Source organism: Chrysemys picta, chromosome 2 (assembly GCF_011386835.1).
Source record: "Chrysemys picta bellii isolate R12L10 chromosome 2, ASM1138683v2, whole genome shotgun sequence".
Classification (NCBI taxonomy): domain Eukaryota; kingdom Metazoa; phylum Chordata; order Testudines; family Emydidae; genus Chrysemys; species Chrysemys picta.
Genome location: NC_088792.1, coordinates 33,178,835 through 33,234,246, shown reverse-complemented (window position 1 = coordinate 33,234,246; position 55,412 = coordinate 33,178,835). Strand labels below are relative to the sequence as shown.

General features: G+C 45.0%; 1 long non-coding RNA gene across 1 annotated transcript; it reads right to left on the bottom strand.

Annotated features, from left to right (window-relative positions):
• Nucleotides 1–1,157: 1,157 nt before the first annotated feature.
• LOC135981273 (uncharacterized) lies at nt 1,158–52,374 on the bottom strand. The gene is made up of 2 exons (XR_010598220.1): nt 52,070–52,374; nt 1,158–3,497 (listed from the first exon to the last, which is right to left on the bottom strand). It is a non-coding gene; the product is annotated as an uncharacterized LOC135981273 (long non-coding RNA).
• Between the last annotated feature and the right edge of the window lie 3,038 nt (nt 52,375–55,412).

Below are 55,412 nucleotides of genomic sequence, written 5' to 3'. Positions count from 1 at the left end.
CCTTTCACTTGGTATGCCCTTCCTGGTCCTGTTTGCCAAGCCATTTTCCTTTGTCACCTTCAAATTCCTTCTAAAAATTTGTTTCTCTGAAGCCTTGGGGGGGAGGGGAGGGCCGTGGAATGTAACACAACAGAAAAGCAACATAGCTGTCAAGATGCATACATTCTTCAATGAGAAACCACATTCTTCTTGTCACCCTTAACATCCTTTCCTCTTGCCCTCTCCTTCCCCACATTTCTCTGTCATATTGAACTTTGTATGCTCTATGGGGCAGGAACTGTGGTTTTCACTTGTGTAGTGAGACATCCAACACAAGTTTTGGGTACTTGGAAGGATAAAGATACATAAATCATTTTTACTTAAATAATTCTGCCAACAAACTAGTTGAAGATTCTCGCCAAGATCAACTAACACAAGCTTAGGAGTTCTAAACTGAGCTGTTTTGGAGCTGTGATGAATCAACAGTTGGGAAATTGGTCAAAAATGAGATCATCCTTTTTGAAACCTTGTGTCTCCTAGATGCCTTGTTCAGTTTCTCAAAATTTTCAGTAAAATTCTACCCTCATATAAGATCATGCCATGACACTTTGAGTAGATTGATTTAGGTTTCATGTTGGGGACCTAAATAAAAACTGGATTTGAAAGAAAACTTGAAACTTAGCTATGAAAAGGCTAATATTTCTCCTTAACACACTGCTACTAAAAACTGTAGTGTATCAGTAAATACACTTCTGCTGCATATTGTTTTAAACAGAGATTCCCCAGTTCCTTGAGGATCTGCACAGTGACCCATACCTTTTACAAGGGTAGATTTGTGTAGCAACTTTGGCTCCTGATCTTGTATTTGTAGTCCCTTGGGGACTTCCGTGGGACTCCACACAGGGAAGAGGATCTGCCATAATGGATTGGATTGCAGGACTGGGGCCTTGGTTTATAGAGCAGGAGCTGATGGGCCTTTCAGTATCCTGCTTCATGAGTGGTCTTACTGGTCTATCACTCTCTGCCTGTCTGTCGTTCATTTTGGTAACCTGTCTGTTCTTACTCTAGTCAGTCATCTGAGCTGGATGACATATCAGGTTGTTGCCGGCCCAAATGGGCCCCGAGGGGGCAACAGGGTTCGTTCCCCGGTGTGCGCCGCACCAATAGACACACCAGCGTGGAGAAGCAAACCAAGTTTATTCAAGAGCTCTGAATAGGCACTAGGAGACCAGCATGTCTCAAATCAAGCGCAGCACATACAAGCAAATTTTCCCTTTTATATTCCAAGCTGTTTGTGTGTAAGCCTTTGTTCTGTTACTCCCTCTTACCCCTCCTACCCCTCCCTCCTCGAGCAGTTACAGTTAGAAAGATTCCCGTCCGTATGCTTATCTTCGACCTTGTAGGTTCATGCGCACGCAGTCTTTCCCTCCCCCTTTTTCCCCGCATTATCACTAAAAGTTTTCCTAGTGTGAACGAAACTGCAGCTGTCTGCTAGAAAAAGCTGACCATTACATTTCTGCTTTTTAAGCTGTTAGCATGGAGGTAGGTCAAAGTTCACAAGATGGAGTTACTGTGGCTCACCTAGACCCAGAGCAGGGGAGTTTCATATGGCCTTCCACTCCCCCGAGTTACCTGGTAGCTATGCCTAGTGACACCAACATCCCTCCTTTGAGAACATTCAACAAACCTTTGACAGAGTTTTCTCATGCTCGAAAGACAAAATGCGATTAAGCTCCATGCAATTGGGATCATCAGTGAGAGAATATAAAGGAACTTCTGGGGAATGGGAGGTACAAATCTTACGTATGAGCACTTTACAGCAAGCGAGCAAAAGAAAGAGAACAAAACATCACAACACCTGTAAGCAAGATGTGAACAATGCCTCCCCCTAGTCCTCCTAGACTAGGTAACCAACCCCAAAGGGAATCAAAAATAGTGGGTTCCCCTTCCTGGGCCTTCCACTGGTTTAAGGCCTGTTCGGCTGACAAGATATGCTTGTTAATATCCTGTGAAAACTCTGGGTCATAGGTACAACATTCTTCTCCAATAAGGGCACAGACCCTGCCACGTGAGGCTAATACATAATCTAGGGCCTGGCGGTTTTGTAGAGCCAGCAATCGAAGCTGATACAGCTCAGAACTTATGCTTTTCTCTATGGCCAGGGTATCATTGGCAAACTGAGTGAGAAATTTAGAAAGTCTCCTGTAGAGTTGGGTTAGCCGTCCCACCCCATAGGTAGGGAGGAATATCATCCCAAACCTGTCTCCTCCGATGGGTTCAATGGTAGCTCTCAAGGACCGATGGTACCTAGGGCGACCTGAGGGAGCCTGGGTTAGAACACGGAGGGGAGGAGCGAGATAGCCTTTGTAACAGCTACCATGCCAACCACGAGGAAGCCATTTATAGGCACTATTACCACAAACCCAGAATGCTTCACCATAACTAGCCTTTCCATTGTTACCTTGTAGGTCCCGTAGGGTGGCTTGTGGGGAAAGGGCAAACAATGCAGTGCCGGTTTGCCAATCGGTGGCATTTAGTAAAGGAATAGTGAGACTTATACCAGGACCAATATAAAATCTACATGTACTAATGCCTGCAAACCAGGTCTGATTACTTGTACTGGCTTGCTGAAAACATGAGACCAGTGGGTGGAGAGCGTAAACGAATGGGCTGGGGCTTAAGAGTGCTACTATAGTGGGAATTCCAAGAGCCATTGTGTAGGCCATAAGAAGCTTCCGCAGTATAGTTAGATCGCAAACTTAAATTGTCAGAGGTGCTACTGCTGGTAACCATCCACCTTTGACAAAAGTCTGACCAATTTTGGGGAACTACTCTCCAGGGTAATCCAGCTGAATGGTGGGGAGTCTGGGCACATATCCAACAGTGGGAGAGATTGAACTCATGGGCAAAGGCAATTTTTAGGGCCTCATAGGTATTGGTAGCCATATCTGCAGGGATGGCTCCCCATCCTGCATGCGATGTGGGTGAAACAGTAGGTAACAGAAGGATTACTTCTGTGACAAAAAGGAATGTTGTGAGAGACCCTAAACCTGAATCCATATTGTAATTTCAACAACCCAAATGCCCAGAAGATAAGAATTATTGATACCAAACAAATCAAAAAAATAAAAGGACCAAGACCATAGGTTAGGTCGGCCTACTGTGAATAGATAGAATCAATGCTCAGGGTTTTCGCGGAGAATGCACTGTGGCTGTTCAGAGAGATCACCAGGCATTCCCAGCTACCCTTACTGTCTTTTGAATAACAGCTTAAGTCCCAAATCGTCGCTGGCAGTCTTCTCTGCAGGCTGGACAGTCCACTGTTCAGGAGTGGGTACTGCTTTCAGTTGAGAGTGATGAATCCAGTTCTTGTATCCTTCGACCTTTGCTGCTGTGTGGGAGACAAGCACTTCTCTTGGAGAGGTTCGTCCTTCCAGGTCCAAATGAGAATGGAGTCACCAGGCTGTAAGGAGTGAACCGGGGCATCCAGCAGAAGAGGCTGTGAATCTTTGGTGTATCTGTGAAGAGAAGAAAGAACAGCAGATAGAGAGCACATGTACTGAGACAAAAAACCACACCCCATTTCCCACTCTCCTGCCAGAACCGGTGTACCATTTAGAGGCCATACCCTTCCAAACATAATCTCAAAGGGACTAAGCCCTAACCTGCCCTTGGGGAGAGCACGAATGCGGAGTAACACAAGGGGCAAAGTATCAGGCCACCTAAGAGAAGGCCTCCTGACAGACCTTTGAGAGGTGTCGCTTGAGTGTCTGATTTGTGCGTTCCACTACTCCACTGGCTTGTGGTCGCCATGGTGTGTGGAGCTTCCAGGGGATTTGCAGAGCACTTGATATCTTTTGAACAACTTGAGATGTGAAGTGTGTTCCGTTATCAGATTCCATCCACTGGGGAAGTCCGAAGCGAGGAATGATCTCCTTGACAAACTTAAGAGCCACCGTTTTGGCAGTGTTGTTACGACATGGGAAGGCTTCAGGCCATCCACTGAATCGATCCACCAGGACGAGGAGGTACCTGTACCCTTGGGTCCTGGGAAACTCAGTAAAGTCTATTTGCCACACCAATCCTGGGCCTGGGGTAGGTTCCAGAGTGGCTGGCAACACTGCTACTCCTGGTCGAGGGTTGTTCTTTTGGCAGATTAAATATTTAGCCTGAACCTGTGACGCTAGGGGTTTAAGTCCAAAGGTTAGAAAATATTTATTCATAAGCTGGGTAAGAGCCTCTCTGCCTGCGTGGGTGGTTTGATGCAGTTTCTGCAACACTGGTCGGATCAGGCCCTTGGGCAGGAGGATTTTTCCCCCTGTGGAATAAAGCCATCCCTCCTTTTCCTGGAGACCGAGTCTGTCAGCCAGGTTTCTGTCATCATGGGAGTACTGAGGAGCTGCAAGCTCACCTACTGATGGGATGAGGGCATGCATTTGGGCATTCTCCTCTGTTGGTGATTTTAGGGTAGCAGCGCGCTTGGCTTCCCTGTCTGCTCTGGCATTGCCCTTAGTTATATCTTGATCTTCCCTTTGATGGGCTTTGCAATGCACCACTGCTACTGCTGAGGGGAGTTGTACTGCTTCTAACAGCTGGAGAATTTGAGACCCATGCTTAACCGGAGAACCTTGGGCTGTTAGCATCCCTCTTTGCTTCCACAGACCAGCGTGAGCATGCAATACCCCAAAAGCATACTTTGAGTCAGTAAAGATATTAACCCATTTGTCTTTTGCCAGCTCGAGTGCACGAGTCAGGGCCACTAGTTCAGCAAGTTGGGCAGATGTCCCAGCAGGTAAACTCTCAGCTTCCACAGTATTATGAAGAGTCACAATAGCATAACCCGCTCTCCTTTGCCCATCCACAACGGTACTACTGCCATCGGTATACCATTCCAAGTCAGCATTTGGGAGTGGTCGATCTTTTAAATCTGGGCGGCTAGAATAGTGGGCATCTATGATTTCCAGACAGTCATGTTCCTGCTTTTCTGTTTCTGGTAGCAGGGTAGCTGGATTAAGGGAGGGAGAGGTTTTCAGGGTAACTTCAGGATTCCCTAACAGTTTTGCCTGGTACCGAGCAACCCGAGCCTGTGTGAGCCAAAGACCACCCTTAGTATCCAGCAGGGCTTGAACCATATGGGGAATATACACTTACACAGTTCCTCCCAGTGTTAGTTTTTCAGCTTCTCCAAGCACTAGGGCAGTGGCTGCGACCGCCCTCAAGCATGCTGGCCACCCCTTTGCAATTTGATCCAGTTGTTTAGAGAAATATGCCACAGGACGTTTCCAGGTACCTAATAGCTGAGTAAGCACTCCCAGGGCTATCCCTTTCCTTTCATGCGCATGCAGTTGGAATGGCTTAGAAAGTTCTGGCAGACCCAGGGCTGGGGCTTTCATTAGCTTCCTTTTCAAGATTTTAAATGCCCTGTCCGCTTCTGGGGACCAGTGAAAGGGGTCATGATCCACTCCCTTAACACATTCATACAGTGGTTTAGCCCACAGTCCAAACTCTGGGATCCATATTCTGGAAAAGCCTGCCATGCCCAGAAATGTTCTGAGCCGTTTATGGTTGCTAGGGATAGGAACTTGGCAGATAGCCTCCTTTCTGTCATTTGAGAGCCGCCTTTCTCCTTGCCTTATGTGAAATCCCAGATACTGTACTTCAGAGAGTGCAATTTGAGCCTTGCTTCGAGCTACCCTGTATCCTCGGAGTCCAACAAAGTTCAGGAGACTCACAGTAGCTTTGAGACAAGGGATTAGACCCACAGCAGCAATTAACAAGTCATCTACATATTGCAGGAGCAGGGCTTTGTTCTCATTGTCCCACTCCTCCAAGTCTCTGGCCAGAGCCTGGCCAAACAGAGTGGGGGAATTTTTAAATCCCTGGGCCAATACTGTCCAGCAAAACTGCTTTTTAACCCTTCTGTTGTCCTCCCACTCGAAGGAGAATATCTCCTGAGATTGGGCGTCGACTGGAATTGTGAAAAAAGCGTCTTTTAAATCTAGGACCGAGAAATGGGTATACTGCCCCCCCTATAGAGGCCAACAGTGTATATGGGTTTGGAACCGGGGGTGCAGAGTCTTAACCCGTTCATTGACTGCCCTGAGGTCCTGTACGAGCCACTGGGCTTTTGCACGGGTAGAATGGGGGTGTTCCAACCTGACTGGCATTCTCGTAGTACAGCATACTCTAGAAACCGATCTATAGTCTCTTGCAGTCCCTTTCTGGCTTCCCTCTTAATTGGATACTGTTTGATTCGCACTGGGCTTTTTCCTGGGAGAAGCTGAATATGAACAGGGGTTTGACGGGTTGCTTTCCCTGGGACCCCTGATGCCCAGACAAGGGAATACACCTGGTCTTCCCACTCGCACTCTGGGGCTTGCATGGCTGAGGGTTCAACTGCAAGGGTCATTATCCAAGCATTCTCAGGGGGTAAGGTGAGAGTTATATCATCTTGAGTGAAATGCAGGGTGACACCTAAGTGACAAAGCAAGTCCCGTCCTAGTAGGGGTGTTGGACAATCAGGGAGGTAAACCAGCTTGTGAGATACAGTTTTGTTTCCCAGAGCACATTCCGCTGGGGCATACACTGGGCACTTAGTTCCTTTCCCTGTGGCTCCCACCACAGTGAGGGAGTCTGCCACTGGCAGCTGAAGGGGTTGATTTACAGCGGTCCTGCTGCTCCAGAGTCTACTAAAAAACCTATTTCTAAATTTTCCACCCTCATTTTTACTCGAGGTTTCGGGGGCAGGATGGTCCGTCGCCCCTGACACCCCTAGTCTTGATCCTCCGCTGCCATCATAGGGGTACATTCCCTTTCAGGGCACTCATTTTTCCAATGTCCCTCCTTTCGGCATATGGCACACTGATTGTGACCCAGGCGCCTGTCCTGGGGACTGGGGCGCCCACGACCACGACCTCTCATTCCCCAGCCCCTTTCACCTTTCTGTGACCTTCCTCTGCCGCCGGCCTGCACTGCTGCTACCATCATTTTCACTTGCCTTTTTTCCTTCTCTCCTTCTCTAAGGGTATGAGCCCTATTTGCAGTCTCCAAAATCTGAGCCATAGACATTCCCATTAAATCCTCCTTTTTCTACAGTTTCCTTTTAATATCAGGGGCCGTACGGCTGGTAAAGATACCCTTTATAATTGCCTCAGTTGCCTGATCATCTGGGTCTGCATTATTAGTTTGCCTGATGGTATCCCGAATACACTGCAGGAAAGCCACTGGACTCTCTTTTGATTCTTGGATTAATTCATACGGCTTGGCCCAATTGTTATGTCTGACAGCTGAGTGCCGGAGGCCAAACATAAGCAGTTCCTTATAGGAGTTAAGCATCCTCAATCCCTCTCCTCATTTGGGTTCCACTGGGGGTCCGCTGTAGGGACAGCGATCTCAGGCAGGGGCTTGCCTTCTCTGTCCTCATTATGCCTTTGCTGTGCCTCTTCCCTAGCCTTGGCTATAACCTGAGTCCACTCCACCTTAGACAACAAGGTTCTCATTAGTATATTGCAATCATCCCAGTTAGGCTTATGGCTTGCTAGACATCCTCTAAAGATTGAAATAAACTTTCTTGGATTCGTTGAGAATTCCCCTGCTTCTGCCTTAAAGGCAGCTAGGTGCACTGGGTTAAAAGGAACATGAGAATACACTGGCACAATCTGGGCTGCACAATCCTGTGTTCCTGGACGGGCTACCACATTCTCAGTAATCAACGGATACAATCCCACTGAGGGGGTACTCTCTGGAGCCTGTGGGGGTGCTGGAGCCGAAGGGGACACTGATTCTGCCATTACAACTGTGGGGGGGGGGGTTCTGAGGATTAGCAGCAGGTACTACCGAGTCTGTCGGAGTCAAATGACACTTGTGCAAAATTAGGGTTACCATATCCCGCCCATTTCCCACCCCCAGCCCCGCCCCTCCTCCCTCCCACTCCCGGCCACGCGGAAAGGGCTGCCCGAGCGCTACCGGCTTCACGGTTTGCTGGGCAGCCCCCAGACCCTGTGCCCCCGGCCGGCGCTTCCCCAGCGCAGCTGGAGCCCGGGAGGGGAAGCGCCCAGCCAGGGGCGCAGGGTCTGGAGTCTGCCCGGCAAACCGTGAAGCCAGTAGCGCTTGGGCTTCGGGCAGCCCCCTTGCCTCCGGACCCTGCGCCCCCAGCCGGGCACTTCCCCTCCCGGGCTCCGGCGGCGCAGGGTCCGGAGGTATGGGGGCTGCCCAAAGCCCGTAGCGCTCGGCTCTTAAACAGAGCCGAAGAGTCGGGGAGGAGCAGAGCTGCCGCGGCTGGAGGCTCTGCTCCTCCCCTGACTCTTCGGCTCTGTTTAAGAGCCGGGCTGCCCCAACGCTACTGGCTTCAGGCAGCCCCCATGCCTCCGGACCCTGCGCCGCCGGAGCCCGGGAGGGGAAGTGCCCGGCCAGCGGCTGGGGTCCGGAGGCAAGGGGGCTGCCTGAAGCCCATAGCGCTCGGGCAGCTCGGCTCTTAAACAGAGCCGAAGAGTCAGGGGAGGAGCAGAGCCGCCATTTTCCCGGACATGTTCGGCTTTTTGGCAATTCCCCCCGGACAGGGGTTTGAGTGCCGAAAAGCCAGACATGTCCAGGAAAAAGAGGACGTATGGTAACCCTAGCAAAATATCAGGCCTATTTCTTAACATCATAAATGTATACGCATAGAGATGTTCATTCCATTTACCTGTTCGCCGACAAAACAAAAGTAACTGAAGGATTGTGTTGTAATTAAGTGATCCTTCCGGTGGCCACCTTTCCTGGCACTCTAGTTGATACTGAGGCCAGTCTACTGTACAGAATCTTTTTAATTTACTTCTAATCAACGGATCCGATCCAAACACTTTCCAGTTCACCAGAATGCGTTCTAAGGGCGTACACCTTGCCCTGCCTAGAGTACTCTGTCCCTGCCCAATACTCCAGGGAGACACTGGTAAAGTCCCCACTGGACTGTTCCTACCTTATCCAAGGGTCCGGTTCCTCACCATCGCCCCCAACTGCTTCTCCACTACTCAAGCGCGTTGCACCATTGTGCCCTCCGGGGTCAATCACACCACGTCTCAGCCGAGGCCTCCAATGAAGTCACCGGTGCGTGCTGGGTGTCAGTCGTTGCCGTAATCCGTCGGCCTCCAGGAGGGATCCGGGCAAGGCTAAATTTCAGCCTCGAGCCCCACGTTGGGCGCCAAAACTGTTGCCGGCCCAAATGGGCCCCAAGGGGGCAACAGGGTTCGTTCCCCGGTGTGCGCCGCACCAATAGACACACCAGGGTGGAAAAGCAAACCAAGCTTATTCAAGAGCTCTGAATAGGCACTAGGAGACCAGCATGTCTCAAATCAAGCGCAGCACATACAAGCAAATTTTCCCTTTTATATTCCAAGCTGTTTGTGTGTAAGCCTTTGTTCTGTTACTCCCTCTTACCCCTCCTACCCCTCCCTCCTCGAGCAGTTACAGTTAGAAAGATTCCCGTCCGTATGCTTATCTTCGACCTTGTAGGTTCATGCACACGCAGTCTTTCCCTCCCCCTTTTCCTCCGCATTATCTCTAAAAGTTTTGCTAGTGTGAACGAAACTGCAGCTGTCTGCTAGAAAAAGCTGACCATTACATTTCTGCTTTTTAAGCTGTTAGCATGGAGGTAGGTCAAAGTTCACAAGATGGAGTTACTGTGGCTCACCTAGACCCAGAGCAGGGGAGTTTCATCGGCACTTGTGGCCTTCCACTCCCCCGAGTTACCTGGTAGCTATGCCTAGTGACACCAACAAGGTGATCCAGAATTCACAATCCCCTTTGCCAGTCTGAAATAAATGGGTGGGTGATTATCCATCCAAATCTAGTAGGTTGGTTGTTTGACATGTGGCTTTGAAAATCTTTAACTAAAACTGATTCTCAGAATCATTTTTAATCCCTCTCTAAGGGTACGTCTATACTTACCTCCGGGTTCGGCAGTAAGCAATCGATCTTCTGGGATCAATTTATCACCTCTTGTCTAGACGTGATAAATCGATCCCGGAACTGCTCGCCGTCAACACCGGTACTGCTGCTCCATGAGAGGAGTACGTGCAGTTGACGGGGGAGCCTGCCTGCCGCGTGTGGACCCGCGGTAAGTACCTTGTATTTCGAACTAAGATACTTCGACTTCAGCTATGTTATTCATGTAGCTGAAGTTGTGTATCTTAGTTCGAACTGGGGAGTTAGTGTGGACCAGCCCTAAAACAGTATATCTAGTTAACTGTAATACTGTTCATGGTACTTGTTCTCTGAGGTAGGTCTTCAACAGCTTTGGCTGTGCATTCCTTATATTTGACCTTTTATTTAAATCTCACCATTCAGTGCCATTGTGATGTTGATGAAAGATTCTTTCTCCAGAGTTACTGTTCTATAAGCAGTCTGCTTTTGTCCTTCCAGGCTCATCTGGGTTTTATTTGCAAGCACTAACATTAAAGTCAGTTGATCTGGCCACAGCCATTGGCATCTTGTGGAGACTGTCATATCCAAGAAGTTGGGGTCATTTTTAAGTGGCTCTTCTCAATCACTGTGCATCTCACTTTCTTCTGCACTGCTTAACCTGTCTGTCTCAAGCCTATGAGCACCACTGCCCATTCCTATTTAATGGACTAGTATTATGATGTAAATCTTTGTGGCCAAAGCTGGACTTTAAGGGTATGTCTACACTGCAATTAGACACCCGCGGCTGGCCCATGCCAGCTGACTCAGGCTAAGAGGCTCTTTAATTGCAGTGTAGACATTCGAGCTCGGTCTGGAGCCTGAGCTATGGAACCCTCCCACCGTACAGGGTCCCAGAGCCCGGACTCCAGCCTGAGCTCAAACGTCTACACTGCAATTAAACAGCCTTTAGCCCAAGCCCCGTGAGCCCAAATCAGCTGGCTCCGACTAGCTGTGGGTTTTGAATTGCAATGTAGACATACCATATGTGTCAGATGACTTATATATTCAGGATTTGCATGAAAATAAGTCTCTTCAGATAAGGAATTATTGTTTAACTCTGTCTGCAGTATGGGAAGTTATAACTTCCATATAGAGTGCCTGAAACTTTTTGTGACAGTTTTCCATTTACACTTTAGAAGTAGTTCTGTTTTTCCTTAATGATGGGAAACTTATTTTCAATTTATTTTACAGAAAGGCCTCAGTTACATTTTAGTTCTCATGCTGAGCTCTCTTACTTATGGATACAAATTCATGTTAAACATAAACATTACAGCCTTGATTTGGAATTTTACATGGAATTACTCCCAGAAAATGTCTCTTCTACATATTGTCTTTATAGTCTGATACAGGAAGGAAAACCACCATGAATTCCTGAGATATATACTCCCATTCATTTTTCTGACATGATTCCTCAGTATCTAACCACTGCCATAACTCTGTGTGACTCTTTCCCATTTCAAGCACGATAAAACTCCACTGTTCTCTTTCAAATAGAGGAATATGTACATATTTTTGAATATTCCAAGCTATTAACATCAGCTTTCTTTTTCTGTCCAGTATCAACTTATTTCTTCCTCCATCCCCTCATTCATTTGCATCTTAACATTGGAGAGTGTTTTAAACCCTGTTTCTCTTTTCCCTTTTGGAGTTTTTCAAGGAGGGAGAACAGGACCAGCCCACCACATTTTGGCACCTGAGGCAGGGAGCTCAAATGATGCCCCCTTGCTTGGGCCAAAACTTTGAAAGGTCTCAATTCTGCCTTCTTCCTGTTCTACTCCTTTCATGGTACTGCTCTGCTACCAATCCCAATAAAGGAGAACTAACAACTTAAAATGCCTCGTTCAAAAATTTTAATTAACACTTAACTTTCAAATGCCTGAACAGCAAATGTAACTTTTCTTGTCTGCATAGTAAACACTGGCATTTTTATCTGTTTGAATAATCAAAGTGGTGCTTTCCATGCCTTCTTGGTTGCGAAGATTTGAACTGCTTCCTGAAGGTCCACAATCTGGGCCAGCTCATGCTCTATTGAGATGGTTGCAAGGCCGACGAGCCTCTCCTGTGTCATTATGGAGCGTAGATGTGTTTTTATTCACTTCAGTTTGGAGAAGCTGTGTTCTCCACTGGGAAGTGTTAGAAGTGTGTGCAGAGCAACAAAAGCATTTGGAAAGAGGGTGGTCATCTTATTTGTGCACATATATTCCAGAACAGCTTTTGGAGTTGATCCTGCTGAAATGTATCTTGAAAGGGCTTTCAGTTCATCACCTAAATCACTCGAATCAATATCGCGCATGTCATCATGTGTCAACACTGTCTCTAGTGCCCTGCATTGCTGGTGTAGGTCTTCTTCAGGTATAATGAGGAGTTTTGGAATATCATACAACATCCCAAATACACTGCTGCGTTCCTTGAGCTGCATGAAACATTCTTCAACTGACTGTATTGCACAATCTAGCACCTGGTTAAAAAAATTCAACTTTGAATTGTTGTTTGGGGGTCTCTTATGGGATTATCCCGTGCCTTGTAATCAAAATGTCGTCTTCTTCAGTGACTCTTGTATTCTTGAATGGGTGGGAAAATAGCTTCAGTGTGAAGTTCCTCTGCCAACTTCTGTGCACTCTTCAGAACGTTTTGAAATCCCTCATCTGACCGGTAAGACTGTAGGTATGACTTTGCTTTGTCCAGTTGTTCCATTGCTTCAGATATATCAAGGTCAACACCTTGGAGTCTCTTGCTTACAACATTTATTTCAAAAGTATGTCATGCCACAACACTAAGCCACACAGAAATTTGAGTTATGTATGTTTCTGGTGATTCCATTTCCCTCTGCCACTGTTCTCCCATGAACAGTTCCTGTCATAGTATTATCCTCCATAATGGCAACTATGGCATCATCTATCTTCCCAATTTGGTGTTTGATAGGCTTTATCGCCTCCACTCGACTTTCCCATCGTGTGGCACTCAGTGGTTTCAGTGTCAGTGAGGATGTTCCCAGATGTTGCTTCAAACTTTGCCATTGATGAGTTGATGCAGAGAAAAATACATAGATGCTTTGAATTACATTAAAAAATTCAGCAGCCTTACTAGAAGCTGATGCTGCATCATTGACCACCAAGTTCAATGATTGAGAACTGCATGGGACAAAAAAAGCTCGAGGGTTTAACTCTTGGATCCAGGTCTACACTCCTCTGTTCTTTCCTCTCATGTTGGCACCATTATCGTAGTCCTGACCTCTCATGTCAGCTATCGCAATTCCCGTATTTTCCAGCTTTTTAAGAAGCACATTTGTCATACCAACTCCTGTAGTATCATCAATGTCAACAAATTCTAGAAGATGCTCTCTGACAGTCACCATTGCAGGGACATTTTCACCAGGTTCTGTTGTTGTTACAAAACGCACCATTAAAGTCATTTGTTCCGTATGGCTGATGTCAGGTGTGCAGTTCAGAATAACAGAGTAATATCTTGCTGACTTCAGATCTGCCACAATCTTCTGTTTGACTTTTGTTGCCAGTAACTGTATGATCTCATTTTAAATTGTTTTTCCAAGGTAGTGGTGTATGTACATTTCTTGAGTCGTGACTCTTCTTAGATGCTCCTGGAGTACAGCATCAAACTCAGCCATCAGCTCCACAATTTTAAGGAAGTTTCCATTGTTTAGCACATACATCTGATCTGAAGTGCCACACAGTGCTAGGTTTTGGGTAGCAAGCATTCTCACAATGGCAATGAACCTTTTCAGAACATTTTGCCAGTAAAGAGACTCTGATGCAATCTTCTCTTGATGCTGATCATCTATGGTGGCCTTTAACCTTAGTCTCATCTCAAGCTCTTTCCACCTATGGAATGTTCTCTGGTGATTTGCAGCCTTCTCATTGCATGCCAGATTTCTAGCCAGATCTTTCCAGTCCTTTGTTCCTGTAGAACACAATGTGGCTGGAACATTACACTGGAAGAATTTGCAACAAAAACAGTATGCAGCATTCTGGGTTTTTGAGTACATAAGCCATGGTCTCTCCACTTTGTCACCATTGGGGATTTCACGCCAGTAATGTGATGGATGGAAACTTCTATTTTCATTGTTTTTGGGGAACATGAAGTTTTTCACTTGCTGTGGCCCATGCAGTACGAGGAAGTCCCTCAGGCTACTGCTCAAGTGGGTCCACAGTCTGGATCATCTAGACTTAAGGAACTAACCTCAGCACCAGCTGTTTCTTGTGCCTCCACCACACTCTTCTCTGATCTACACTTTTCTTCAGGAATGTGCATGGTTACATCCATTTGAGATGCAGATATGGATGCTGCAGTAGCTGCCAGGTCATCTGCACTCTGACTAACTGGAAGATCAGGCATCTCCTCATCACTCACATCCTCACTGGGGCCGGAAGGCTCACTGTGAACATTTGTGTCTGTGTATCTCAGGAGAGCTCCTTCCTGCTTAGATAGAAAAGCTTCCTTTGCTTTCTTTCTTTTTCTGAATGCTGCCCCAGAGGGGCATTTTCTTCTTTCACTCATAACTGCTGTTCTGTGCCAGCTATAGTGGCTCTCAACACACAATTGAAGGGGACAAATAAGCAGGCTGGTAGCAGGGCCTGAGTGAGGGAAGATATCAGCATCTTAAGGGCCTAACTGGCTCCTACTACTTCAGTTGACTGCCTGTTCTCCTCAAGTGGGTGCAGGGAAGCAGCAGGAAACAGGAAGCTCCCTGAGAAGCTGGTGTTAATCAGTCCAGGCTCCTGGTGATGCTAGAGGGGTACATAAGAAGCTCTTTCTCCTCTCTCTCCCTGCAGCTCCTGCTGCTTTCTGTTATTCCCTCTCACCTTTTCTCCTGCCTGCCTGTTATATCTCTTGTGCCCTCCTTCCTCCAGCACGCACTCCACCATCTCTGTGCATCTAGAACAGAGGGAATACATATGCACCAGCAGCAGACACAATTTTCTACACTCTGGGTCCTAGTGGTGCCCCCGACAGTCTGGCACCTGAGGCAGCCACCTCAGTTCACCTCATGGTAAGGCCAGCCCTGAGGGAGAAGAATTGTTTAGAATGATACATAAAGTTTTCAAACTACGAGTAATTGGATACAATTAATGGAAGGTACAATTAGGTTGAATATCAGGGAAAACTTCCTAGCAGGGACATCTATCTATTACACAGAGATTAGGAAACAATCCAGCGTTAGTAGCATAATCAAGTTTCTAAGATTCTCTGAACATAAATATATTTGTTAAATTACTCTATTGCCCATGCCTCCTATTGCTTAATGATTCATCCAACTAATTTTTAATTTATATGCATGACTGTAGTTTGTTTCAGCCAAGGATTTTTTCCTTAAGTGGTTAAAATTTAATTTATATTCGAAAGCTTTACATTGGCATAGCACATTGGTTCAGTACCTTTTAACTTTTGGATTTGTTACCCATTATTAGGTAACTGTTTCATATTTGAATGGGGGTCACATTGTCTTTTCTTTTAATAAAATATTACCCTTTCATCCTCCCAGTCTCATCTGGTTTGATGAGCAAGCAGTAGCATTAGTGTGATCTGGCGACAGCAGGGAGATCTAAGTAGCCCTTGGATAATATGGTGAAGCTCTCTCTATAAATACCATAGATTGGGGCACTGAAAATAATAATATTTTTAGATAGCCTTCTGTTTTGCTCTTATTTCCTAGTTTGTCCCTCTGAAACTCAATGTGCTGTCTGTGCAACTTCTCAATGGAAAATTCAGACCTTTGCAAGTGTTTTGATCCATTGATGCTTTCCTTTTACCTTAATGGCTCCAACAAATTCTTCTGCTTCTTTTCAGTGTCCCTTTTGCTTTCCAGTTCAGCAGGTGGTTTACTGTGTGGTTGCTTGTTTAAACTCCTTTCTTTCAGTTCATCTTTTAAAATGTTATTAGGATTCCAGTTTTTGTCTTTCACTTTTCATTTCCCCGTTAACAGTACGTAATCAGTGAGCAGCTGCTGACATAATATGGCTCTGTTTACAGCATATGCTTTTTAATTAGACTAGATAGAATTAATACAAAGTAGAAGGTTTTTCCCTGGTTATTAAAATCTTGCTCTAACACAGTTTGGAAATACAGGTTCCAAAACATGATACTACTAAAAAATCAGGCTGGTAACATATTGAAATTTTAGAAATACATCTCTTCTCTGACTCTCCAACCTAGTAGCATTGGTTATGCTTTTCCTGGTTTTATGTGGCTTGGGCACACGCCTATCTGCTCTCTGTTGTGCACAACTCCCCAGCTGACCATGCTGGCTACATGCTCCAGACATGTTTCTGCCTGGCTTAGACAGGAGATAATTGGATCTCCTGGGCCTGGGGGAGAAGAGGCTGTGCAAACACAGCTCCCAACCAGCCGTAGTAACATTGACATCTACTAGCAGATTACTCAGGGGATGCAGAGAAGGGGTACGATAGGGACCAGAAGCAGTGCTGCGTGAAAGCAAAGGAACTGCAGCAGGCATACTAGAATCCCAGCAAGGTCAACAGTTGATCCAGTGCCAAGTCTCAGACCTGGCACCATTATAAAGAGCTGCATGCCATACTTGGTGGACACACCACCACCACCTTGCACACCACTGTGGATACCTCTGAGGAGCGCAAATCACAGGCTCCTGCCATGAACTGCAAGAACCGATGAAGAAGAGTAGGAGTCTGGGAGACGGGCAACAAGCGGATCCAGCTGTGCCGTGAGCCAGGACCTGTCTTTAACTCAACCGTAATCCAGTCAAGCACAGATTAGCCTGATGCTGGGAAAGGAACCTTGGGTAGGTGTGTAAATTTCCATAACGGTGATAGCACCCCCAACTATCAACTGTTCATTAATTTATTCCTACTACAATAAAGAGAGGTAGAGGTGCTATCTCCTTTTCATTCCCCTGTAGAGTTAGGCAGGGAATGTGGCATGCTGATCACTTTGTTTCTGTACACAGAGATGTCCTTTGAATCCTCCTGAGAAATCTCAATGAAACTTCCAAGGAAGTTCACTGCAATTCTCTCCTGAAAGTTTCTAAGGATCGGAGCCTTATTTCTTCTTCCATGGTAGGACACTTTCCCATGCCAGTCAGCAACAACTTCAGCAGACAACATTGCACTACCCAGGCTAGCAGCATATGGGCCCAAACAGTTTTGAGACCCCAGCAGCAGCAGTTGTGCTCTTTGCGCCTTTGTTATCCTCAGGAGTGATAGATCAGCTAAAACCATCACCACTTGGGGAAAATGGTGCTAGTATTCAGTGCCACTGCCTTATTCTCATAATTTCATTCAACTGATTAATTCCCTTCTCATTCCCATGATCCCAGTGGGCCACACTCACCATGGCTTGAGCTGAGTGTGGCACCAGGAATCAAGAACGCCAAAGCAGAAGTGTCACTAAGCTTGTCTTGTTTAATATTTTAGGGAAGCAAGGGAAGGGGGGAGTTCTGAATCTTAAGTTTAGCTTTCTGTTCCTACTCTACTGACAATAGTACCTTTGGTGTGTTTTATCTGTAGCTGCAGCCATTGTGGCCTTGAGGGGTATGGACTGTGGAATGACTGTTCCAGATGAGGAGAAAAAAGAGGACATGGGAGGACTTGTCCTGCAAGATACTGCAAGCCATTGCTGCATCCAGCCTTGGGCAGAGGGCTTGTAGGGTGAATATTGGAGACTATATAGAGAAGGAAAGAGTGAAGAGGAGAAAGGCCCAGGAAAAGGAGAGGGAGATGCCCCAGATTGTAATGGGGCTTCTCCGTCAGCAAACTCAGATGCTGCAGACTCTTGTGGACCTATAGGTTCATGAATTCTGGGCTCAACTCCCATTGCAGTCTGTGGAGAACTGCAGCATAGCAGCATTCCTCATGGCCTCAGGGACAGCACTACCCCTACCACTCCACACTAGGGGAATGCATGGACAACCCCAGCTTCACGGAGAGTGACCTGTGAGAGCCATTGCTGATGTGTAGCTACAAGGAACATCAATGTTCCTTTCTCTGGTTTATTTATGAAGGTTCTGATATTTAAGTTCAAATGCAAGTTAATAAGACTCTTTTGTTTTGAAAGTTATTCATCTTTGTTAGTTTACAACACATGGTGTATAATGACTGCTGACAGTGTAAGTAGTGGTCTTGTACATTCACAGGATCAGTGCCAAACAGTGTAGCTTTGTTACACTTGCCAGCACTTCCTATTTCATATTGGGGCCACCTGATCAGAATACATTGAAACAAATTGAAACAAGAAAAATTGGTAGCCATCCTCATAGCACCATCTTGGCCAAGACGGGTGTGGCTCCCAGAACTGGTTCACGTGTCTTTATGGCCACCTCTCTGTCTTCCCTTGACAGTGAATCTCTTCACCCAAAAGTCAAGATCCATAACACACCCCAATCTTCCAGCACTTCACCTCAAGACATGGCTATGAGAGGGCTCTCTGGTCTAGAACAAGACTGCTTCCCAGATGTACAAATGATTACTCCTGGGGGGATTCTGCATGACTGTGTGCCCGCAGAAAATGCTATCCTCCCCCCCACCACACACACACACACACAATTCCTGGGCTTCCCTGCAGAAAATGGCAGGGAAGCAAAGGGAAGCCGCATGGGGTAGGGGAGGGCCATGCGTGCAGTTTTTTGGGGGGATTGCCCCCCAAACAGAGGTGAGGCATGGGGGACACACGGGGTTACGTGCCACTGGCCCTCCCCCCATTTCTGCAAGGGCAGAGCTGTCCAGCTGAAAGAGGCTGTCTCAGTTCCGCTGACTCTGCAGCTGAATGCCACCTCCTGGGTCCTAGTGTCAGTCGTGCTCCCCTTCTGTGTGCTGGGAGCCTTCCTGTTTTCTGTGCAACAGTGAGTGCCTGCGGTGGGGCTGGGTAAGGGGTGGAGGAAATGAGGGAAGGGAGTATGAGGGGATGGGGGAAGAGGCAGTGGGGAAGGAAGGGGTAGAATAGGGCAGAGGAGGGGAATGTGGGAGTGAGGGAGGGGGATGGAGAAGAAAATGGAATAGGGGAAAGCAGGAGCCCAGCATGCAGCATCCCCTCAGCAGCAGCTGGGGCTCCCCCGTTAAGCAGGCGCATCGAACCCTCACCCTGACAAGCCCTACTGCCCTACTCCTAGACCCCACTGATGAGACCACACCCAGACCCAACCCCACTAATCCCCAACCAGTGGCACTCGGACCCTCACCCCATCAAGCCCCACTCCACCAGCACCCGTACCCCCCCACTGTGCCTCCCACACCCAGACCCCCCCGTGCTGAGCCCCAATCACCTTCATCTGGATTCCCTGCAGAGTCCCATTGCCCCTTCACCTGAAACCTCCCAACAAGCCCCTGTGCATCCAGATCTCCCACTGAGCCACCCGCACCCAGATTGCCCCACACAGAAACCTCTCACCCCACACCTGGATTCCCCCACACTAAGCCCCTACACAGTTGGATCCTGCTGGGCTGAGCCTGCCCACCCCCACCCGGTGCACGTGGTGCAGAGGGGCAGGGCCCCAGGGTGTTTGTGGGGCAGGCCCAGCCCTTGCACTGTGTCTGTGTCAGGGTCTGGTGTAGCCTCACTGCCGAGTCCCTCAACTGGGGGAGGTGAGGGCCTCAGGGTGATCTCCCACCTCAATGCAGTCAGTGGCCTGTGCTCCCCACTGCCATGCTAGAACCACATTTATTTATTTACAAAATTTGCAGAATTTTGCAGAATTTTTAAATTTTTGGTGCAGAATTCCCTCAGGAGTAAATGGTACTATTTCATAGCAGACAACCTACAACAAAGAAAATTTATCTGCAGAAGTGGAAACAATTCCAGGCTTGGTACAGTCACTGATCTATAACTCCTCTTGAGTGTTGTCTAACACTTTCTTGATTTATATGTTCAATTTAAAAACCTTAGGATTATCATTACGTTCCTTTAAAGTTCACCTATCACTTTTCACTCCCAAATCGTGAAGTTTTCAGTTTTCATCCACCCAGTCATGACTAGGTTTATCAAAGGCCTCTTCAATTTCTGTCCACCTGTCAAGGAATCAACTCTACCATGGGACCTCAACTCTAGTCCTCAACATGCTGAGGAAACTCCCATTTAAACCTATGGTGAACTGTTCCAATGGATCAGCGTTCGCAACACGTCCCCCATAAGTACCCAACTGCAGTTTGTTTGTGATCTGAAGAAATGGAGAATCCAACTAGCAGATCAAATTCAAGGATTATTGTGAATCTCAGTCAACCAGTCAACCAGGTTCTGGACAATCATTTTCTTGTCATAGGTTGGGTACTTAAGGTCCTCCAGCTTAATGCTGAAGGGTTGTCTGCTGCCAAGTGGAAACTCACTGGTGTTCTGGCAAAGGAAGTTCTAGCTGACGTCATTTGTCTACAAGAAATTCACATTGCACTGAATGAAGCACATCAGTTTAAGATCAATGGTTTTGATCTAAGTCAAGTCATGATCTTCATGTGAAATATGGCCAAGTCACATACATCTGTAATGATATATTGGATGGTGTCTATATGGAATGTTCACCCTTTTGTGACATGATTGAAGTTGGTGGGTTTCAAATCACAAATATATATAAGCCACCAGGTGGAAGATAAGGTCCACAAGTTCTCCCAAGGCTTAAGCATCCAGCAGAGCATATTGATGACTTTAATAGTCATCATAGCAAGAGGGGTAATGCGACTGCAGCCCCAAATGGTGAACAATTGTTGGAGTGGCAACATATAATGAGCTTGCACTGGTCCATGACTCTAAGCAGCATGGTACCTTCCATTGAACATGTTCAAAAATAGGGACTACTGCCCAGACGTGTGCTGCATCGTGTCATTTGCCAGTCACCCGCAGCCAGTGGTGTGTACTTTACTTAATGCTTTTCCACATAGCCAAAATCATCCATTGTTGATTCAGATGGGAATGCGCCTTCCGATCATAAGGAGTGTACTGAAGCCTAAATGCTTGCAGAGCTGATATGTCTTTCTGTAAAGCTGTTTTACCATCTGTACTGAATCCTCCTCCTTGGCACCACCTCCATGATGGGGGTACTGCTCGGTAGTCTCCTCAGCTGGAACACCTATAGAGACACGACTTGAAGGAGAGGTTACGTACCTTGTACAGTAACTAGAGTTCTTCAAGATGTGTGTCCCTATGGGTGCTCCGCTACCCATCCTCCTTTACCTCTGCTTCGGAGTCTCTTGTTGGACTTTTGTGGTTGAGAAGGAAGTGGACTGGCAGCAGATCCATCCCTCTCTATATACTTTCATGCTGGAGCACAAAGGCGTCAAAAGAGCAGGCACAGACCGGTGGACACCGCTGCCAAAAATCTCCAGTCTAGAGTGCACAGGTGCGTACGTATCCTCACATGGAGCATCCATAGTGACACACGTCTCGGAGGACTCCAGTTGCTGTACAAGGTAAGTAATTTCTCCTTTTCAATTTACTACAGGACTTTCCAAAGAAACATAATTTGTTATAAAAGGATATTATTTGAGATAGCTAATTGAATGGAAAGGATGAATACTAAAATGTACTTGAAGAGTATTTAGCGCTGGTATCAGGTAAATAAAATTGGGTGTACAGTCTTCTGGACTCTATTTTAAAGGTTTCAGATGCACATAGATTCAGAAATCTTTAGTGACTCCAAATATTGGTGTGTCTTAATGTGGCTTATGCTTTTTTCTTTTCAAAATGCTGTTATTGTTAAGACATTTGTCAAAGAAGGATTTGATGTAATTGCCAAACACATAAACTTGTCAAGTAAGACTTATTTTTAAAAAAGCATGAGATTTTCAAACACTTTGTTTTGGACCACTAAATCCTACTTTATTACTAGCTGTAGTATAAAATACACATTTAAATTTCCTTTGCTAAATTACGGTTGGCTGGGAAATGTGGACTATTAAGATTTCCACTTATCTAGAGTATGCAGACAGACTCCTACAGTGAAAAAACAACTTTTGCTCTTTCCTATGTAAGTTGTGTAAACTGAGCCCCCCCCCCACACACACACACACATTACAACCAATAAACTTAGAAGAATAAAAACACTGTGCTAAGTGCTTTGCAACACACCTGTGGAGCTCTTTGCCAGGGGATGTTTTGGGCCAACCTGTGGAACTCTTTGCCAGGGGATGTTCTGGGCCAAAAGTATAAAAAGGTTCAAAAAAGAACTTGGTAAGTTCATGGAGGATAGGTCCATCAATGGCTATTAGTCAGGATGGGCAGGGATGCAACATCATGCTGTGAGTGTCCATAGCCTCTGTTTGCCAGAAGCTGGGAGTGGACAACAAGAGATGGATCACTTGATGATTCCCTGTTCCGTTCATTCCCTCTGAAGCTCCTGGCATTGGCCACTACTGGAAGACAGAATACTGGCTAGATGGACCATTGGTCTGACCCAGTATGGCCGTTCTTAAGTTCTTAATCCTCCTGTACCCTTATAGGTAAGTAACAACATTATAAGATCTCTGCATTTCAGTATATTACATGTATTTCAGTATATTACTGTTCTGCCTTTCAAGAAAAAAGAGTAAAATGTGCAGTTCTTTCTTTCTCCAGATGTAGGCAAAATTAGTTTGCATGCTGAAATACATGTGCGTACTATAAAGGCATGGTTATAAAATAATAGCCTCAGTGTAGAATTTCCTGTCACTTTGTCACCACTCTATGATTAATATTTTGTCTGATTAAGTGACAGTATACACAAGGTTTATCTCTTCTTGCTTATGAAATATTAGTGATGGATTAGTGATGGTTTCTGTGAAGGGAAATCATTTATGGTTTCTGTAAAGGGAAATCATGTCTTACTAATCTATTAGAGTTCTTTGAAGGGGTCAACAAACATGTGGACAAGGGGGATCCAGTGGACATAGTGTACTTAGATTTCCAGAAAGCCTTTGACAAGGTCCCTCACCAAAGGCTCTTACGTAAATTAAGTTGTCATGGGATAAAAGGGAAGGTCCTTTCATGGATTGAGAACTGGTTAAAAGACAGGGAACAAAGAGTAGGAATTAATGGTAAATTCTCAGAATGGAGAGGGGTAACTAGTGATGTTCCCCAAGGGTCAGTCCTAGGACCAATCCTATTCAACTTATTCATAAATGATCTGAAGAAAGGGGTAAAAAGTGAGGTGGCAAAGTTTGCAGATGATACTAAATTGCTCAAGATAGTTAAGACCAAAGCAGACTGTGAAGAACTTCAAAAAGATCTCGCATAACTAAGTGATTGGGCAACAAAATGGCAAATGAAATTTAATGTGGATAAATTTAAAGTAATGCACATTGGAAAAAATAGCCCCAACTATATGTACAATATGATGGGGGCTAATTTAGCTACAACAAATCAGGAAAAAGATCTTGGAGTCATTGTGGATAGTTCTCTGAAGATGTCCACGCAGTGTGCAGAGGCGGTCAAAAAAGCAAACAGGATGTTAGGAATCATTAAAAAGGGGATAGAGAATAAGACGGAGAATATATTATTGCCCTTATATAAATCAATGGTACGCCCACATCTTGAATACTGCGTACAGATGTGGTCTCCTCATCTCAAAAAAGATATACTGGCACTAGAAAAGGTTCAGAGAAGGGCAACTAAAATGATTAGGGGTTTGGAAAGGGTCCCATATGAGGAGAGATTAAAGAGGCTAGGATTTTTCAGCTTGGAAAAGAGGAGACTAAGGGGGGATATGATAGAGGTATATAAAATTACGAGTGATGTGGAGAAAGTAGATAAGGAAAAGTTATTTACTTATTCCCATAATACAAGAACTAGGAGTCACCAAATGAAATTAATGGGCAGCAGGTTTAAAACAAATAAAAGGAAGTTCTTCTTCACACAGCGCACAGTCAACTTGTGGAACTCCTTACCTGAGGAGGTTGTGAAGGCTAGGACTATAACAGTGTTTAAAAGAGAACTGGATAAATTCATGGAGGTTAAGTCCATTAATGGCTATTAGCCATGATGGGTAAGGAATGGTGTCCCTAGACTCTGTTTGTCAGAGGGTGGAGATGGATGGCAGGAGAGAGATCACTTGATCATTACCTGTTAGGTTCACTCCCTCTGGGGCACCTGGCATTGGCCACTGTCAGTAGACAGGATACTGGGCTAGATGGACCTTTGGTCTGACCCAGTAGGGCCGTTCTTATGTTCTTATGATGGAAGGCTTCCTGAATTCTTGTTTCACTGAAGTGATTGGGAACATTATTTTGCAGCACTGACAATTTTTTTAAAAACAAACAAAAACTCTTACTGGGCAGAACTGAAGTTTTATTCTTATTTTAGCAGAATCTCTGAAGTTTTGAAGCCAGGGCAGTCAGAAAATATAGACTTTGTCGCAATAAATTACAGAGGGAGAATACGGACATCTCGGTTTGCCTTGCTTTAATTTTATCCCACATGTACAGAGTTACATGTGGCAGTTAGGCATAAATGATATGATTTTATGCTCCAAATACTGGTAAGAGAGATGCTTCAGATCACATAGGTCAATGCTGACTTGATTCAAAGACACCTTGTCTCTGAATTTCCTGAATCGGTTTAAACCCCTCCCACCATTGCTGCAGAAGACCATAAATATTAACCAGTGCCAGCTGTTCACTGTACAGGTTTAATTTCACTGTTCTATACATTTGGAGTTGGCAACCTTTCTGACAATGGGGAGCTTTTAATGTCAAGCTGATCATGGACTTCCCAGATCATCTGTTTGTTTTTATCAGCCTCTTTTATGTCCCAGAGAATTATTTGTTTCTTACACAAATTTTACTTGTAGTGTTCACAGATTAGATTCCAAGGCCAGAAGGGACCATTGTGATCATCTAGTCTGACCTCTTATATACCACAGGCCACACAAATTCCCTCAAATAGGCTCTAGTTCAAACAGGAACTATCTTTTAGAAAAACATCTAATCTTGATCACATTCCCACTAATTTAAATGACAGTAGATATCAGGTCCTAAAATTCTTAGTTTCATAAAGGTAAAGTGGGTAGAAAAGTTATACCAGGGGCTATTTGGAGGGAGAATATAACTGAGGAGTATAATTTTGAGCTGATGGCCCATCTAAAGGGAAAGTAGTGTGCTCTGTTTTCACTCTGCAGTTTTTCTATCACCTCTTCAAATGTTTGAAAATAATGTTCATGATCCTAACATCTTTCTCCTCCTTTCATTTGACATACTGGAATTTTTTCCTGAGTTTAATGAGCCAAAGACAACAAAGTTATGCTTTGTTTGCTCCCTTGTTTGTCCTGGCAAAGCCATGGAAATATAATTTAAAATTGTGTTTTCTTTGGTGGGTGTTTTTTTCTCTTTTTGCTAGAAGAATACAAACTAGGTCCTTCACAGATAGTGGATATTGTTTGCTTGTTGGTATCATGGTGGACTGCAAACAGTAGATACAGAATCCAGATGCCATTCTGCAACAGAAATTTTTCAGTTCTGCCATGATGCCAGGGGACAAAGTAATGACCCAGTCCAAATGTTTTCTGATACATTAATAATGCAGTCATATGTGTTGCAACACACAAAGCATAATGGATTCTAACTGGCATCTTTGTTTGCAGTCTTAAAAAAGAAGCAAAGGACTGAGTGGGCTTGGGGAAGGAATTATTCCATGGCCTCTTTTTAGTCCCTTCAGCATAGGGGGTAGGTATAGGCAGCTTGTTGTAGAGCAACTCACGTCACTGACATTGCTGTACATGTTCTGTAGATAAAGGAGGGGTTTAATTTTCCAGGGCTGTTAATCTAGCCATTTCATGTGCACTAAATTCACATAAAATTTTAAAGAATGGAAAAAATTGTCAAGTAACTTGTATTTCTCTTCTGTAATATGGTACTTTTTTAATGTTTGAAACAGGCTTTTCAAGCCATTGTCCACTCGGCTGTTCTTTCTCTTCTCCATTTGGTAAACACAGGACACACACACACGCATATATTTTGGAGATGAAGTCAGCATGGGTATTCTTTTCTTTAAGACAATGCAATGTCTTTTATTTGGCATCCTTACTGCATCACCACAAAATGCCTTCTAATGAGTGTCAATTAACTTCAGCCTACTGTCTCTTCCTAAAACATTTTAAATTTTACTCTGGTCAGAGATAATTGGCCAAAGCATCCTTCCCTCAACTCAGTCATGAGAGTGTGCCCATACATTTCATTGTATGAGTGAAGTGAACAGAAATAGCCTAGGATCAGCGCAGTTCCTTCGATTGTAAGCTTTTTTGGTGGACTCCCTAGTATAATAGGTCCATAGTCCCTGACTGAAGCATCTAGGTGCCTCCACAATACAAATAATAAATAAATTCTAAGAATAGTTATTTAGTTATGGCTATACAGCCAGAAAAGAGGCACAGAAATCTAGAAGTACCTTAGGGTATGTCTACACTACGAAATTAGGTCGATTTTATAGAAGTTGATTTTTTAGAAATCGATTTGATACAGTTGATTGTGTGTGTCCCCACTAAGTGCATTTAGTCGGCGGAGTGTGTCCACAGTACTGAATCTAGTGTCGACTTTCGGAGCGTAGCTATCCCACAGTTCCAACAGTCTCCGCTGCCCATTGGAATTCTGGATTGAGCTCCCAATGCCTGATGGGGCAAAAACATTGTCGTGGTGGTTTTGGATACATGTCGTCAGGCCCCCTTCTTCCCTCCCTCCATGAAAGCAACTGCAAACAATCATTTCTCGCCTTTTTTCCTGGGTTACCCGTGCAGACGCCATAGCATGGCAAGCATGGAGCCCGCTCAGCTCACCGTCACCATATGTCTCCTGGGTGCTGCTGGCAGACGCGGTACTGCATTGCTACACAGCACCAGCTCCTTGCCTTCGCGGCAGCAGATGGTGCAGTATGACTGCTAGCCATTGTCGTCGTCTCCTGGGTGCTCCTGGCTGACCTCAGTAAGGTCGGTCAGGGGCGCCTGGGCAGACATGGATGCTGCTGGCAGACCTCAGTGAGGTCGGTCGGGGCGCCTGGACATAAATGGGAGTGACTCCAGGTCATTCTCTTTAAGTTTCATCTCATGGAGATTCAGTCCTGCCTGGAATATAATGCGAGCTGGAGGCTTCAGCCTCAGGCTGCTCTCCCAGCAAGCAGCACCACGCGGTCACACCTACTCCAGCCTACCCCTTGCTCCCTTGGCTCATGAACCCTGGACAGTAGTAAGGAGCAGTTCAACTATAGGCTGAGCAAGTGCAGAATGATGGTAGAATGTGCATTTGGACATTTAAAAGCGCGCTGTTGCAGTTTACTGACTCGGTTAGACCTCAGCGAAACCAATATTCCCATTGTTATTACTGCTTTTTGTGTGCTCCACAATATCTGTGAGAGTAAGGGGAAGATGTTTATGGGGGGGCAGGAGGTTGAGGCAAATCGCCTGGCCGCTGATTACATGCAGCCAGACACCAGGGCGGTTAGAAGAGCACAGCAGGGCGTGCTGCACATCAGAGAAGCTTTGAAAACCAGTTTCATGATTGGCCAGGCTACGGTGTGAAAGTTCTGTTTGTTTCTCCTTGATGAAAACCCGCCCCCTTGGTTCACTTTACTTCCCTGTAAGCCAACCGCCCTCCCCTCCCCCCCTTTGATCACCGCTTGCAGAGGCAATAATGTAATTGTTGTTTCAAATTCATGCATTCTTTATTAATTCGTCACACAAATGGGGGGATAACTGCCAAGGTAGCCCGGAGGGGTGGGGGAGGAGGGAAGCACTGGGTGGGGTGGTGGAGGAGGGAAGGACAAGGCCACACTGCACTTCAAAACTTATTGAATGCTAGCTTTCTGTTGCTTGGGCAGTCCTCTGGGGTGGAGTGGAGTTCTGATAGCACGGATTCCTCTCCCCATACAGCGATCAGATCCAGTACCTCCCGTTTGGTCCATGCTGAAGCTCTTTTGCGATTCTGGGACTCCATGGTCACCTCTGCTGATGAGATCTGCACGGTCACCTCTGAGCTTGCCACGCTGGCCAAACAGGAAATGAAATTCAAAAGTTCATGGGGCTCTTCCTGTCTACCTGGCCAGTGCATCTGAGTTGAGAGTGCTGTCCAGAGTGGTCACAATGGAGCACTCTGGGATACCTCCCAGAGGCCATTACCGTCGAATTGCGTTCACACTACCCCAAATTCGACCCAGCAAGGTCGATTTCAGCGCTAATCCTCTCGTCGGGGAGGAGTACAGAAATCAATTTTAAGAGCCCTTTAAGTCGACAAAAACGGCTTCATTGTGTGGATGGGTGCATGATTAAATCGATCTAACGCTGCTAAATTCGACCTAAACTCGTAGCGTAGACCAGGGCTTAGTGTTCTAACAATAGGTACCTATTTTCTTTCCCAGCCCATCCTCTTCTTCAAGAATGAATGTCTGTCTGTTCTCATATTCTTGGGGGAAATGTACAGTGGCTTACAGAATTAAGTGAATATACATTATGGCAAAGATTGCAGCAAAAGGATATTTTACGGTGCTTTGCATCATTTGCTTTCAAGGACAGATTTATATTCTAGTCTCCGAACCTTTTGACTCGAATGTGTCTTTGAAGCAGTTGCAGGCAGTGTTCCTAGATCAGATTACACACCACTTTATTTTTCTCTTGAAAAGAGTGCATAAATCCTGGTCATTGGACATGACATTGTCTAGTGATCCTACTTTTCTTGGCACATTTAAATGCACATTGTGGATTTTATGAGACTGTTCCCTCTTTCTATCAATACCAACTCTTTATAGAAGGCAGAAAGACTTTTCTCTAGGGTGCAATTATTTCATAAACATCAGCCTCAAACAGTTAAAAAAACCAAGTGAGGCGATAATAGATTTGAAGCAAAAATATGCTTATGCAAACAATTTAAAGTTAAAACTTGGGGTTCTGAAGGGAAGTGAATTGTCTAGGATCTCTTTAAAATCAAAATCTCATCCAGAAGGCTAAAATTAATCTGCATCTTGTTAAACTGAAGTTTTATCAGCAAAAAAGTAAGCCTTGGGAAATCCTAGCCTGTCTAATTAAAGGTCAGTCTTCCCCTTCTAATATTTTACTAACTAAGCATATTGGGATAGATCCTCAGTTGGTATAAATGGCTGTAGGTCCATGACTCTGGAGCTACAGCTACGTGGATTTGTGCCAGCTGAGAATCTTGCTCACTGTTGTTGGAAAATGGTGCATAAGAAAAATAATAAAAGATTTTCTTGGCTTTTATTATTACACTCTTGTTTATGGGGAGTAGAGCAGTAGGACACCACATTAAAATATTTTGGATGATGTGAATAAGCATCTCTGTTTAAGTAATCACAGTTGGGATTTTCAATTCTTAGGCGCCTTTTGAAAACCCCAGACTACATCAATTGAATATATATTGTAGTGTATATATAGGGCATAAGGAAGGGGGCATGCCTTCCCTAGAGCACCAGATATTGGCCACTGATTACTAGATTTGATGAACTGACAGTCAGGTCTGGCCTGGCACATCTTCCATTTCTATAAATGAGCTAACATGCATTTAGAAGGAATGAAAGTCATCTTGAACTCAAAAACTGATCCAGCAAATAGACTAGGCGATCCTGGGATGAAAGTGTGATTGACCTTCACACTGCTGAATGTGTTCAATCATTCAGTCAAAGAAGATAATATAGTTGCAATTAACATGGCCACTACTTTTTACTGTTAAAACAAGTATAGAAAGGCATGTGGATCACATCGTAACACCTAATCTCCCCGTTTAATTTTTGTACCATCAACATGGTAGCCAAATAATGGAAATTTTTGATAAGTCTTACCCACATAGACTTTATCCAAGGCTCACATTTGATGTTTCTAAGTCTGGTAAAGATTTATGGAAAATGAAGAGAGTCATGCACAGATATTATACAATGTAGTATTTGCAGATATCCTAGATTATGGATATATAGAAATTATGCCTATAATTTTTATGTACCTATTTTTAATAAAACTGATTTAAAATAAGTATTTCTTGCTTTAGTCTAAGTCGGTATATACAAAAAAGGTCTTCATTAGGCATTCTCCCTTTATGCTAAGAGGCATTTGACAGTGTGGAGTGGAAGTGTTTACTTGAAATACTTCTTAAAATTTTGACTTTGTGTAAATTAGAAGTATGTCTAGCAAGATTTGGGCATCACTTCTCTGATTTGTGTAGACATGTTTCTTCTTTAGCCCACCTCACTAAAGTGTTTTATGTCTATGTAGTAAATTAACTATAGGGTAGTCTATATAATAGTTTAGCAATCAGTTTTCAGAAATAAATTCATGTTCATATAATTTAAAGAAAGCATGCTGAAATTCTGCTAGAAAAAAAAACATATTCAAACTTTTTTGACTGTGATAGTTCCAATCTTAATATGGACAGGGATTTTGAGTTAGGGACAATCTCAAAATTGTTAAACCTTTAATGTGAATCTGCTTTGACATAGGTGCCAACTGGAAGGTTTTATTATAAAGATTGCGATCACATAGTTTTAAAAAAGTATCTATCCTTTCTGAGTGTGGGGTGAACAGCCTTATTTCAGTGAGATGGTCAATAGTTTGCTGCATCCAGACTATACTAGATGGAATAGCAAAATTCTTCTAACATTTCAGTTCTGGAGATCTAGTATTAAGTGCTCCCCTTCTGTAAGTGAATTCAACTCCTGTGCTATCAATGGAGTTGCCTTGTTTACACCAACTGCAAATTTGACTGCTAGGCTCAAATACTGAGTGAAAATTGTTATCAGTAAACAGATATGCAATTCAGCTCAGACTGAAACAGCAGCAAGGGGGACTATAGGGGCTAAGTCAGATGTTCTAACATAGCTGTGAAGGAAAGCTTGCTCAGCACCTACCTACACTATTTCTGGCTACAGCCAGTCTTACATTTCTTTCACTTTCATAAGCAGTAAGCACACCCACTAAAAATATGTGAGCAATCAGTAAGAAAATTATAAATTGGTAAATCTACATTTTAAGTTTTTAGAAAGAGACCAGCATTGTGCTGTCTATGAGTTTCTTGGCCATCTTCCTATATGACAATAGTAACATGTCTGTATACACATTCAACACTGTTCCAAAACATGGAGACCTTTCCCCATGGTACCCATTACTCTGGCCCAGCAAGCTGCCACCATCTCTCGGGGAATTGTGAGGTCACAGACAGCCTTAACACTACAAGAAGTCAACCTCACACCAGATATAAAGAGAGAGTTTATTTTTTATCACCAATCTGAAAAGCCAGGTGGGAGACACTAAAGCTAGTGAGTTACTCCCATGCCAGTCTCTCCTAATTACTCCTTGCAGAAAAGTGACTTCCCTTCTTGGCCTTGTTTTTATTAGAATTTGTGGATGAATTATAGCTCAATTGTTCCTCAATTGTGAGTCTAACTCACCCTCCATGCAGACTCACAAACCCTTCAGTCGTGTGGTGGTTGAGTTACAGATCGTGCCAGGTCAGGTAGGCAGAGGTCTAGGTTTTATCTCTGTGCAAGGCTCAATCATAATGTGAAAGTCAGATCAGTGCCAGTGTTGCTGCAAGTCAGTTAAGACAGTGGTTCTCAACCATTTTTCATTTGCGGATCCCTAAAAATTTTCGAATGGATGTATGAACCACTTTGGAAATCTTTGACATAGTTTGTGGGCCACGGGAAGTGGATGAAGCTTCCCCTTGAGGAGGCTAGCCCCCAGCCGGGCCAGGGGAGTGCTTGGTTGGGGCCATGGGGCGGGGGAGGGGCGGGAGGAAGGCTGCTGAGAGCCTTGGTCCTGGCCGGGACCACGTGGACCTACCCTAGTGGACCTCCAAGCCTGGAGCCCCTCCGCTGTTCCGCCTGTGGCTCCAACCTTAGCCCCACCACATTCCACCCCTTTCCCCCGCAGCCCTGCCCCAGTTCTGCCCACAGCTCCATCCCTGTTCCACCCCCACTCCGCCTCTTCCCCCTGAGGCCCTGCCCCCCAGCTCGCTCCTTCACCTCCACACACACACCCCGCCCCCGCAGCCCAAATACCGGAAATGCTCTGTGCCTCTTCAGTTGCTGCGGGGCTGCAGCAGGGAGTGAGAGCTCTTTCAGCCTCCCTAGCCTCCAGTACACACCACCCATGTCTGTGGGTCCCCAGAGGTCCGCGGACCACAGGCTGAAAACCACTATTCTATGGTAACAACACCTTTTGCGGACCCCTTAGACATAGGCTGAGAACAACCACTGAGTTAAGGGTTACAACAATCGATCAAAATCAGTTCTCCAGTGCTACCCCACAATGTCCTGCAAAGTCTCCTGAGTGTCTCCCCATGTACCCATTCTTAGCTCTTTGGATACATAAAGGAATGTGTGATTGCATATCATTTTCAAAGTTAGTGTCTTAAAAGCAATTTAGAAACAACAGATTCCTACCTGCACCTATTTATGACCTGAAGCTCAGGCCCTAACTTAAAACTTTATTTTCCAGTGTGTAAGGTAACAACCCTGATTGAGAGAAGAATTCCTCAAGGTTTGTTCATTTTCTATGTTACTGTTATATCTTTGCATCTTGTACTAAATGTTCATGTACTCGTGCTGTGTACTTTTAAACAGTTATCATGTGTTCATCCTAGAGAGAGCTGTATTTCTGGGCCTGTGTACGTATGTAGAGACATGCACACAGTCTAATCTAAGCAAAGGACTGATTTTAGGATTCTGATCGTGTTGCACTTTGTGTGCACACTTCCATGCACTATTCTGCAGGCAGGTGCCTAAGATTCCAGTACTTGCATGTGTAAGTGTAACAGGGGTCCGTTCCACCCCCATCATCTTCCCTGCAGAAGCCACACAGACTCCACCAGGTGTGCTCTTAGTGTAACTTTATTTCTGTTTCCCTTCACCACGGTCCCCTGTGCTCTTGCCTATTAACAATATTTGCTGAGCTTTAGGTTCTCTGAGCAGGATCTGAGGGGAACAGAGATCTCTGAGGCCTCTGTATGTCTAGGCTCAGCTAGCCCTATTCGTTCGTTTGTTCGTTCTTTCCTTCCTTCCCCCCCTCCCCTGCACTTTCTTCCTGTGCCTCTTTTATCAGCCCTGGGCTGATGGGGCCAATTAAGTTCTTATCTCACCTAGCCCACCAGTCTGATTCAGATCATTGCCCTCAGTCAGATTCTCCTGGGGCACTAATCAGTCTCTAGAGTGATCAGAGTGCAGGCTCACCTACGCACGCCCTGCACTCTGTCACAGTAGGCAACAGAATTCTCCAGTGCCAAACCCACTGGGACACACAAGTTTTACTAATGAAAACTGTACTACTCCCCCCCCGCAATGTTAGGGTCATTCAGCTACATGCACCAAAGTATGCTCCTACAGGCAGAGACCTTACTGATGCTTTAGCCCCAAATTAGTTACTAGGTTCTTCGGAATTGTCCTTGATCAGCCTTTTTTATAAATGTAGCTGTTTTGTGTTAAATAGATTTTTGTCACAAATCCATGTATTTAGGCAGTTTAAGTGTTATGCTCTAGAATCCTAAAGTGAGGGATTAGAGCTGAGTATTCTGTTTTATTTCTGTTCATATTCCATGCCCATCATGGTGACATGAATGCATTGCTGTGGTGCATTAAGCAGTTTTGTGTGACTCCTCCTCTATTTCTCTTCTTGGGCAAACTCTGCCTGGGTTCTTTTTATTTTGTTCTGCTTTTGTTGGTGAAATCAAGATAAAAGAAGAGTACATTCTGTGTTCCTGTTTCGTACTTTCCTTCCACCTTGCTTGGAACCACCTCCCCTTCTTGTTCCTCTCCCTCCCATGTGCTGAAAGGGATGGTGGGTGGGTGGTTATCCATCCTCCTGCTCGCCACCCACTCTCTACCATCTACCTACCAACTTATTCAGCATAGATCCATTTTTGGGCTTGATGCTAGGAAGTCCCTATCCTGGACACTTGTGGCTCTTTGAGCTGGCTGCCCTCTTCTGCATATCTCCAAATCAACCAGTGTGGGGGACAGGCACTTAAAGTAGGAGTGGCCAGGTAAAATGGAGGCAGGGGGGATTCTTGGCCTAAAGAGGCAGTGCTGGATGGGACTGCCTTTGCCTAGGATTCTCAACCTGGCCTCTCACCGAGCAGTCACAGCTACACCTGCCTTCCTATTACAATACTTCCTGCAACCCCAAGAAATAGGCTAGTTCTAATTTTGGTTTATCCTCAGCATTAATTGAAACAGTTTAAATTCACATTCATTTTTGGAGCAACTGATCTTTTCATGTGGCAAATGTAGTGGTGTGTAAAGTTTTTCTTTCCATTATGCATAGGAATGGCAAAGTACAGAATTGTCTTAGCAATGGTATGTAATATACTGAGATACATTGGGTTGTCTGCCCGTTGAGTAGCAACTTGGTGGGTCGGGAGCTGCCACATATCATGATTTTGCATGACTTCAACGCTGCACAGAAGACTAAAATTTACGCTGCTGTTCATTGTCAAAACATATTTGCTACTTAACTAAACTGAAGCAGTCTCCCATTTTCCATTACCTTAAGCACTATAAGGCACAACAACAAGGTGTGGGTTACTTGGCTATGGGTACATATTTGAGTGTCTTGGTGTATGTTCAAGTGCACTGGGAGGCTAAGCACCTTCAGCCACCCAAGGTACACTGCAGTAGCCAAGTTACACATCCCAATGTAGCTTACTGGAGTTTTTAGAAAGTCACAACAGATTGCTTGGAAAACTTTGAAAAACAAAGAGTGTTCCTGGCTCTGCCAGAAAAAATAGCTCCTAAGGAGGGAAAATAACTGAAAACTTTTATGAGGAGGGCCCACTTTTCAATAAAGCATATGACATCAAAACAGTGGTGGGGAGGTTAAAGGAGTCACTTAATAGATATCATAACAGCTTGGGTGAATTTTTTCAGTATGAGCTATATGTCTGTTCTGCCTCCCACTAGACTCTCTGATCCAGCTCCCTCCCAGCCTACAAACCTTGGTTTTCTAACATGGCTGTAACGGGGAGGGCTCGGGGGGAGGGAGGGGAGTTTTTGAAGTGTGTACTTTGAAATGTGAAATTGCTCCTGCAGGTGCCAGTTGCGAATATCAATACACAAAAAGCTACAACATGCATAGAACCAAATATGTTTGACCTTTGATCGTGAGGTTGAAACATTAATCTATCAAAGGGGCCTAAAGGAGTTAGATGCCCACCTCCCTTAGCTTGTTCAAGAATTCCAGTTTTTCCAATCCCTTATGGGAAAGCTCGCTAGAATGTAATGGAAAACAGCTTTTCTGTAGTGTGTTGGGGTTTTTTTTGTGTGCCACCCTATATAACTTATTAGAAAATGCTATTTTATGGCTTTCTACTTTCTATTAGAGTTTTAGAGCAATTATTTAAAACCTTATTAAATTTCTATAGAAATGTATGGGTTTTAATCCCTGTGAAATTCGATAGGACTCTTCCAGTAGGAATGAAAGTTGATAATTTCTAGACTATCAGATGCTTCTTATTAATGAAAAGGTCCATGTATTATTCCCTTTGATAAACAAGGAGCTGAATCACGTGAAAAGGTGGAACTCAGTAATCTGAGGCAAGCTTCTTCTAGGGCCATTGATTTTAGTGCCAGCCAGCACAGGCTCTGAATCTATTGAGGTAGACCCTGGGAGATTTTGCTTATGTATTTCAATTTGTATTTGTGGTCTGTAGCTTCTGCAGAATTAAATAGTGATGAAAGCAATAGGACTCTGTACACATTTGGTATGTTTCTATGGAAATTACTCTAAAAACCTATAGAATTTGATAGAAAACATGTCTATTGTTTTTTTCTTTGAACCATTCTATAGAAATCAAGGATCTAATTTGCTGTTAAACTCTTTGAGATGGTTTAAAAACCCATAAACGTTCATTTTTTGTAATAAATTCTATTGGACTTTTCCATAAAGGACAACAACTGTAAAAATGTCCTCGCATAAGAATAATCCACACATCAACATTTCATTCCCTCTTCATCCCTCAACCCACCTTCTTCCTGAATGTCTGAGAGAATTGATGGGTTTTGCAGCATGTCCAGAAGTTTAACACATCATGATGCTGGGGACTAAGATCACATACTAAATCAGTTGCTGACACTGCTCTGTGTGTGTGTGTGTGTGTGTGTGTGTGTGTGTGAGAGAGAGAGAGAGAGAGAGAGAGAGAGAGCTAAAGGAAGGCTTTTTATTAACCTCATCCTACTGATCTTGCATACAACACAGTAATAACAATTGACATTGTGAGGTCTCTAGTGAGGGCTATTGCCAACAAATATTCAGTATAAAAGGAATAAGAGGTATTCAAATATCTATATTAGCCTGAAGTCTAGTGTATGCATAGGAATTTTGTGGGCTTGTCCTGAAAAGTTAATGATAATCAAATGTTCCAAAGGGAGAAATCAGCTGCATTTAGAAATGCATTCTGATTCTAGCACTGTAAAAGCCAAATGCAGGGCTCTTTTCCCTACAAGGGAGATGTTCTGTCAATTTTAAAATACTGTTTAAGATCCCAGATCAACTGTGTCAAATGTGTGGATTTAAATTATACCAATATATTTACACTTTTAAAAAATAATCAAAATTCTACCAAGTACTGAGTTCAGATTTGTGTCTCCTCAACAAGCGGAGATGATCTCAATCAGAGAATTGCTATGCTTTAAGATGCTGGCCCAGTTCCCATTAAAATCTATGCAAAGATTGTTTTTGATTTTAATGGGAGTAGGATCAGGCCCTAAGTGCTTATGTTACTGCATCAGGTATTGGAAGGGAGAAAAATAACCTTGAACTCAGATATTTCTTAGAACAAACTTGAATTTCAAATATTTTATTTTTAAATCTAGTATGTAAATGAGATGGGCATGAAAATTAAACCACATACCACCGTACGGGAAATTCAGATCCATTTCTGAACTGTCTGGCTCCTTAGGCCATAGCTCTAGTTTTAAGCCTAAATCTTGTTACTAATTTGAGATCCTTAATTGTTTCGCTATTCACTAATAGTCCACTTTTCAGTGGACTTTTAAATATAAAGCTATGGCTGAGGCAGTGTCCCAGTATAGCAAGAGAGGAGGAACAAAGTAAAACAAAGTGGCAAATCTGTGAACGTGAGCCTCAGAACTATTCACTCGATCCCTTCTGAACTATTGTTGTTGTCTATGCCATATTGTGGCCTTGTGTGGCCAACAGAGGGCATCAAGGTCTTTGCTTTCCACAGTGGCTGCACACACACTGAAAGCAACAGGAGAGGTAGGAACTATTCAGGTCTGGTCTATACTACCCGCCTGAATCGGCGGGTAGAAATCGACCTCTCGGGGATCGATTTATCGCGTCCCGTCAGGACGCAACAATCGATCCCCGAATCGTAGCGCTCTAACTCCACCAGCGGAGGTGGTAGTAAGCGCCGCCGACAAAAAGCGGCAGAAGTCGATTTTGCCGCCGTCCTCACAACGGGGTAAGTCGGCTGCAATACGTCGAATTCAGCTACGCTATTCACGTAGCTGAATTTGCATATCTTAAATCGACTCCCCGCTGTAGTGTAGATGTACCCTCAGAGAGTTACTGTGTTCAGAAAAGTATTGTTCAGCATGAGAGAACAGCATGAGTCTGCTTTCTGCTGCTGAGTTTCAGTGCATGGGTGATTTTTGGACATGGTTTCAGTGTGTTTTGTCTTTTCTGTTCCATGGGTAATCTGCTTCATTAACATTGATGGGGTGACTTGCAATTTACCTGTGCTTTGATCCTAAACACACTGAAATTAGCTGAAAGTCTTTGGATCAGGGCCCTGGCACCAAGGGTGATAATGCAGCCTAGCTTGACTGAACCCCTCTCTGTATCAAATACCAAATACAGAACAAATATACACCTTTGCCCCAAGAGCTTACAATCAAAGTATAAGGCAAAAACACCAGTTGTCTACATAGGCCCTACCTTAATAAACATGGTAAATAATCGATACTACTAGTAGGCAACACTCAAAAATAACACCTGAAAACTCACCACATTACAAGTGTCAGGAGTATCTTCAAAAGTTTATTGGGTAACAGGGTCTTGGCCCCAAAATTACCACTTTATTAGCTGAGTTGAACACTGTATTATATAGTCAATATGCTGAGTGCTGTGTTCAGGGACAAAATATTAATGTTGCAGAAAATGCATAGTTTGGTTAGTTATGTTTTTTGTTTACATGGGGAGTCAAATAGATTTCCCAGCACATCCCCACTTCTCTCTGCAAGTGTAGGAAGCACTAGGGGGTGAGGGGGTGGGACAAGGGGTCTAACTGCAGGCTAAAAGGGGAGAATTTTTGTGGAAGCCTCTTATTAAAATGTTAGCAGCAATCACTGGAAAGGTGGTGAAGAATGCAAGGGTGTAAATATGCCCAAAGCCACCTCATTGTCCTCCTTAAAACTCTCCTTTGTCATGATGCCTGCAGCAAGCAGACAAGTTAGACTGATGGTGTGCTGAGATTACTGCCTGTCATGCTGACCCGTATGGGTCTCATTGTTTCCTTGCACTCCCCTTGTGGGAGCCTGTTGTGCTGGGGCTGTACAAACAGTAGCAGATAGTCCCTGCCCTGAAGATCTTACAGTCTAAGTAGACACGACAGACACTGGGTGGGGGAAGGGTGTAACAAGCAGAGTGAACAAAGTGATGGGAGTAAAGGTCATGTTAGTTCCACAAGGTGGGGGGTGAATTTAGTGAGGAGGGGATCAGCTAAATGAAAAGAAAAGGAAGAAGTGGCCATGATGGGGACAGGGCAGGGTAAGAGGGGCAGCTGAGGTGAAGAGATAGTGAGGGAAGGAGAGAGTTGGCGCAAACAGCCAATCAGCACAGGGCAGAGAAAGTTCCAGTCATAACTGTAGAAAGTTGTCCGATTGTCTAGAAGACCAAAGGTCCCTGCTTTGTCTGCTTCTGCTCCTACTGGCTGGAGTCTCTGGCTGGCTACTCTCTGCACTTTTCTCCTTATCCCTCCCCTCATCCCAATGGTATGTTGTTGTTGCATGTCTTCCTGTCTCAAGCCGCAGGATTCCAACAGAAGCTGGTGCTCCCACATTCCCAGAAAGGTTTGCCCCCTACAACAAGCCTGGGATAAGTCGCTTTCTGTGGTAGACCTTGGTAACCAGCCTTTGACCAGTCATTGGGCAGATGTCCCACCCCATCGCCTATACAAGGTTAAAATGATCAGCAACAAAACAGATCATAGACCGGGCTCAGGGTTATTATAGAGCTTGGAAAATCCTGCCTGGTCAAGTAAGCAGCAGCATTTGAATTTTTTTAACGCTCACTCCAAACACATCAAGCTCACAAATGAGTCAAAGTCAAGCACAATTAAAGTTTCCAGCTATTACTTTCAAATATGCCAGTCCTCGCGCTTCAGCAGAGCAGGTATATTTTAAAATGACATTTTTTTTCTGACAGACTCTTTCCCTTTTATGCATGTCTCTTCAAGCAGAAGAACGCTCTCCTGATTTTAAAAATATAAAATAGTTTATTAAATATTGATTTGTCCTTTGTGTGTTCAGAGTCCCAACCAGCTGATTTTTTTAAAATCCTCCTCTTTTCCCCTGACATGCCATACACCTCCCCAGCAACTGAATCCCATCCCCATACTGAGCCCTACTCTCCATCCTCCATTCCAGCTGCACAATGCCACCTCTATCTTCTGAGATGGTCACTGTACTTCTGCTCTGTTAATACAACTGGATCCTACTGTAGCTTTAACATCTGAGTGTTTTCTCTGGAGTTTTGGACTCTACTGCTTTGAAAACTTGCCACGTAGCCTATGAGACATACCACTGCCAAAGCCACACCCTGGAAAACAAAATCTTTCCTTGGGGAGAAAAAGCAGTGAAAAGTTCAGAAACCAAATGAAAAGTGCTCTCCTGGGAGACCCTATAACAAAAAAGCTTTCAGAGTTGGATTTCTCCACAGCAATGGGCATGTGTACACTTCCTTTGACCCTCCCCTGAGCTCCATGTGTGTGAACCCACAGGGTAGTGCATTTGGCAAGAATCCTGCTTTCCAGGGCAAAGCACAGGGTCAACACAATGTGCACATGTGCACCCACAAACCAAACCGAAAGTGGCGGTGTCTAATTTTCGGCCTACCAGTGCTGAGGATTTAAGATTTCTGTTAAAGTTGTCAATTAAATTACATGCTGTTTGAGTGTGTAATTTTAACTTTTGAGATAGGAAAGCTCTTATAAGGTTGAATACAAAATGAAAAGTTTGACATAGGGCTTTTTTTAACCATCCTATTGAATTTAATAGAAAGTTAATTCCTTTGTTATTCTTTATTAAAGTCTATAAAATTGTGGAGTAATTTCTGTAGAATCCTATTGAATTAATCATTAAAATCTATAGGACTTTTTCATGAAGGCTGAGTTAAATACTAAGGCTGGAGTGTTAAAATACTTATGTTAAAATCAGACAGTTTAACCCAATTACAGGCCACCTCTCACAAGGCATCTATGTACTGTACAGTAAAAGTCCAAAACCACAAAGCACTGAAAATGATTCAAAGACCCAATCAGCACAAGTATATAACTAGGCAGAACCCAGGAGAAAATATAATAGCCTTCAAGGCAAGCTGCCCCATCACCCTAAATGGAATCAGTTCCCAAGTGTACAAAGGTTGGTGGGGATTGCTTGTTTCTGTGACCACAACAAATGGATATATATGTTTAAAATAATCTCTAGTACTCTTTGGCTTGCCACTGCGCGAGAAACACTGAAAGATAATGACAGTTGTACCAGGGGCTGTTCTTTTCAATAGGGGACACTGGAGGAGTTGAGTGCACAAATACTAAGGTCAGTACCACTCTTTAAAATCCAGTCCTCGATGTAAGGCTTTTCATCTAGAACATTCACACTGATGTACAATAAGAACATAAGAACAGCCATATTGGGTCAGCCCAAAGGTCCATCTAACCCAGTATCCTATCTTCCAACAGTGGCCAATGTCAGGTGCTTCAGAGGCAATAAACAAAACAGGTAATCATCAAGTGATCCATCCCCTGACCCCTCGCAGAGGCTAGGGACACTAGTGAAAATGGAAAAGTATATTTTTCAGAAATAATGAGGAGTCCTTGTGGCACCTTAGAGCAGGGGTCAGCAACCTTTCAGCAATGGTGTGCCAAATCTTCATTTATACACTCTAATTTAAGGCTTCGCGTTCCGGTAATACATTTTAACGCTTTTTAGAAGGTCTCTCTATAAGTCTATAATATATAACCAAACTACTGTTATATGTAAAGGGTGGCCTGCTGGGACTCCAGGCCCGAAAGCAGGATGAGCAAGGGCTGGAAACCAAGATTGGCAGCTGAGGTGAGTGGAGTAGGTGGCTGGTAGGCCTGAGCAGGGCTGGAGGCCTGGACCCTATCTGCAAGAGAGCCTCCAACCGGAAGCAAGGTGAGTGGAGCTGCTCAGTAGAGACCCCTGCTGGCGAGGGGCCAGCAGCCAGAACCCCAGAGCAGCGACTGGCTCGACCTGCCGCTACTCTGGGGTTTCTGCCCCCAGCTCCTGCTAGCTGAGGTCTCAGCCTGCTGCCAGCCTGGGATTCCTTCACCCAGGCCGGCAGCAGGTGCTGAGTGGGACCCGCGGGGACCCCGGCTGGCAGGAGCCAGCAGCGGGAACTCCAGAGCGGGGCGGGCTGAGCGGCTCAGCCCGACCCCCGCTCTGGGGTTTCAGCTGCCGGCTCCTGCCAGCGGGGTCTCAGCCCGCTGCCAGCCTGGGGTTCCTTCCCCCACAGGCCAGCAGCAGGTGCTGATTTGGACCCGCAGTAGGTCCCGCAGGAGCCGGCAGCTGGCAGTGGGAACTCCAGAGTGGCGGCGGGGCTGAGCGGCTCAGCCCACACCGCGTGCCAGGAAAAATCGGCTCGCGTGCCAACTTTGGCACGCATGCCGTAGGTTGCTGACCCCTGCCTTAGAGACTAACAAATTTATTTGGGCATAAAACAAATACATGTGTTAGTCTCTAAGGTGCCACAAGGACTCCTCGTTGTTTTTGCTGATACAGACTAACACGGCTACCACTCTGAAACCTGTCACCATGCAAGACACTATATTTTTCAAGTACCTTTGAAAGAGTCATGTTGACTTGCTTTAGGTGGCCAAATAAATCTCAGTATGTGACTACACCCCAAAAGAGCCTTTTGGCTAAGACTGAATTTGTTATGTGGTGTGTTCTTTCTTTGGAACTATGTCTTCCCTTGAAAGGAGTTGCAATATGGTACTGGTGGTTTTTCCCCAACTCTATCTACTCTCATCTTCTAACAGTTAAAGTCACTCTTTTAGTTTAAAACATATTGCACAGACCACATTAGCCCTTGGTAATATGATTAGACAGGACTATCCAGGAAATGGTTTTCCCAGTTTACAAATAGTTATGAGAGTTTGAATGTTTTTAATGTCCTGAATCAGGATGAAGTGTCAAAATATCTAAAATGTTCATGAACCAAAAAACCAAATTTTGTTTCAGTTTGTGTCACTCCAGACATTTAATTTCAATTATTTCAAAATGTTTTGATTTGATTTTGACCATTTTAAAAACATTTTTCAGTCTAATTACCTTCAATTTCTAATTAAAAAGTAATTTCACACTAGAAAACTGGAATTTTTTGGTTCAAAAATGTTGAAACAAAATATGATTTTTGAAACTTTTTTTTTTTTAAATGTTGAGTTGGGAGATTCGTCTAAATCAGCACTGTTTTATGAACAGTTTGTTTCAATGAATCAGCATTTTTTTGAAGGGAAAGAGAAAAAGTTTAGTTGAAAAATTCCTGACCGGTTCTAGGCTAGACCAATGTAGAGCGTACAAAAGGGGGATGGATTGAAGAAATAATTAGAAATGAAATTAAAATTATGAAAAATCGTGATCAATATCGAAGTCAAAGTACCTCCAGCTGCCTGTGTTCTTTAGCGGGAGATCAACCACACGTTTCAGTGCTAGTATAATTTTTTGTGTGCTGCTGAATAAGTGACTGAAAAACGATTGTGTGCTTCAGCACATTTCCATTATTGAAATGAGGGAAAGGTTCCATCCCACATAGTTAGCTTAGTGATATTTGCACTGACCAAACAGCTGAAGAAGGTATCTAGACATCTTAGGATATGTCTACACTGCAGTTAAAAACTGTGGCTAGCCATTGCCAGTTGACTTGGGCTAAGAGGCTGTTTAATTGCAATGTAGACATTCAGGCTCCAGCTGGAACCCAGGCTCTAGAACCTGTGAGGTGGGAGGGTCCGAGAGCGCAGGCTCCAGCCTGAGCCCGAATGTCAACACAGCGGTTAAACAGCCCCTTAGCCCGAGCCCAACGAGGCTGAGTCAGCTGGCAAAGCTAGCCCCGGGAGCCTAATTGCAGTGTAGACATACCCTTAGTGTTAAAAGCCCTCACCTCATCAGGCAGCAACAGAACTATTTTCTCCCCGTGAATGCTTGTATTCCACAATAACTTGTGGAAATGACCAAAGCATATTAGTGAGGGAATATGTTGGAAAAAAGTAGATTGGTTGAAGTGGAGAGCAGAATTGTCTTCATGGATGATTTCAAAGATCAATATAATATTCATTCCCTAGTGTACTGCAGATCAAAGGTGTACTGGCTGGGAAACAAGCTTGGATGGTATGCTACAAATATAGGCCACAATGGTCATGGTCTGCTGCTAGTGCAGATACCTACTCAACTTTTTCTCATTGTCCTCTTCGCCTTCTAGTGCACATACATTGTGCACTCATGTTAAGTGCTGATCGCAAGTGTTGAAGGGTGGTGCTGCTGGATGCTATGACTGCTGGATGCATGTGGGTGGCAATGGTGCTGTTGGGTCATTGCAGATGGGTAGTCATGTTGGGATTTGGGGAGCTAATTTTTCTTTCTGATCATTAGTCTAGGACCAGTGAATAGAAAAGGAATAGTACTGGTTCTATATAAGAACCTCTCTGAGGGCAGAAAAAACTCCAGTGCCAACTTCCTCTCTCTCAAGACTGAGGCCCATGGTAGCTCTCAATTTCCAGAAAGATCTTCTCTCTTCAGACTGACAGAAGTTTTTGATTGCAAAAGAGAAGACCCCCTGGCATCTAACATCAGTGTTATGAACATTTGTGATTAAAAGACCAGAGCCAGATTGGGAAACTCAGAACTGGGAACAAGTGCACTAGAAAAGCAGCTGGAGATGACTGTGTCCAAGTCAGTAAATTTTGTTTTGCTATTGTGGATAACAGATTGCAGGAAGAAAGCAGGTTTAATATTATGCTTTACAGTACCAGTTTGGAGAGGGAGCTGGTCCTGGGAGTTTGGGATACCTACATGTTTAAAGAAGAACTAAATATGAAGAGAAAGGTCTCTTATTCTGGGCATTTCTCAGCTATTCTTTACCATGAGGTATACTGCTAACTTTAGACCCAAGTTTGCTTCCACTCCATGCAGGCCTTTATCTTTTAACTGCTGATAAACACATTGAAAAAGAAGTGTAAAGCTCTTTTTTATTTATTTAACCCTTCTTCCCTCCACAATTACTGAAATAGTTTCTCGAATATTTTTGTTCTCTCTCATTCTGGATCTTTGTCACACATTAAAATGCTAAAGGCACATGTTTTGGCCCTGGAGAGTTGAACTGTATTACTAGATGCCAATGACCACATAAAGGATAGGAGCAAAATATATATTTCCTTCTAAAAGCAAGTTTTGCAGAATAAAGCACTGGGGCAGATCTTCAATGTATCCTGCAAAACTCCCCTGGTTTGCATATTTTTGGATATGTTATCTGAGCAATTAACTTCAAATCCAGAAAGATGGGGATTAGGAGGACTCCATAGGGCAGACTGCAATAAAGGATTCTGGAGACAATGGATGATCTTGTTTAAAGTTAAGGTTCTGCTTTGATGCGCAGGATTTGTTAAAAATGATTATCCAAGATCTGTAAAGTCATGCTGTCGCTGTTGGGAAGATGCAACGACTAACCCGTGCTTTAGCATTTTTGGGGTGGATGAATCTGTAATGGGAACTGGGCTTTTTGTTCTGTGCACATGGAGCTAAATGGAATGTGCAGACACGACTACAGATTGGAGGCAGAAACTTTCTTTGGTTTCTAGAATGTTTGTTTGGACTTTGTGTTTAAACTACTATTTCTCCCAGGAGCTCAGTAGGAGGAGGACTGCTAGACTATTAGGCAGGCAGCCTCAAGAGTTTCCAGTCTGATTTGCACATATTTAATTTAGAATGATAGAAATGTAGGGCTGGAAGGGACCTTGAAAGGTCATCTAGTCCATCCACCCCAGCCACTTCCATGATGATAAATTCTTCCTTGCTGCAGATTAAGCTGATTACTTCTTATCCTACCTTCAGTGGGCATGGAGAACAACTGATCACCATCATCTTTATAACATCCTTTAACATATTGGAAAACTATTATCAGGCTCACCCTCCCCTAGACTTCTTTTCTCAAGACTAATATCAGTTAAAGTTGAACAAATGGTTTCTTTTGCTTATTCATCTGATAAAAACAAACTAACTGTCTCGTTGACACCGAATGCAAATATATCTGGCCTGCAGCTGTATATCTACCTCACAGCTGTATAAACCACCTCCAGCTTTGATCTTTTCAGGTTGCACAGTCTAATCAGCTTGAGGACCTCTGGGAAGATCTCAGTACTGCAGCAAGTTGTGCTGATTCAGCAGGTGGCATTCTTTCCTCTGAATTACTAATGAACCAGTCCTCCAGCATAATGTTAGGGACTCAGCACTTCCTGTCATTCAGCTAGTAAGTGTGTGAGGCAAATGCTGCTGAGTCAGCATAGGAGGAACCTCCTGCAATAAGACATTGTGGAGGGAATCAGTAGTAACATGGTAAAACAGAGAACGAAGACAAGAAAATAGATATACAAGAGGAACAAGAGTAGAGTCCTCTTTTTTTACTGTGGTCTCCTAATTTCTTCACATGCTTTATTTAAGTTAAAACATGTTCTTGCTTACAGTTGGGACCACTGTGTGGTGTATTCTCTTTAGCTTTGTTCTCATATTTCCCTGAAAGTAACACTTTCATGGCAGGGATTGTAATTATATCTACCTCTGTCTTTTTAATGCACTCTGATTTTATATTTTCCCCTCTTTAATAAGCTTATCATCAAATGTTACCGTTAGCACATCACCAGTGGAATGTGTGGGAACAAATACCAGTTTCCAGCAGCCAGAATAATAGTACATTTCTAGCAATAACAACAATGTGACCTTACTCTGATTGGGAAAGTTCTTTCTCTAATGAGGCCAAAAAAACTTGAATACTTCAAAGATGATTTATATTTCTAACACAAGTGCAGAATCTTAATATCTCTCCCACTGTTTTTCCCCCTCTGAGCTATTCCTGTTTGTGTCCCAAGTAAGAAATCGGGGTCAAAGATGGGTGGCAGATGGAAGAAGGATCAGTTGTTCGTACTTCAACAGTTAGCAGAAGTAAGCGCTAATTGCTTTTTTTTTTTATAAATTGAATTTTTGAAACCTCTCCAAAGAGCCATCAGTGCTGCAAAGTATAAGAATTGCATAAACTGAAAAACCAAATCAAGTTAATATCCTAAACCTCTTTGAAGATGGTCTCTTACTTCCTGTTTTCAGTCCACTGCAGGACAAAGCTGCCTTCAGCACTCCAGGCCCTTATGCTGAAAGGATTCACAAGAAACTTGCCACTGTGGGCAGTGTATCAGGGTGGTGATATACAGTTAGAAACTGGGAAAGAAACATGGAGAAGCTTCTCCTCAGGAATTCCTGGTGGGTCACCATTCCTGCCAAGCAGGTAGTATACCCACATATTTTATCAATCCAGAGAACTTATCCTTGCATTTCCAGCCCCAGAGAACAACAAGCAACCACACTGTGGAAAAGTGACTGTAAACACCTCCAACAATCCTCAGAGACTGCCCAAAGGAAAAAGAACTCATGCAAGAAGAACAATCCCTATGCAGCATGGAACCTGAAGACATGCTGAGAAAATAACTTGTGCCAGTCCTGACCCAAGGAAAACACTTAACTGCTCCTAGGGCAGACTGCATGGCAGAAAGTTCAATCACTTTCTCACTGCCACACGACCTGCCTTGGGAAAATGTACTGTCCTGTGTTAAATCTGCCAAGGCCAATCAGTGTCTCCCTCACACCAAAAGGCTGTAGAAGAGAGAGAGAGCTAACAGTGCTCTGCATGGACTCTTTTATTCTACCAAGGAAGCTCCAGGTCTGCACACTGTAGAAAGCCAAGCAAGCCATAAGCCAAATGATATGCAAATTTACCCAGGAGAAGGACAGAGTCAGGTAGCTTGGCAGATCAGTTGGTTGACATGTGAATGATGGGTTCATTCCTTTTATACATCAAGGGAGCTGGTGCAAAGTGCAACCAGCCTCCACAGAGTGACTTGTGATGTCTTCTAATAAGCAGTTGATATGCATAAATATGACTACGATTTTGGCAAGGAAATTTTTAGTAAATTTCACAGCAGTGATGCAGGAAAAAAGTGCTAAGTCACAGAAAGGTAACCAAATAATGTAGCTTTTTCTACATTAACATACACTATAGAATAGTGGGGATGCTGAAAGGTGAAGCCTAAAGGAGTCATGGGGTTGGAGAGCAAGTCTGCCCTGCACTCATGCTGCAGCAGCAGCTCCTGTCCCATGGGGCTCGGGCCAGCTCTCTGCTCCAGGCACTGGAACCTAGCACATGGGGTTGTAACACCATTCACTTTGCCCCATCCATCCCTCTGCTTCCATCTACAGAGGGGCAGACAGCCAACTTAAGTGGCACTGCAACTCTGTGCACTGGCTTGCAATGCCACTTGCTTTTGTGGCCTAATCAAATGTTTTTACAGCCATTTCCAAGATTTCACAGACTTTATTCAAATTCACAATTTCCATAACCTCTGTGACAAAATCGTAGCCTTATGCATATGTCTTGGGGGTCAAAAACAGCCAAGAAGTAGAGAAAGTGGAGGGGAAGCAAAAGGGTGACAATTTGTGACATAAGTGCTAACTTTTGGTTTTGCCAGCGGGTGCCCCATTCTGGCTCCACCCCCTCCCCATAGATCCCACCCCCGCTCCGCATCTCCCTCCCCCCCCCCCCCAGGTCCCATCGCCTAAGCTGAGAAGCTGCCTGCCTGCCCGCCCGCCTCTTCCCAGCCCTAGCCCCATGCGGCCAGCCAAGCTTGAAGAGCTGTACTTTGTCTTGTCTGGGGTTTCATCTTTGTCTTTTAAGTATCTCCATGAGGGCCAAAACACAAAGTATGATCCTACAACATGTTACTAACAGAAGTTTGAATTTGTTTTATTGGTACATAATTCAATTACTTAGTATGGTATGAAATATTCTGAACACTAATAAATAAATACTAAAAAGCAGTGTTTTAACGAAGCTCAAAGATCATGCATTGGGACAGTTTGGGGAACATGTCTGTGTCCAAATATGAATTCCTCTGTTTTATAGCATTTACTTGTAACCTTCAGAATGGATTTAACTTCCATTTTTGTAGCAGAAAACATGCTATGTTGGGAAACTAAACCATGGCCATCAACACTGATTAGCTCTACCCTGGAGTTAGAGGCACATCTCTTGACTTCTAGTAACTCTTTGCCAGCAATCCCATACAGGGTTAGAATCATAGAATACCAGGGTTGGAAGGGACCTCAGGAGGTCATCTATTCCAACCCCCTGCTCAAAGCAGGACAAATCCCCAGACAGATTTTTGCCCCAGTTCCCTAAATGGCCCCTCAAGAATTGACCTCACAACCCTGGGTTTAGCAGGCTAATGCTCAAACCACTGAGCTATCCCTCCCCCAGCAGACATGCAGGACCAAAGAAAAATTGTCACTGTTTCTAAAAATGACATGCTCTTTAAGCAAGGGGAGCCATGTCATTGCCAGAATCAGAAGTCTCAGCAGAAAGAACGGAGGCAGGAAGGACCTGGTCTCCCTTAAGGACTTGAACCAAATCCAGAGACTCAGAACAGGGGTGAAACCAGTCTAAGGGGGACTGTATTCAGAAGCTTTGTTTTGCCTAGCTCTAACTCTTGTGCTGTCTGGATAAAGTGCATGTGTGTGTGTGTTGAGGCTTTGCAAAGGAACTTGTGTTCCTTGCTTTAATGTTATGTGGTCCCCCAAAAGTTAAACTATAATCCAGAGTATCTGTGGGGGTAGACTGTGGGAGAGTGCATAAGCTACTGGGTTGGCTTGGGAGGTTCAGGATGGACGGAAGTTGGGATTTTGAGGTCTTCATACCAAAGAAGGGTGCCAGACACTGCATCAGCTTAGCTGCCTGCCTGTCTCGCTCCAGCTCCAGCCCCAGGCCCCTGCGGCTATTGCAGTAGAGTAGCCCATTCTAAAAATGGCAATGGCATGGACCCTGGCAGCATGCCATGAACTACTTCTAAGCCTGGACAATGTTTTGTTCCACTCCTGAACAGTTTAGGAGATCTGCAGGAAGGGAAGAGATTACTACCACTCAGTGCTCCTAAACTACACAGGAATGGAAATTATGATATCAAGATTATGTCTATAAGAGATGATGCAGCACTTTAGATGCAAACTCTTCACGGCAAGGACCATCCATCGGTTATATGTTTTTATGGTGCCTAGCAAAGTAAGGCTAGGCCTTCAGCAATTACCACAATACAAATAAACATTATCATCTTTAAAAGCAGACAGAATTATGTGACAAATAGGAGTCATGTAATCATTTGTACAGGGATACCTGTTTATAAACCATGGTGTCTGGAATATATGTAGGGAAGGTGAAATTGTAACAGACTTACGGCAGCTGACTGAGCTTCTGAAGAATATTGAGTTATCACTTTCAGGAAAAAGTTTGAAATGGAAAAAATTCTTTATCCTGAAAGTGCCATGCCCCCTCCATGAAACTCCCCAAATCATTATATCAGACTACACTGCATGGGGATTTTTCACACACACTGCTGATTTTCTTCTTCATTTTTTTTGTCTAAGCATTTGTGGGTTTTAGAAACAAGTATAACCAGGTTGCTGAGGGATTAACAAGGATCAGAAAGACTTTAATAGCTGTTGCTGTTTTGGCTGATATATTTATTCTGCATTTCCCAGTGCCACAGAAAGGCTGCAGTGTTACTGTATATAGCATAATGGCTATTGTATAAACTTCAGACTGCTAAGTTGCACGGTGACTGTGAACAGGGCAGGGATGGAAAAAGTGTTTAGCTTGTGTGAAGGACACCACCCTCTATTTTGGCAGCATGACTTTCAAATTCTTATTCCAATTTACTGTAGTTAAGAGCAAAGGCTGTATAGAGATTTTTATAGCATGTGGTAGCATTTAACTATAAGGAACTTTGAAACAAATTCAAGTACTGCCTGTAGGGAGATCAAAGCTATTAAACAATACATTTTATATAGGGGGATAACTGTTGCGAAGAAACAAACTCATTTATTCTAGAGTCAAAGGAGAGAGCTCTGTTTTGAGTCTTCTATAAAACAAAGGCAGAAACAGTTATGTTCTTTTGTTTGTTTTTATAAAAGTACTGTTTATTAGAGCTCCTATTTTAAAATAAACTCAGCAAACTCTCCTGTATTTTGTATAAACACAGTTGGGTTCTTTGAAGCTGAGGCTAATGAGTGTGATAACAGACGAATGTTTATGCTCTGCAGGCTCGTTGTTTTCTTAGCTGAACCCACAAGGCAGTAAAGCTCTTTCTCTCCTGAAAGTGGATTTCTGTATTAATCTGAGCAGTAGTGAAGGGGACAGGGGATGGGTTTTACTTCACTGGCTGTGTGACTCTTCTCTTCATCAAAGCCACTTGGAAAACATTTTAATTTCAGTGTCGCTAGGCCAAGGATTAATTTGTCCCTATTGTTTTGAAAGGACAGGAGATGGTGAAGAACCTGTATTTGAGTGAACCACTATCACATCTAAACATTGATTGAATGTTAAACAGAAATATGCTGTGTAATGGAAACAATATCTAAGCCTGGAAGTTCAGTTCCAGTCTGTAAAGTGACTGGTATTCCCTTTCTCACCCAACAGATCAGTTGAATTGTGTGAATTTAGTGTCACGGCTGCTGACTTCAGGGAGAAAGGTAGATTTTACAGCTGTTTACTCTTGTGTGTCTTGCAGAGCCAGCACAACTAAGGAAGACTGAGCACAAGTCTGTTCCACCCTGTGCGTTAACAGAACTGTTGTCTAAAATCCAGCTGTACAAAGGGGTTGTGCAGGTGTAACCGAGGGCCTGGCCTGCAGAACCTTTCTGACCGGTGATAATGTATGAAATGGCAAGAGCCTAGTTTGACTGTGGTCTGTCTGCAGGACTGGCACGGCAGTTAGAGAAGCTGCCTTTTACCTTTGTAACCCAAGCACACTGAGAGATGAGTGAAGCCTCACTGTCACTTTCAGAGCAGATCCGCACTCCAAGAGCCACGTGATTGAACACAGTCACAGAGAGCCACAGCCTAGTGTGTGTGACAGCCTGCATCATGGCACTCTGTTTGCATTTTGGGACAATGCAACGGTGAGAGGGCAAATGTCTTTTTTTGTCTATCCCACCCTCCACTCTGCTGGTGGGGAACCTGCTGGCCGTGACTACTGGGCCCTGTACTCCACTGGCTGGCATCAGTGCCGTATTATTGCCTAGGCCAACAAGGCCTAGGCCTAGGGCGGCAAATTTGCAGGGGCGGAAGCTCCCCTCTGCGCCCCGCCCCCCTGCTCCAGCTCACCTCCGCCTCCTCTGCAAGTGCACCCCCACATCCTGTTTCTCTCCCCTCCCAGCGCTTGCGCCGCGAAACAGCTGTTTCGTGGGGCAGGGAGGGAAGGGGGAGGAGGGGGAATGCCGTGCGCTGGGGGAAGAGGCGGGGCTGGGGGTGGGGATTTGGGGAAGGGATCCAATAGGGGAAGGGAGGGGGCAGAGTTCGGGCGGGGACTTTGGGGAGGGGGTTGGAATGGGGGCAGGAAAAGGGCGGAGTCAGGGCGGGGCCAGGGCGGCAATTATTTCCTGGCCTAGGGGCAGCAAAATTATTAATCCGCCACTGGCTGGCATGCTTGTCAGGCAGCATTGGGAAATGCTCCTACAACTGGCACTCTGATCACATCCCTGCAATCTATGCAAGCCCCAAGAGATGCCCCTTCTGGAGCAGCGCTAGCCGAATATCCCAAACCTGTGGCAATAACCTCACAGCTGAAGTGCCACTCATCTGTATAGGCAGTGGGGGATACCTATCAGCCTTCATCCTGCAACCTCTGTTCACAGAAGTTTGACCTAAGCCCCTCCCTCTTACCTTTGCAGTTTAGCTTTTGTGGATCCATTATTTATTTTAATCAGCCTCTCCAGCACTGTCCCGTCTGGCTGAGATTAGTCATTTCCTCTAGCCAGTTCCTCCAATTGTTCGGCTGCAATTGCCTGATTTACTGAGCACACTTCCTCCCAGGCTTGCTCGCAGCTGCGAAAATCTCCTCCTGCTCATTTTCCTTTGTTAACTGACGGTATCCTGAAGTAATTCAACCTCTGGCATCACAAAGGCCATGCTTAACATTTTCAGCAGCCAAGCTCTGCAGGTGCCTGAATCTTTGAGCAGGCTGCAGTATACAACAGAATGGGGCTGCTAAGTGACGAGGGTGACCGAGGAACAAGGAGAGCTGAACCGCACAGTAATTTTCTATTTGCAGTACAGTGGGCAGTTCCTGTGTCTCTGGCTTTTAATCTGAGTTAAAGAGCCACATTTAAACTAGCAAGGGGCCTAAATCTAAATCTTGGAGCCTGAACTCTCTTTAACATATGCAGATGGCCAGCATGCCAGGAACTACATTCCCCTCTGACGTCTTCCTTCATTGCCACTCCTCAGTGTGGGTCACCATAGTGTAGTGCTCTGCTTCGGTTAGCCTCCAGCGGCAACATTGCCAGAGGGAGTCATGCCCACCAGTGGCTCCCGCTGTTTCTTTTCTCCCTTTGTGCAGGTGCTGACATGGGCATGTGCCTCTTCAGCTGGAGCGGGAAGTGAAGTGAGAAAAATTGAATCAGGGTAACCACCCACCTCCATTTTCATGGTGTTTATGCAACCTAAACAAATAGCTGGTCCACCTTTGCTAGGGGGAGTGTCTGCATGCATACCTATAGGCCTGTTATCTGAGCCCCCACTGCAGCCCTCCCGACCTGTCCGCCCCCTGCCAATGCCACCTGGTTCCCTGTTAGGTACTAGATAATCCCCTTCTGGTTTGCGTGCCAGCTGTTAGAGAGACTCTCTCTCTCTTCATGCATTCCCATGACAATTACTCTCTGGGGCACTTGAGCTAAGCACCCCCTTCAGCTATACAAAAATGGGAGGGAGCTGATATCAGGGTGTTTTCAGAAGGGGTCCTTGAGTCTGGGACTTCATTCCTTGGTCTGTGTGATGGGGCGTGCATGCCCCGCACTAGGACTGCAGGGGTTAATTCCTCTCTTTGGGCCAAGGAGGTCATGCCACCTCAACCCTGTTGGGCATGTTCTGGCTGGAGGCCAGGTATAGAAGGGAGCAGACCATTTGATTTGGGGCTGACTGCCGGAGAGGAAGGAGGTGTGCTGCAGGCTCCTGCTGAAGGACTGCCAGTACTTCAAAAAGGTGGAGGCCAGCCGGACGGCAGTGACCCATGACCCCCAGGGTGCCGCAGAGAGAGGAGAGACTGGAGGAATCACGATACCACAAGCTGCAGAGAAGTGGGTAGGAAGTAACCACAGGAGTCTTTGCGGGGAGGTGGCTGGAGAACCAAATACTAGCTCGGCATGTTTCAACTGGATCCCCACTGAGCTGGTGGCAGGCAACCCCGCCACCGACAGGGCCCTGGGTTGGGACCAGGTCCCCCTATCCTGGCTGCCACCCACGCTGTGGTAGCGGCCCACCTCACCAGCCTTGATTGTGAGGGCAAGTCTACTGACTCTGGCCACTAGGCCGCCCAGCCCTGAATGTGAGGGCAGCTCTACTGACTCTGGCCACTATGCCACACAGCCCTGATCGTGCTGGAGCTCTACTGACTCTGGACACTAGGCCGCACAGCCCTGATAGAGAGGGCGAGTAGATTGACTTTGACTGGTAGGCCACATTACTCCAAGACCCAGAGGGGTCCCACAGACTTGACTAGGGCTTGTAATAACCCATGCCCCATCCCAAAAGGGGACAGGACGTGCATGACCCGTGACAACTTGGTGGAGAATATGGGCACCAATCGGGACCTACTGAGAGGTCCACTGGAAGGGAGGTCTGCAACCATTACTCCCCTTCTTCCTTTCCCTTTTGTTATCACTGTTCTTTCCTTTGGTTGTGAGAATACCCTTGTGACCTAGAGGGATGGAAGCCTAGAAGGTCCTAAAATGGCTGCTGGAGAGCCAGCAGCAACAGGCGGCCCAGCAGCATCAGCATCAAGTACAGCTTTTACAACAGATGGCGGTTCAGCAGCAGCAGCAATTGGCCCAGGAGCAGCAGCAGCAGCTACTGCGGGAGGTGTCCTCCCTACAGCAGGCCCAACAGGAGCACCTGATGCAACAAATGGCGACATTATGGAGGCCCATTCCCCCACTGGACTCCCATACTGTGGGGGGCCTGACAGGACTACCCATATGGCTGACCAAGATGGCCGGTGATGACACTCAGGCCTTTCTGGTAACCTTTGAAAGGGTTGCCACTGATGCTCGGTGGCAAAGGGAATACTGGGCCACGCTGCTGGCACTGTATTTGACCGACACTGCGCAGACAGCCTACCACAAACTAGATCCACAGGATGCATTATATTACCAGAAGGTCAAGGCAGCCATTCTTGATCAGATGGGTGTTTCTCCCGAAACTTACCAACAACAGTTATGTTGGGAATGGTACCCACTGGGGACCCGGCCTAGGGCCATGTCCCAGAAGCTACAGGACTGCTGTTGGCGCTGGAGGCTGTCTCCCTGATCGAGAACTATTTGGGCACCGAAGGGTCAGAGGCGCAAAGTAAAAAGTCTGAGACCTCCAAAGACCTAGACCAACCATTAGAGCAAGTCACCAGCCCACATGAGCTGGGGAGTTTAAGCCCCCATCCCAAACTGACGACAACTGGTGGGGCGGGGGCACCGTCCAGAAGACAGCAGGGTGACTCGACCCCCGGTCAAGGGAAAAACGGCTCTCAAGGGAGACTGGCTGGCCCAGCCATGGAAGCCCTGACGGGGGTGGGATGGGGGAAGAGTTATGAGTGTGGCCAAGAAGGGCATTTCCATTGTGACTGTCCTTTCCTGGATTGCAGCTATGGCCAAGCATTGACCGCGGGCTCCCAGGCACACTGGAAAGGCCCCACCAAATTCCCAATAACCTTGCGGGTGGAGGGATCCCCGTGACCACCTTGGTTGACTTAGGCTGTAGCCAGATGCTGGTCCGGGCCAGTTTGATTGAGTCTCCCAACCCAGTGGGGGCCCCCATATTCCTACAGTGTGTCCACAGGGATGTACGGTTGTTTCCAGCTGCGTGGATACGACTGGCAGATGAATACCAGGAGGAAATGTGCCGGGTCGGATTGGCCCTGACGCTGGCCCCGTGATTTTGGGATGGGACTGGCAGGGGCTCTGCAAGATTGTGCAGGACTGGAGCCTTCAGGCACCAGACGAAGAAAAAGCCCGCCCAC